This window comes from Arachis hypogaea, chromosome 8 (genome assembly GCF_003086295.3).
Source record: "Arachis hypogaea cultivar Tifrunner chromosome 8, arahy.Tifrunner.gnm2.J5K5, whole genome shotgun sequence".
In the NCBI taxonomy this organism is placed as follows: Eukaryota; Viridiplantae; Streptophyta; class Magnoliopsida; order Fabales; family Fabaceae; genus Arachis; species Arachis hypogaea.
Genome location: NC_092043.1, coordinates 7,944,656 through 8,016,744, shown reverse-complemented (window position 1 = coordinate 8,016,744; position 72,089 = coordinate 7,944,656). Strand labels below are relative to the sequence as shown.

Sequence of the window (72,089 nt, the reverse complement as noted above, 5' to 3'; positions counted from 1 at the left end):
GCCTGATGCGGTATTTTACAAACCACACTACGAACCGGCAAGTGCACCGGGTCGTACCAAGTAATACCTTACGTGAGTAAGGGTCGATCCCACGAGGATTGATGGATCAAGCAACAATAGTGTTTGATAGGATTAACTTAGTTAGGCAAGCAGAAAATGATTTTGAGATATTCAAAGAGCATTAAACAGCAAATTTGGAATATTAAAGACAGGCAGATAAATAAGTTGAGAATAAAGTATTGAGAAAGCAGTTAAGGTTTCAGAGTTATCTATTTTCCGGATTAACATTTATTACTAATTAATTTAATCATGCAAGATTTAATCTCATGGCAAATTATATGTGACTAGACCCTAATTCCTTAGACCTTCCTAGTCTCCTCTAAAATTCATTAATTGCCAATTCCTTGGTCAATTAATTTCAATTAGAGGGTGATGAACAATTTCTAGTTTATATGCCAAAAGAATCCTAATTATCCATAAATAAGGGGATTATATGTCACGTATCCCATTAAATACAAACAATTAAAAATTCAATATAATATATTTTCAAGTTGTTGTTCAAGTAAAGAGCTTTTCCAAGTTTTACAAGAACTCAATTAGAACATGGGTCATACTTCCGTTCCACCCATATTCATAAAACAAAGAACGAAAATAATTATTGAAATATAAATCAAGACATGAATTAAATTAAAAAGATCAAACAAATCAATCCATGAAAGTAGACAGAGCTCCTAACCTTAATAATGGAGGATTAGTTGCTCATGGTTCAGAGAAGAAAAATAAGGGTTCTGGTAACAATATGTGTGTGTCCCTGTCTAAATGTATAGAGTTTCTATTTATAACTAATCCTAATAAATTTAAAATCTAATTATCTAAAAATAAAAATAATATCTTTTCCTAAAAGATAAGATTTGAATTTAAATTCGAATTAATTAACAAGTCTTCAGCTGATGGGTGGGGACCACTTGATTGTCCATTCTGCAGCTTCCAATCTGTGTTTTCTGAGCCAGAAATTAGGTCAAAACGCGGCTCAAAATCCACGCCAGCGATTTCTGTAACTTTTGCAGATCGCGCACATCACGCGTACGCGTCAGTCACGCGTACGCGTTGCTGTTCTTCTTCGCAAGTCACGCGGACGCGTCGGTCACGCGGACGCGTCACTGAGCAAATCTTCAATTCACGCGTGCGCGTCAGTCACGCGCACGCGTCACCGTGGAAACTTCCAGATCACGCGCACGCGTCAGGCACGCGTGCACGTCGCTCCTCGCAACCATCTCCTTTGATTCTTGTGCTGTAGAAACTCCATCAAATTCCGCCGAATGCTACCTGAAATAAATAAAATTGCATAAAACTCAAAATAGCATCCATAGTGGCTAAAATATAATTAATTCTTAATTAAACTCAACAAATTAGATGCAAATTCACTAGAAAAAGATAGACAAGATGCTCACGCATCACAACACCAAACTTAAACTGTTGCTTGTCCTCAAGCAACCAAAACTAATATAAGCTTATGATGTGAATTTGCATGAGAATGAGAGTTCGATTAAGCTCGTGTCTCTTCTTATAGTGGGGTTTACAACTGCAATCCTGAATAGGTTTGACATCTCACTCTCCTTTGAATCAGAAGACTGTTAATGTCATTCGAAATTAGAATCCGGATAATATTATGAATTCTCTGATCTTTTATATTTCAGTTTAATCCTTGAACACAGCAAAATTTACTTTAATTTATTTTTCTTTGGTGTTTTGCATCTTGAGCCTAGCCGTGACTTTAAATGTTTTGTCTCAAGAGTTACTTGACACAGAAACATCACAAGCACTTAACTGGGAGACTCTCTTTGAGTTCTAATTTTTCTTTCCGTTACTCCCAGACATTGGTGCTCAAAGCCTTTGTCATACTATGTTAAACGCACTTGGTCTCGACTCTAAGTGTTCTGTCTCAAAGATTACTTGATACAATCACACCACAAGCATATGACTAGGGAAACAACTCTTTGAGCTTTTAATCATGTCTGACCTCCCTAGTCATTGATGCTCAGAGCCTTGGACCTTGCTTTTATCTATATTTTTTTTTCTATTTCTTTTGCTTCAAGGATTAAATTTTTGTTTATTTCAGAGAAGTCATAATAATTCTCTAAATTCCTGTTCCTTATACATCAACATCCCTTGATTTAAATTCAAATATGCACTGTTCATATCATGCATTTAGAATTACCATTAATACCACCACATTAAGTAAATAAGACCATTTAAAATTAACTCAATTTCTCATGCAATACATCACTTCTTTTTCTTTTCTCTTTAGATTCAAGTTCAGTGAGTGGTACATGAAACATCTTTTCAGCATTAAAGCAATTAAAAAAAAACTAAACTAGTCCTAAGATTCTAACTAATAAAGGATCATGCAACAATCAAAGCAAACTAGCAGAAAGCTGGAACATAACATAGAAAAAGAGGGGAGGAATAAAAATGAAAGGAACTCAACCACCTTAGTTATCCTAACAGTCGCTCTATTCTTCAGGTTGTGCTCCTCAATAAAGATGATTCGCCTCCCTTTTGTGCCAGAAAACCAGTAAGCGTAGCATCCAACAACACCAAACTTAAAGGTTTGCTTGTCCTCAAGCAAAGAATAACTGAAAATAGAAGAGACGAAGATTATGAGGAGAGAAAAATAAAAGGATAAAAGAATAAGAGAGAATCAGGATTGGGAGAGAGAGAGAAAGAAAACTGGGCGGTGCAAGCGACGCGTACGCGTGGGTCGCGCATGCTTCATAATGACGCGTTAGCGTCAGGCACGCGTTCGCGTGCCCTGAATTTTGTGCAATTTGCGCGAAGCCAGCCGCGCACCCGCGTGACTCTCTGTTCTCATGGCTTGGGAGCTAATTTTTCATACGACGCGTTCGCGTCATGCACACGCTCGCGTGGATGGCCATCTGTGCAACTGACGCGAACGCGTCAGTCACACGTCCGCGTGCTCTAACTTGTGCTTTTAGCATACTTCCTTCCCCAAGCCAGCACAACTCTCTGCTCAAACACTCTTTTACGTCAAATTTGCAGGTCACGCGTTCGCGTCGAGGACGCGCCCGCGTGGGTGGCGAAAATCACAAACGACGCGCACGCGTGGAGTACACGTACGCGTGGGTTGTTTGTGCTAAAGGCTTGGTTCTGGTGCCATTCCCACTCAACTCTCTGTCAAATTTTATTTTTCACTCACACATGATCGACGCGTTCGCGTCAGTGACGCTTGCGCGTCGTATGCGTTTTTATATATATATATATATATATATAGAGAGCTTGAGGTGTTTGGTTCCTGAGATACAATGGCTGCATGATCAGAAAATTAGTAAGAACTCGGTAAAAATCAAACAAGTAAGAAACTACTACTCTGAAAAATAACTAAGGATACGAAATCATCGGGTTGCCTCTCGACATGCGCTTCTTTATCGTCATTAGCTTGACGGTCAGTTTTGCTAATTCAGCAGATGAGTGGACCTCTGGCGATCAATCTCGCCTCCAAGATAGTGCTTCAACCTCTGGCCATTCACTTTAAATTTCCTGTCAGAATTCTCTTCTTGTATTTCCACATGACCATATGGTGAAGCTCTGGTAACCACAAACGGTCCTGACCATCGGGATTTCAGCTTCCCGGGAAAGAATTTGAGCATTGAATTATATAAAAGCACTCTTTGTCCTGGCTCAAAGACTCTGATGGCAATCTTTTTGTCATGCAGTAGCTTGGTTCTTTCCTTATAGAGCTTGGCATTCTCATAGGCTGAATATCTGAATTCATCAAGCTCATTCAACTAAAGCATTCGCTTAATTCCTGCAGCTTCTGAATCAAGATTCAGGTACTTGATTGCCCAGTAAGCTTTATGCTCCAGCTCAACTGGCAAGTGACAGGCTTTGCCATAAACCAACTGATAAGGGAACATGCCAATGGGAGTCTTGTATGTTGTCTGGTATGCCCAGAGAGCATCATCAAGCTTCCTAGACCAGTCCTTTCTGGAAATACTGACGGTCTTCTCTAGAATCCTCTTAAGTTCCCTGTTGGAAACTTCAACCTATCCACTTGTCTGAGGGTGATAGGGGGTTGCCACTTTATGACGGACTCCATATCTCAGCAGAAGAGAGTCCAGCTGTCTGTTGCAGAAATGGCTTCCTCCATCACTAATGAGTGTCCGTGGGACACCAAACCAGCTAAAGATATATCTCTGAAGAAAGCTCATTATCACTTTGGCATCATTGGTGGGCAAAGCCACATCTTCCACCCACTTGGACACATAGTCGACTGCCACTAGAATATAGTTGTTTGAATGTGAGGGTGAAAAAGGTCCCATGAAATCAATACCCCACACATCAAACAACTCAACCTCAAGAATTTCCTGCTGTGGCATTTCATGGTTGGCAGGGAGATTTGCAGCTTTTTCACATCTACCACAGTGCTTCACAAATGCTCTTGAGTCCCTGAAGAGATTCGGCCAGTAAAACCCGCTCTGAAGGACTTTTGTAGCTGTCCTTTCACCACCAAAGTGGCCTCCATAATCAGACCCATGACAGTGCCAAAGAATCTGCTGCTTTTCCTCATCCGGGACACATCTCCGGATTATTCCATCTGAGCACCTTTTAAAAAGGTATGGTTCTTCCCAAATGTAGTACTTTGCATTAGTTAATAGCTTCTTCACTTGTTGCCTACTGTACTCCCTTGGGATAAAATTCATGGCCTTATAATTTGCAATATCTGCAAACCATGGTGCTTGCTGAATGAGGAACAATTGCTCATCTGGGAACGTCTCAATCACAGCTGTGGGTGGTTGTACTCCTGCTTTCGACTCAATTCTGGAGAGGTGGTCAGCTACTTGATTCTTTGACCCTTTCTTGTCTTTTATCTCAATATCAAACTCCTGAAGGAGCAACACCTATCTGATTAATCTTGGTTTAGAATCCTGTTTGGTTAGAAGGTACTTCAAAGCAGCATGATCAGTATAAATAATAACCTTAGAACCAAGTAAATAGGACCTAAATTTATCAACAGCGTACACAACAGCTAATAATTCCTTTTCCGTAGTTGTGTAATTCTTTTGGGCATCATTTAACACACGAATGGCATAGTAAATAACATGTACAAGCTTACCATGCCTCTGTCCTAAAACAGCTCCTATAGCAAAATCACTAGTATCACACATTAATTCAAATGGTAGATCCTAGTCAGGGGGAACTATAATAGGGGCAGAGGTAAGGTTAGCTTTCAGAGTTTCAAAAGCATGCAAACAATCAAAATCAAAGGCGAAAGGAACATCAACAACCAAGAGGTTGCTTATAGGTTTAGCTATTTTAGAAAAATCCTTTATAAATCTTCTATAAAATCCTGCATGACCTAAGAAACTCCTGACTGCGTTAAAATTAGTTGGTGGTGGTAATTTTTCAATTACCTCCACTTTTGCTCTATCAACCTCAATTCCCTTACTTGAAATCCGGTGTCCAAGACAATACCTTCTGTAACCATAAAATGATATTTTTTCCAATCTAAAACAAGGTTTGATTCTTGACACCGTTTCAAGACAAGAGATAAATGCTTAAGGCAGGATTCAAAAGAATTACCAAAAACAGAAAAGTCATCCATAAATACCTCAATAAATTTTTCAACCATATCAGAAAAAATTGAAAGCATACACCTCTGAAAAGTTTGTGGAGCATTGCAAAGTCCAAAAGGCATTCTTCTGTAGGCAAATACTCCAAAGGGGCATGTGAATGCTGTCTTCTCCTGATCTTAAGGGTCCACTGCAATTTGATTATATCCAGAATATCCATCTAGGAAACAATAAAATGCATGACCAGCTAACCTCTCAAGCATCTTATCAATGAAAGGTAGGGGAAAATGATCCTTCCTTGTAGCAGTGTTGAGCCTCCTGTAGTCTATACACATTCTCCATCCTGTGACGGTTCTTGTGGGAATAAGCTCATTCTTTTCATTCTTGATCACTGTCATCCCTCCTTTCTTGGGAACTACCTGCACAGGACTTACCCAAGGACTGTCAGAAATAGGATAAATAATTCCTGCTTCCCATAGTTTCATTACCTCTTTTTGGACCACCTCTTTCATGGTTGGATTGAGTCTCCTTTGTGGTTGCACAACTGGTTTAGCATCATCTTCAAGGAGGATCTTGTGCATACACTTGGTTGGACTAATCCCCTTCAAGTCACTAATGGTCCACCCAAGAGCTGTTTTATGACTCTTGAGGACTAAAATAAGCACCGCTTCCTCTTCAGGCTTCAAGGAGGAGCTAATAATCACTGGATATGAGTCATTCTCACCCAAGAACATATATTTCAGAAAAGGGGTAGGGATTTGAGCTCAAGCTTAGGGGTTTCCTCCTCTGCTTTAAGCGTGTGAACCATAGATTTCTGGGGTGGTGAATTATCAATTTCAACTAATTCATACTCAGAGATAGGATCTAGAATGTCATCAAGCACCTCAGCCTTCAGTACCTCTTGAACAAGTGGTTCAATAACATCTTTTTTCATACACCCTTCAGAATCATTAGGGTGCTTGAGAGCTTCAAAAACATGAAGGACCACCTGTTTTTCATTGACCCTCAGGGTTAATTCACCGTTTTGTACATCAATCAGAGCTCTACCTGTAGCTAAAAAGGGTCTACCAAGTATAATAGAGGATTTTACCTCCTCTTCTATGTCTAATATAACAAAATCAACAGGAAAGATGAATGGTCCTACTTTAACAAGTAAATCCTCAACAACACCCACAGGTAATTTAATAGAAAGATCAGCAAGTTGAAGAGAAATACGAGTGGGTTTTACCTCCTCAATTTAAAGCTTTTTCATTACTGAAAGTGGCATTAGATTGATGCTAGCTCCAAGGTCACATAAAGCTATCTGAATTGTGACATCTCCAATGGTGCAAGGAATGACAAAGCTCCCTGGGTCTGGCATCTTCTCAGGAAGGTTGTGTTGAATAATGGCACTGCATTCCTTGGTTAACACCACTGTTTCTTGTTCCTTCCAGTTCCTCTTGTGGGTCAACAATTCTTTCATAAATTTAGCATAGAGAGTCATTTGTTCCAGAGCCTTTGCAAAGGGAATGTTGATCTGTAGCTTCTTGAAGACATCTAAAAATTTAGAGAACTGCTTTTCTTTTGAAGCTTTCTGAAGTCTCTGAGGATATGGCATTTTTGGCTTGTATTCAGGAGCCTTTGACAATGTAGGATACGTGTCTAGAGAGTCAAGGAATGGGTTGTCTGCACGCTTTGGGAGGGGGGGCGTGCTCCACTTCTTCCTTTTTCTCCTCTGGAGCTTCCTTTTCAACTAGCTCTTCGATGGCCCTTGTCTCAGAGCCAGCTATTTTACCACTTCTCAATTGAATAACCTTGCAGTCTTCTCTTGGGTTCATCTCCCAATTAGAATCTTCCTTGGATTTAGAGTTAGCCTGCTGAGGCTGAGATTGGCGGTTATTGTAACTATTCTGTTGGAAACCGCCCTGAGAGTTATTGTTGAAATTCTAAGGTCTCTGGGGTTGGTCCCTCCACCCAAAATTTGGGTGATTTCTCCATCCTTGATTGTATGTCTGAGAATAGGGGTCATTATTGGGATTTCTAGAACCGCTCCCCATGTAATTAACCTGTTCAGGAGAGGATTGAGCATAATCATAGTTGTTATTCTGCACTAAATGTCCTGCCATGTCATAAGAAATCTCTTGAGGTGGATTTTGGGTGTTGATGGTTGAGACTTGCATGCCACCCATGTGTTGAGTGAGTAGATTTATTTGCTGAGACATAAGCTTGTTCTGAGCAAGAATAGCATTAAGAGCTTCCACTTCCATGACACCTTTCTTCTGAGGAGCCTCAGAGTTCACATGATTCCTGTTAGATGAGTATAGATATTGGTTGCTGGCAACCAATTCAATAAGCTCAATAGTCTCTTCCGATGTCTTCTTCTTGTGCAATGAACCTCCTGCAGAATTATCTAGGCACATCTTGGACATTTCACCCAAGCCTTCATAAAAGATGTCTAGTTGAGTCCATTGGGAGAACATGTCCGAAGGGCATTGCCTAGTCAGTAGCTTGTATCTCTCCCGAGCTTCATACAGAGTCTCATCATCCTTCTGCCTGAAGGTCTGAACCTCCATCCTAAGCTTAGTCAGCTTCTTTGGTGGGAAAAATTTTGTGAGAAACTCAGTAACCACCTTGTTCCAAGTATCCAAACTCTCCTTGGGGTGGGAATCTAACCATAACTTTGCTCCATCCCTCAAAGCAAACGGGAAGAGCATGAGTTTGTACACATCCGGATTTACTCCATTTGCCTTCACAGTATCACAAATTTGCAGAAAACTAAAAATAAACTGATTTGGGTCTTCGTGAGGAAGACCATGATACTGGCAGTTTTGTTGCACCAGGGTAACCAGTTGAGGCTTCAACTCAAAGTTGTTCGCAGCAATAGGAGGCACCACAATGCTCTTTCCATACAGATCTGCAGTAGGAGAAGAGTAAGAGCCAAACACTCTCTTTTGTTGCTCATTCCCATTCGGGTTTGCTGCATTGGCATTCTCAGTATTAGTCGGATCCATAGTGGATTCTACAGCCTTGTAAAGTCTTGCTTGTTGTAAACGCCGCCTGAAAGTCCTTTCAGGTTCAGGATCAAAGCCTAAGAGATATTCTTTGTCTCTGTTCCTGTGCATAAACAAACAGAAAATAAGAAAGAATGAGAATCTCTACGTCAGAGTGCAGAGAATTTCCAGTGAGGTAATATGTGTAAAGAAATAAAAATAATACTAAATAAATAAATAAATAAATAAAAAGAACAAATAACCAGGTAACACCAAACTTAATTTCAGAAATTAAGAAAGATATTAGTGCTATTTATTTATTAAAATTTTATTTTTTTTCGAAAATTTTTTTTAATAGATTTTAATAAAATTAGAAATAAAATGCCTAATCTAAGCAATCAAATAACTGATAGTTGTTAATCACTATCAATCCCCGGCAACAGCGCCAAAAACTTGATGCGGTATTTTACAAACCACACTACTAACCGGCAAGTGCACCGGGTCGTACCAAGTAATAGCTTACGTGAGTAAGGGTCGATCCCACGAGGATTGATGGATCAAGCAACAATAGTGTTTGATAGGATTAACTTAGTTAGGCAAGCAGAAAATGGTTTTGAGATATTCAAAGAGCATTAAACAGCAAATTTGGAATATTAAAGACATGCAGATAAATAAGTTGAGAATAAAGTATTGAGAAAGCAGTTAAGGTTTCAGAGTTACCTATTTTCCGGATTAACTTTTATTACTAATTAATTTAATCATGCAAGATTTAATCTCATGGCAAACTATATGTGACTAGACCCTAATTCCTTAGACCTTCCTAGTCTCCTCTAAAATTCATTAATTGCCAATTCCTTGGTCAATTAATTCCAATTAGAGAGTGATGATCAATTTCTAGTTTATATGCCAAAAGAATCCTAATTATCCACAAATAAGGGGATTATATGTCACGTATTCTATTAAATACAAACAATTAAAAATTCAGTATAATATGTTTTCAAGCTGTTGTTCAAGTAAAGAGCTTTTCTAAGTTTTACAAGAACTCAATTAGAACATGGGTCATACTTTCGTTCCACCCATATTCATAAAACAAAGAACAAAAATAATTATTGAAATATAAATCAAGACATGAATTAAATTAAAAAGATCAAACAAATCAATCCATAAAAGTAGACAGAGCTCCTAACCTTAACAATGGAGGATTAGTTACTCATGGTTCAGAGAAGAAAAATAAGGGTTCTGGTAACAATATGTGTGTGTCCCTGTCTAAATGTACAGAGTTCCTATTTATAACTAATCCTAATAAATTTAAAATCTAATTATCTAAAAATAAAAATAATATCTTTTCCTAAAAGATAAGATTTGAATTTAAATTTGAATTAATTAACAAGTCTTTAGCTGATGGGTGGGGACCATTTGATTGTCTATTCTGCAGCTTCCAATTTGTGTTTTCTGGGCCAGAAACTGGGTCAAAACGCGGCCCAAAATCCACGCCAGCGATTTCTGTAACTTTTGCAGATCGCGCACATCACGCGTACGCGTTGCTGGTCTTCTTCGCAAGTCACGCAGACGCGTCGGTCACGCGGACACGTCACTGAGCAAATCTTCAATTCACGCGTGCGCGTCAGTCACGCGCACGCGTCACCGTGGAAACTTCCAGATCACGCGTACGCGTCAGGCACGCGTGCGCGTCGCTCCTCGCAACCATCTCCTTTGATTCTTGTGCTGCAGAAACTCCATCAAATTCCGTCGAATGATACCTGAAGTAAATAAAATTGCACAAAACTCAAAATAGCATCCATAGTGGCTAAAACATAATTAATTCTTAATTAAACTCAACAAATTAGATGCAAATTCACTAAGAAAAGATAGACAAGATGCTCATGCATCAGGGCCACAATCAAACAACTTGTCGTGTTCATCGAGGCATTGTACAGTTAAAAGGCCGTGAAATTGACACATTTGATAATGACTTAGATGATCACGTGAACATTGAAGATTATTCACTAGTAAGTACCAATGAGTTATGACAAAGTTTTAATGGCTGCTTATTAGCTAGTACTAATGATATTATATTACTTATATTGTAGGTATATGATGAAAATGCTTTGTACAATAGCAATGAAGTATTGTCATATGGTATAATTAATGGTTTAAGGTTGTGGAATCCTTTATTTCTGGTTTAAGATGCTAGTTAGGAATATTTCATGTAGATTTATTTACAAAGGCCATGTGAAATGCGAGATTTAACTTGAGCATTAAACCATACATAAGGTTCCTAAAATTGACTCCCATAAAATTCATTGTAAACATTTTCTCCATTAATGCTGTCATAACCTGTGAATCTAATTAACTTTACTTTTTCTAAAGGGCACAGTGGGGCTATTCACTTTGTTGGATCTTACTTTGAAGATATGTAAACTGTAGTTATTATTTTTATTTTACAAAAAGGAAGAAAAAACCCCTTCCATCATGCTTAATTGTGCACCAACTCGTCAAGTATACATGTGATTGTTTAGTTCAGTTTCTCGACTTTGATCTTATTGCTCAGTTACCCCTTTCAGACAACTTTCTTCATCTGGTTTGCATTGTATAGTTGGCTTTTTCGAATCTTGATTATTGCAACATGGGTACTTCCATTTGCTGGTCCTCTTCTCATAAGGGCATTGGCTAACAATTGCGCTATTTAGGTATGAGGAATCATTGCTTTTCAATTTTTAATGTGTTCAAGCATGGGCATAACTTTTGATTGTGCTATTTAGAGTAGTGTATATCACTTCATTGGTAGTTATGACTTATGGCTATGACCAGGCAGGTGAAATTCTCTTTAGGAAAGAAGGCGTGCGAACAATAAGTACACCAAAAATAACTCAACATGATGGCTTCATTGACAACTTGTAGACTTTGAACTGGGCCTACGAAGCTTGTTTTAACTGTGACCAAGAAAACTTCTATGTTCAATGAAACAACTTTTTTCCCTTGAATCATCTGTACTATGTTTTCATTTTTACTTGATGTTTTATAAATGTTCATGCATTTATACTTGAGCTGCAGTATAGGATTATGCTTCGAAATGGACAAAGGGGAATGCCCCTTGCATGCTGACTATTTTGAATGTTAGATTCCTAATTCCAAATATTTATATTTCTACTAAATTTGGTCCTTTAATTGTCATGTTTCCGATTTTGCGGGTTGCGTCTCTTTACACGAAAACGTTTTCTATTTGCAAGGTCTCTTTCTTCAAGGAGGTAACATCAAAGAATTAGAAGTTAAAATCGTTATCTTTGTCTATAATAAGTTGGTGTGAATGGACTTGGATTCCCAACGAGTCTTACCACGAGGAAGTAGCTGGGCTGGAATGGTCGAATGAGAAATAATTTGTCCACCTAAACCAGAAATCGAATAATTAGCTTGATTAGTGAATTGATCATTATTATTTAAATTTTAAGTAATTTTATTTTTATAATTGTGAAATATATATGATATAGCTTATTTTTTCATTTTAATAAAGATGAGCTCATCAAAAAAAATTGAAAAAAAATAAGATAAATAACACTGATAATTATGAGTTTTAATCAGAATTATAAGTAAGTTCGTAATAGGATAACGAAAAAGTGATACACAATGAGAGAAATAAAAAATATATAATTAAAAAATTTGTCTATTTTATTAAGTCTAACAAGAAGACATGAATAATTTATCATGATTCAGTAAATGCTATGGGTGTATCGTAAGCCATCATAATTGAAATCTCTTGTTAACATTTGCCCGTATCTTATTCTAATCTCCGGTGACGAAATCCAGTGCTAAATATATCCTACTCCTTTCCTTATGCAGTTGTAATTAATTTTACTAAGCGTTAACATATGTATTAATGTAATTATAGAGCAAAATTGTCTATGTTAAAAGTTACTTTTGGGAGAGACCACAGGAGTGAATTTCTGTTGCACATCCATCCATTGCATAACCCATACAGCTGAATCATTGCTGTGTAAAAACGTATCATGTAATACATCATAAGACCATCGAACACAATATATATATATATATATATTAAATAACCAATCATTTAAATAACTAGAATGAGACCCGCGCGATACGAGGGACGGTAAATTAATGATAGTATATAATAAATATTAAAAATTGTTATGTTTTGTAGAAATAAATTAAATATGTGTAAATTGACCAACGCAAGTTGGCACAGATGGATGAGGGTCTGTATCCCTTAACCATCTCTCCCGGGATCGATATTCACTGGAAGATGGGAATGAAACTTGCTTGCTTGGGAGGGTCGCCCACTTTGTGTGCCTCTGCAGCACCCGAGGGATTAGTCATTGGACTTCCGGCCTAATGGATACCCTGGTGCAAACCAAAAAAAAAAAAATATGTGTAAATTGAAGTTAAATTTAAAAGGTGTTTTATTTAAAATAATTTATAGTACAAAAGATTTGGATGTTGGAGTTGTACAAAGTGACATTTTTATTTGGTGGTTTGATTTTTGTATTTGTTTTAGTTGATGGACTTAGTCATCTTATGTGGCGTTCGTCCTCTTTTTTTTGTTGGTTATTAGAGTTGCTGCCTTCTTCTTTCTATCGTAGGTTCTTGTGAAGGCATGTTCTTTATGAATTGTTGAGTTTGATGCACTTTCTATTGTGTTTTTGTTCCATCTTTGTATGTATGTTCTTCCGAAGATATGTCTTGAATTTTTATGGTTTTCTTTCTCCTTAATCTCTTGATGGGGTGGTGCTTCAATGTCATTATTTTTCTGGAATGTCATTAGATTTGAAGCAGTTGTGCCCAATAAGTTTTTTGCTTCACCATCAAATAGTACAAAAGTTGTTCTAACACTTTGATCCGAAACCTTTAATTGAATTTTGAAGCTAAAATAAGTATTGAATTAGTAACTAATAATTTGATAGATGAGATTATGAAAAGTATATAGAGTTACCTTATTGTTGGATATTGTGGTGTTTGATTACATATGCCACAAATGTAGTTGTTTTCTTTTTTATATGCTTTCTTCTGACACTTTTAACATTTAACATAGTTCTATCCTATTTTTTTATCAATTTCGTTTATAGTTGCTAAAATTGTGAAGATCTTTTCCTATTTCAATATTCAATTTATGTTATCATTAGGTATAAGGTATTTGAGTAAGAATGAATGTATGATGCATGTTGTGATTTTTTTTTGTCATACATGATCATCAGATTCTCATTGCATGGCCATTAGATCTTGGATAGTTATTCGATTTCTAATCGTTCTATTCTGAAGGAATGATGCTCTATTGAGTAAGTTTGAGATGTGTAGTTCGAAAATAAATTTCTGTAGTTGTTTCCTTTTTTATATGCTTTCTTCTTACACTTTTTATATTTAACATAGTTTCATCCTAATTTTTCATCAATTTTGTTTATAGTTGCTAAAATTGTGAAGATCTTTTTCTATTTTAATATTCAGTTTATGTTATCATTAGGCATAAGGTATTTGAGTAAGTATGAATGTATGATGCATGTTGTGATTTTTTTTGTCATACCTGATCATCAGATTCTCATTACATGGCCAATAGATCTTGGATAGTTCACTACTAGAAAAAACGTTTTTTTACGCAAAAAATTGACGGTTATTTCTGCTGTCGATATTTATCGATGGCTTGCTGTCGATATTGCTAGAAAAAAATAATTAAAAATAAAATATTAAAATCGACGGCTAGGTTGTCGATATGTTATGATACATAATATTATCGTCACATTATCGACGAACTTGGGGCTGAAAATAATTTTCTTTTAAAATCGATGAAAATGACGTCGATTTTATTAATTAAAATATTGACAACAATTACCCTTGATAAATTTTAACGGTCTAGATAATTTTCTAAAACCAAATAAATGGTATCGATTTAATATATAAAATAGATGCATAGAGTGTCCATTGTTTTTAATTTAAAATGGACAAATGCGTGTCGATTTTTATCATTAAAAAACGAGTAAATAGCCAAATTGGTCCCCGAAAGATAGCACATTCTTCAAACGAGTCCTCGTAAGAAAAAGATAATAAAATTTGTCCCCGAAAAATTTAAAATTGGTAACGTTAGTCCTTCCGTCAAATTTCCGTCAATTCCGTCAGTGATGCCGTTAACTGTTGCTTAGGTGGCTGTCAGTGTGGCATATGAGCATGCCAGCTTGGCGCAGAGTGGCTGGTGACAAGATATGTTTCCATATGTATGTCAAATTAGTCCTAGTCCCTAAACCCTAATCCCCTTTTCGTTTTAAATTGCCATTGTTGCTGCAGCTTGAGGTTGATTCTGCAGAGGCCGAAAATTCATGAGCGGTTGCACGATGGGTAAAGTAGGTGGGGGTCGCAGTGGACATGTGTCGCAATCACACGGAAGCCATGCCTCGAGCTCTTCGCTGCGGTGGCGGAGGAAGAACTCCGACCAAGTTTGTTTTTGTGGGCTGAAGACAGTGATCAAGAAGTCTGGGACAAGAGAAAATCTTGATAGATTGTTCCATGCTTGTCCAAGATACCGGGTGAGTTATCAGTGTAGTCTTCTTGAAGCTTCAAATGATTTTAGTTGGATTTTGACAATTTGGTTCCCTGTGGTTGTGCAGAAGGGCAGCCACTGCAATTACTTTAGGTGGGCTGAGGACGACGACTATGAAGGATTAGAGAACTTAGGAGAAGTTAAAACTGATGCACAAATGGAGAGTGATGCTGCTTTGTTAAACCATAACATATCTTGGAGAATGATGACCTTAGAAGATGAAGTAAAAGCACTTAGGATGCAATTGTATTTTGGATTAATAGTTGTGATTGTGGTTTTTATGATTATGTGTATGTTCTTTAGTGGGAAGTGAAGCAGTTACTGTGAAAAGGTGAAAAGGATGATGCTGTGAACCTTGACAGTTTTCTGTTGTTGTGAAAACCCTGTATGTTGATGTTTCTTTACTAGTAAAAAGGTTATTTACATGCAATTTTGTTGTTGATCATAACATAATATAAGCAAATCAGTCATAGCAGAATTAAAATTAAGTGAAGTAGGAATAGAAAAAACATGATAACATCACCAATGGTGAACTAGTTTCCATTGTCTCAGATTCAAATAAGAACATTGTTTTAACTTGATAATAATCCAAAAGGTTGTAGCTGACAGTTCAAAGCAGTATAGCATAAAGGGCTGTACAAAAAATAGGGCTATTGAAGATACCACAAGTCCCACATTGTTTATAAAAACTAAAATTTAGCCCCGACAAAATAACAGATACTAAATGCCCTATATCTTATGTCTTCAAGTCTTGAAATCATTCCATGTCTTTCTTTCTGGGAGGTTTGAAACCCGGAGTTGGAACAAATGTCATGAAGCTGGCAAGTTTCTTGGCTGTTGCGGAGCTGCTACCCTTGATGGTTTCAGCAGATACAGCAACTGCTCCTGGAGAGGCATTTCCCTTTGCCCTGGTCCTGGTTACATGGAGTTTTGGAGGCCTTCCTCTTTTTCTAGTCTGCATCAAACAGTTTTCATCATTGTCTGAAATAAAAAATAGGTACAAGTAACCAATGCTAAAATTAAAACTTTTTACAACATTACCTGAGTGACATTGCTTGAGGTTTGGGACTGTTGTGTCAGTGGAAGCTGAGCATGCTGAGTAACAGAAATTTCAGTTTGTTCATCTGGAGCAGCTACTGCTACTGCAGGTGGTGTCTGTATAGTCTGAGTGTGATCTTCCTTTTCTGCTACTGGACCAGGTGCAGGCTGTGGTTGTTGAACAGCTGCAAGCTGCAATTGCATCATCCTTACTTTCTCCTGAGCATCGTCTTGCTTTTTCTTGCTGCAAGTTCTCTTGTTGTGGCCCACCTCTCCACAGTACATGCACCGATTGGAGCATACTTCCTTTTCATTTTTGTATTCGTGCCAGTGGGTCCTTCATCCTTGTCCTTCCTTCTATTTGTTGTTGGTCTGCCTGGTTTGGGTTTGATAGGAGGTGGAACAGGTGCAGGAGAACCAGTTTTCTCCCATAGATCTTGTCCCTTGACAGGATTAACATTGAATTGGTATGTTCTTCTGTAAGCATCCATGCTCAACCATTCATGGCAATACTCCTCAGGACTCTTATCATTTTTTTCTTGGATGGCTGATATTGCGTGCATACAAGGCATGCCTATATTTTTCAAAAAAAAAGGCATTCAGTTAAGTATGAATCATGGTATGCATATGAAAGATGAAATAAGTTATGAATTCAACCTGTCAGCTGCCAAAACCTGCAGGAGCAAGTATGCTTCCCCAGATCTACCACCATATTAGTAGGCCATCCTTGGACTTCATAGACTTCCTCTTTCGCATCACCCGACCAGTAGGGAGCCCAGTTACTGGATAACTTAATAAGAGATTCCAGCCTACTTTGCTGAACTGGAGCAAGTTTTCCTTGATAACTCAGGAGCTTCAGTCTATTGTCAGACATGCTTTTCATAACCATTCTTCGTACCTCCTCTGCCAGACTCAGAATAGGCTTACCTCTGTCATGCTTCGTCTTTGCATTGAAGGATTCACAAGCGTTGTTGCAAATGTTGTCGACCTTTGGCCCTTCACTGAAATGGGCTTTCGTCCAAGCTTCCTTCGGCCACTTGGCTAAGTATTCCCAAGCTTTTTGATTAATCCTTTTCACTCTATTCATACTCCTCTCGAACTCAACCGGGGTCCTCGATCTTGCACACTCCCAGACCAAGTCCTTAAGTTCGACGCTGCCCCACTGTTTGGAGAAGTTCCTCTACAAATGCCACACACAAAATCTGTGTGGAATAGCTGGGACGAGTTCCTTGACTGCTGGTATTAACCCCTGCAAAAAAAGTCAAGCCCGACAAGATTTACAGTCATAACAGTCCTCAAAGAAGCATCATTAAATCAAAAGAGTCCTTAAAAATCAAATCGTGATTCAAATTAGTCCTCATCTTTTGCATGTCTGATATGAAACACAAGTTTTTTGCCTCATATTCTCCCAGGTCTGATAGGAGCAGCTCCAAGAACCATTTCCAGTTCTCTTTGTTCTCAACATCAACAATTGCGTATGCAATCACAAAAATGTGATTGTTTGTATCCTGTCCGCATGCAGTGAGAAGCTGTCCTCCGTGTAATGTTTTCAGGAATGCCCCATCTAGACCTATCAATGTCCTCGGTGTGGGCTTAAGTGTGGGCGGAGGAGTGGGCTTAAGTGTGGGCGGAGGAGTTAGCTTAGGTGTGGGCTGAGGAGTAGCCTTAGGAGTGGGTTGAGTTTTGGCTCTTTTTGGTTGAGGTGATTTTTTTGTTGTCTTACAGTAATCTTGGGACATTGCATCACTGTGGTCCTTCTTCGATTTCTCTGCTTCTTCAGGGATGGTTGGCAAACAAAGTGTTTCATCATCATCCTTACTCATGCAGTCAACCACGTGTGGCTTAGACACAACATGCTCAAAATAGATGTTGATGAGGTGATGATTCCTCCTGCAATCCTTAACCAATTCCAACAGATCCGTGTCATTTTCTAGCTTCCTCAACCCATTTTCCAGCAGCGTTCCAGGAACTTTCCACAAGCAGTTGTTCATCTCAGCATATCCCAGCTCCTTGTAGTATCCCTTCACAAAGAAAACGTCTAGAGTGTCTGAATCTACACCCATTAATAGTTCAGTATTATCTGGTTCATAACACAGATAGCCTGATTCATCTGTTTGGAACTTCCCACCATGGTGAAATACAAAGGTCATTGGGGGACCTTCCATCTGTAACCAAAATAGCAACAACTGATGCAAATTTATTTCATGGAGAGGCAAAGCATATTCAACATCAACTCCCAAAATGTATCTAACACACACACATGCACATACACATAGCACAAACAACGTTCTCAACAATCCAAAAACATGGTCATATCATGGCTAATCACCAAAGCCCTAAGCCTGTACACATTCTCCTAAACCCTAACATTGCAAACAGTAACAATGGAAGTCCAACGATAACACAACCACATTGATCAGGAGATAAAACCAGAATCCTCTCACAAAATAAGAAAAGCTAGCTAACCTACCTCTCACGCAAGGCGATGAAGTGCCCTTTTCGGTTGACCAACGTCGTCGCAAACTGCTCACCAACAACTCCAGCACACTGTCGTCGTCGGTCAAGCCTGGTCGTCGCCGTTCAATGCTTCGTCTTCCGGGAGGAAACAACTAAAATGAAGGGATTGCAGGGGTTCTTTCTTTTCGGAAGAAGGATGCAACTTGAAAGAGAATACGAAACAGGGATGAAAACCAAGCATTGTAAAGGAGCAACTAAGAAAACGATGTCGTTTCATCCTTCGCCTACGTGTCACACTAACGGCCAGGTCAGCATATCTTCACGCCGTTACTAAAACATTTGACGGAAGGACTAACGTTACCAATTTTAAATTTTTTGGGGACAAATTTTATTATCTTTTTCTTACGGTGACTCGTTTGAAGAATGGGCTATCTTTCGGGGACCAATTTGGCTATTTACTCATTAAAAAACACTTACCACCGTCCATTCCCCGCGTCTAGAGCAGAAACACAATAGCCTTTTACCCCAAATTTCCCATTTTAGCACCAACCCGCGTCATTCTCCGCTGCCGTCGCCGCTCCGTCACGGTTGCATCGCCGGCGCTCCTCAACACATACTCTCTCTCAACCATAAATCCTACTCCGTCGCCTTACTCAAACCAAGGATTTTCAGCGAGGGTCAGTTTCCATTCTTTCTTCTTTGTTTAGGGTTTATTCATAAGTCATTCGATTCAACATGCATTTGATAAGAATTGAATGTTGTCAAGAATGACAGGTAGGAGCACGTAATTTGTAAACACTTACCGTCGCTGGTTCCGAAGTTCCCTTCACCATTGTCGCTGGTTCTACTTATCGTCGCTGCTAGCTCGTGCTTATCCAATGGCCTGGTGAGGGTGAGTTACCTGCTCCCCTGCTTGTGTTTGGATTCTTCCCTACTCCCCTGCTCCCTTACTTAGCTAATTAATTTGTTGATTTAGGGTTTCATATTTTAGATAATTAGTTTGTTGATTGGTTTTTAATGGATGATTTAGTAATTAGGTTTTAAATTTAGATTTTTAATTTAGTTTGTTTATTGATTGACAAAACATATGGAGGGAGGGAATTTGTAATGCTGAACTGAACACCCAATAATTGTTGCAGTTATCTCAGTTGTTGATATTTTGCTAAAAATGTGCTAGAGAGCATGAACTACAAATTCTGTGTGTAGATCTATATTTAGGATCTATATTTGTCTAATTATAATACAGTTTTTTTTAATTAAAAAATATAAACAGGAACAACAAGACATGTAACTTCTATGAACAGATCTGGCAATAAAATATTGTTTCACATGCTTCTTTTTCCTTACAAAAGAATGAAAGAGTTGAATATATAGGAATTTAAAATTTTGACCCAAAAACCAGCATGCACAGTTAGATCCACTAGTAAATACTAAATATTAGTAGGCTAATAGCTCTCTCTTTTGAGGGTTTCTAGTTATTTTCTATAGCAGTTGAACTTCAACCCCCCCTCCCCACGGTTCTATTATCCATTTTGACATTAGTACTATTTGCATTACTAAATCATGTGTTGTTTTGGAAAATATATAAATCTGAACAACTCGGGTTGTTGAGCTTGTTGCCATTAGAAATAGTTAATGATAGAAAATGGAGAACTGTTTTTATATAGTTTTTTTAGGTGTCTTGTTATTAGATCCTGCCATTTTATCATTAAATTATTTCTTCTTTATAAACCCTGTTTAGAGCCATAATCCTTGCCATGAATCAACATTAAATTATTTCTTCTTTATAAACCCTGTTCAATAGACAATTTGTTCAGTGCTGGTTGTCTTGAATTTTTTGTAGTCTCAAAAATTTGATGGTTGCCAGTTTTAAAAAGTCAAAAATTTGTTCACCACTGTTGTTGGCATTTTCTTCTTTGATGGCTAGAATTTCCCTCAATCGAGAGCAATCCGAGACCACAAGCTCTTCAAGATTTTTTTCAAGTGTTTTGGCGACAGGAACAGAAAATATGTTTTCCAACCTTTTACAATCTTAAACCCATATCTTATGCAAATTGTTTTACTTAAGAATCCCTTCAAGCTGGTTTTTTTTCATGTTGAACATGTGCTCTAATTTTGGTTTTTCTTAGAAGCTGATGGCTTATTTTCTCAAGCGAGGTCAAATATAGCTTTCATTGACTTGCAATTTGTAACCAACAGTTTATCTTTATCTTTATGCTTTATTAGTACTATTATTAATTTAATCTTTATATTATAATTAATTTTTCCATGTTGCCCAAGCATTTTGCCCATGAATAAGTAATCAAAATAAATGAGAAAATAACCTTAGCTTGACTGACCAAGCATTTTGCCCATGAATTCACGTTAATAAGATATATGTTTGTTTGCTGTGTTTATTCCAATGCCTAAGGAACAAATTAACACGGGATATTATAATATATACAAGCTGAAACCAAGGTCTATATATAATACAAGCAGGTTAGAAATATAATTATTCTTGTACTTCTTTTTATATGTCAGATTAATTATTTTTATGAATGATTAATTCTGAGTACAATGACAATTTGGTCAGGGCTGTTAAGGTGTGGAAAGAGCTGCAGATTAAGGTGGATAAATTATCTGAGGCCTGATATCAAGAAAGGGAATTTCACCATTGAAGAAGAAGAAACCATCATCAAGCTTCATGAAATGCTTGGCAACAGGTACATATTCATGATTCATGATTCATGATACATGCATGTCATCCTCTCTCATCATGTTCTATATATCTTTAACATGCATGCATGATGCTATTTTCTTGATTTAATAGTTATCCTTAATTTGTAAATAAAATGGTTGATTCAATAGTACTAGTTTTCATCTCCTGTTTCAAGAAGCTGGATTATTATTCATGAGTTCACTCAGAAGAAAATTAAAAGCTAGGCCACATTATTGATGAGTTGAAGGTATTCTGCCACCTTAATTTGACTCTCCAAATAAAATTAAATACCATGCATTTTCATTATTTTAAAAATATCTTTCACCGGCTAAAGGGGAGCACGAACATCAGCTGAGTGTGGCAGAGATGAAGATGTTGAGATGGATGAGTGGTCATACGCAATTGGATAAAATAAGGAATGAAGATATAAGGGAGAGAGTTGGAGTAGCACCCATTGTGGAAAAGATGGTTGAATCGCGTCTCAGGTGGTTTGGACATGTGAGAAGAAGACCGATAGAACATCCAGTCAGGAGGGTGGATGAGATGGAAGATGGACAAAGGGCGAAAGGCAGAGGAAGACCTAAGAAGACCATTCATGAGGTGGTCAAACGAGATCTACATATAAACGGTCTCTCTGCAGACATGATACATGACAGAGCACAATGACGTCGTTTGATTCATGTAGCCGACCCCACATAGTGGGACAAGGCTTGTTGTTGTTTTGTTGTAAAAATATCTTTCACATTAGAATTAAAATTTTAATTTAATTGATATTATGGTCATCTTTGTAAATTATAGAGGACCCTGAATAATTCTATTGAAATAATGTCAAAAAGAAGTAAGAGATAGAACTAATAATTTGAGAACATGAGAAGACTCTGTTACACGCATTAAGATAACAAAATGTGGGGCTATACAAGATTCTCTTATAGATCTGTGGCTTGTGCAAGAATCTTAGTGTGGCAGTTTATGTCACATGCATTCTATAGTACCATGTGCAACACATGCATATATAGTAGTATCAAAACATTGAGTTTCATTGTTCACTCTCCAACGTAATCTACAATTAGAATGAATGGGAACTACTTATGAAAATATATAGCGTCATGGATGGATTAGTTAGAACTTAGAATAATTTCATTTCTGTAGCATTTGAATGAGTCAATTGAGAAGAAAGAGTTGGAGTGAGAGGCATATATGGTTTTGTTTGTTTGTTCCTATGGGTTATAACTTAGAATAATTTCATTTCTTTATTAGCTTAACAAGGCAATATACGGCCTAAAACAGGCTCCCAGGACTTGGTTCTTAACTCTTTCTTCTACTTTACATATTTTTTGTTTTAAGAATACTAAATCAGATCCATTTCTATTCATAAGAAGAACAACGGACTCGATCATTTTTCTATTAGCCTATGCGGATTACATTTTGATTACAGGTAGACTGAACTTACACAGAAAAAATATGTTGTATACCTATTAACTAAAATGAACATGTTGCAGGAAAATCCTGTTCCAACACCAATGGTTTCTTCTACAAAACAGACAGAATTCATAACAGAAAGGAGTTGAAGAAGAGATTGAGCAACATATTTCATTTACACTATCACAAGTATTGGTAGAGCTTAAGACTTCCAGAAAAGCTATTCAAGGTTTAACCTTCTACTTTTTTATTTATTTATTATCTCTGTTAAACTATTGAGTTTTAATTTATCTTCATCTTTATTATCTCTGTTAAATTATTATGCATGCTTATCTATACTTATTTATATATGCTGGTTTGTGTAAACCATTCATGGTGAAAGTATAAATTATATTCATGATAAGACTTTTATTTGTTGTGGTTTCTCGTTGAAAAAAAAATTAAAAAGAATATTTAATGTGTACAGGATATGGTTGGTAGAGACGGAGATCGCAGTCGTAGCCGTGGCCGTTGCCGTTGCCGTGGCCGTGGCCGAGGCCGAAAGGGGAAGCGTAGGCTTTCATTGGTCAGCCCCTTGACTTGCATGCAGATCCATACTCTCTCGTTGGATCATCATCCGACACGACTGGTTATGTTAATCCTTACTCTGTTTTTCTGTTGATGGTTGTTATGTTGTTCTTGCTATTAGTTTGTTGCTCTGTTGCTGACTTGTGTTCTTGAGATCTTGGCTTCCTTCCGTGGTTGCTGACTTGCTAGGTTTTATTTTTATTTTTATTTTTGTTGTAATGTTGTAATGTTATTTTTTGCTAGAATTAGCTTTTAAGTATATAATTAATTCAATTGTTCTTATTATATTCTTTGTTTTACGTAATAGTGAATAGAAAATTAGAAAATTAATGTTTGTTCATAATTTTGGAGGAAGAGGAATTAATATACTATATGTACTGTACCTTTTGTTATTAACTTAATAATGATTTGACAGACAAGGGTAGTTTTAATCCTCCTTATAGGATTTGTTTTGAATGCGTCCATGAATAATTAATTACATTAAAGACGTCGAGTTTCTTCTTTTATAAAAGAATTCTGATATCTTTTGTTATCAGAGAGAATTCTGATATCTTTAGATTATTATTTTCAAGCAGAAAATTGCATGCTTAAGTTTTGTAATTAGTATTATTAATTTATTATCTAATATTTAGTATAAATTTTATTTTTTTATTTAAAAGTTTATTAATCTTGTTATCTAATATTTTGTTTTTATATTTAAAAGTTTATTTGTATTAACGGTTTACTATTTTTCAAATAGAAAAAAAAATTTAAACATATAACTATTAAAATCGACGGTAAAGTTGTCGCTTTTAAAAGTAAAATAGACAAATTTAAATAATTAAATCGACGGCAGTTGTGTTGATTTTATTCAATCATATCGACGGTGTTGTCGTCGATTTTATTAAACATATTATAGACAAAAATGTTATTGATATTATTGAGTTAAATATCGACACAAAGGCCGTCGATTTTATTGAATCAATTATCGACAAAAATGTTGTTGATTTTATTGAGTTAAATATCGACACAAAAGCCGTCGATTTTATTGAATCAATTATCGACAAAGAAGGCGTCGATTTTAAATAATAATATCTACGGTATTGTTGTCGATTTTAGTAAGAATGTAAAATTCTCACTCCCATATTACAGACAGAACAAATGTCGATTTTATTAAAATATTATCGACGGCCAAGAAAGCCGTCGATTTTATTAGCATTTTGAAAAAACGACAAGTTTTATAGTGACCAATTGTGCCGTCTATTTTGCCGTCGATTTGGCCGTCGATTTTAACGACGTTTCTTGTAGTGGTTATTCAATTTCTAATTGTTCTGCTATGAAAGAATGATGCTCTATTGAGTAAGTTTGAGATGTGTAGTTTAAAAATAAATTTCTTGTGCTAAATTTGATGTTATGTGAAGGAATAATAATAAGAGACTTATATAAGTAGTTTAAATGGTATGAAATTTGATTACTTATAACGTAAAATTTATTATGATTAATAATATTATTATGACATTTGTAATATGAATGTTTATTACAAATTAATAAATTAATAAATTAATAAAAATTTATAAATTAATTTTTATTGTATTATAAATCAATTGTTGCGTTATAAATTTATTGTATTATTTATAACGGTAAAATATAATAAATATAGGAATATGAATTCAATGTATTTGTAGGTTACAAATTTATTGTATTGTATTTTTTTAGTTTTTTATTCATATATTTTATTTTTTTGCTGATTTGAGAATAATAGTTGATTTGGAATTGAGTGGTTGATTCTAAAGTTTTGCCAAGTAAGCGATATTGCTGACATGGCATTAGTAGGAGGAAAAAAATGTCTCAAAAGTAATGTGGATAAACTTATGTATCTACTTTTATATATTAAGAATATTTATTATGGTTAATAATATTATTATGACATTTGTAATATGAATGTTTATTACCTTTAATGAGTTATTTGTTAAAATTAATAAATTAATTGTTGCGGTTATAAATTTTTTGTATTATTTATGACGGTAAGATATAATAAATATAGGAATATGAATTCAATATATTTGTAGGTTACAAATTTATTGTATTGTATTTTTTAGTTTTAATTTATTTGTATATTTTATTTTTTTGCTGATTTGGAAATAATAGTTGATTTGGAATTGAGTGGTTGATTCTAAAGTTTTGCCAAGTAAGCGATATTGCTGACATGACATTAGTAGGAGGAAAGAAATGTCTCAAAAGTAATGTAGATAAACTTATGTATCTACTTTTATATATTAAGAATAGATTATCTATTTGTGCACCTAGGAATACCTATTTCCCTACGAACTTCCCAACCCTCGAAACTCACTATTTCTTGTATATCACATTCTGCATACTTCTCTGAAAATATTATTTCAGAAAGAGCCTCTCATTGTAATAAAAATATTGTGCTTTATTATTTGAAGTAATATTATTATTTGCTTTGTTTTTATAGTAGGTGAACTTACTATATTTTTAATATGATACTTGCGTGGTTCATCGTCTTCAACCTTACAGTAAGAGTCTAAATAATAAAGTATTTTGTCAGGAATGCTCATTACCATTAGATACCAATAATCGTTCTCTTTGATTTGGATATATATATATATATATATATATATATATATATATATATAACAAATAGGATATAATATGTTTAAGTACAAGTTTGAGTACTTTTTATTATAATAAAAATATTCTAATAATTAATTAGAACTTACAAATTGAAGGTCACAGGTTGGTGGCATATAATGTGCATATTTTTTCAGTAGGTTATGATTCTCCATATGTAACGACATGTCATCCTAAGTATATTTGAGCATAATGGTTATTTATTTTACTTAGTTAAAATGAGTCAATCAAGATTTTGACTTACTGCAAATGATGGTGGAAGGAACCAAACATTCTTTAATTTTTTTACGTTAATATTTGATGTTATTTTTAATGCCATCAGTTTTATTACCAGTTCAGACACTTGCTTTCCAGCTCCGAGACAAAACAGATCTTTTATGGTTATAGTTGTGTTGTGAATATAAACTAAATCCTCTCTAACACAAAGCCATCATGTTAGACACAGAGATAACTAAAATTAAAAATAAAATATGGCAAAAAAAACCTTACGCTATATCATTATTGGCAGCAAAGATGTACATAGCCATATTGACAAAGCCCTCACTCAACCTCATATCTTGTAGTGGTTTGAATAAACAATTAAGTTTCTGGACAAAACAAAGAGGTTATCTGTAATATACATATTTAAATACTATTTCCAAAATTTATTTGTAACTATATAAAATATCTTTGGAATAGAAGTTGACTTGAAAGCCATTTTTTATTGTTTCACATAGCTCGTTAACCGTGCATTGTCTATGTTAAAAGTTAAAGACCCTTTGCGTACTCTCGTTTCCACCAGCTTGCTTGATAGTTGAACTTTGTGCTCAAGTTTTGGCATTTTAGTTGGTTGTGTAAATGCCATATTTTGGATAAATAGTGGATTATTGACTCTTGCCAATTTGTCCTTTTGCCTTACAAACTTACTCGGATGTTCTTGCACAGTTTTATGGGTTTTGCTATTTGTTTGAAAATTCAGCCTTGACTTTGGCTTTGAATTTTCTTCTCCATCGACACATGTTTGCATCCCTTTGCAAAACGATGGTGGCAGACTGTGCAAAATCTCAACGTCCTTATTTTCGTCGGATACTCACAATTTTTTTACTTTACTTGCAACGGATAAGAGTTCTTCTTTGTTACATCACCACAGGATTTATTCTTCATCTCATATAGGTCCACATGATCAAATTCTTCATGATACTTCTCATCAATTTTACATTGAAAGGCGGTTAGCTTATCAAGTGACTTTTTCGCCATCCACATTACTTTCTCCATCTCATCAACTCTCTTGGATAAAGATTACATTATAAAGAGAAAATTAGCATTAGTATATATAAATAACATTGTAACTTGTCATGAGTTTGGTATATTACCTCTATTGCATGTAGTATTTGTTTCAACAGAAAAATTTTAATAATGTCCATCGAAAAAGATTCAATATGATCGTCTACTATTTTTTCTTCCATTGCTTTACTAGATTGTAATTTTAATTTTAATAAAGATAATTAATAGTGTTCTATACATGAGTGTTTATATATAAGAACAAAATGATATTTCACATGACTAATTCCTTTTTAATAATTTAAATTTGATAACCAATAATTTATGATTTAAATTTAAATTAAAAATAAAAATTTATCCAACTTTAATTACTTTCCACGGCCAAATTTTGGTCTCCTTTACTTTTATATTAAAATAATAATAAATATGAGGTAATATTTTAAATATTAATTTTTTAAAAAGATAAAATTAAATTATTTTATACAATTTTATTATTTTTAATTTCTTTTTATCTTACTCTAATTAGATAATTTTAAAAAAAAAGATAAAAATAAAATATTTTTAAAATTATTTTTTATCTTATCTTATCTTTTGTAACTAAATTTGTTATATATTCATCCTAAGGAGTTATATGGTACAAACAAAATACTATCTGAATGAGTAATAAAATATTATTCCAATAAAAAATATGCAAGTCAAGAACATGTTTAACGATCTAACAAAAAGGATCGATAATTTAGAATCGGTAATTCATGTTTTACACCAAAAAATTGATGTTATCATGGCACAACAAATAACTCTCACAAATAGTAGTTCGATATTGGATCCTACTATAGTAGTGATCTTACTAGTATCTTACCAATTTAACTCAACAACTTATTCCATTCAGATATCACTCGTGAAGCAACAACTACATCTAGTGGGCAACCACATGTTAGAGTAGGAGCTGTATTGTCAAAGGTAACCATATATTTTTTCTTCTTTCTTTTACTTTTTTGTGTCTTTTTTTCTTTATTTTTTAGTTTAATACTTGAAACTATTTTTTTTAACTGCAGTGGTAGACACTTATTGCATTTGAGCCTATACTTTTGATGATGTTAATCGAACTTCAGGCTAATGTTGCAGCCTATATTTTTTCAGATAATCCGTATGTGTGATTTATTTTGTGTAATATATAATAGTTTATAAATTCTATGTTTCTCCTGGTTAACCATTTTATGACTTTGACAGTTCTAAAGAGTTGGTAATCTTAGATGAAAAGGGTTATAGAAATACATTTAGATGTCTCGTGCTAGAGAAATGTATCGAATTACGAGTAAGTTTAGAAGTCAATGCACATTATACTTTTTCTTGTAATTATATTTTTGTGATTTGTATTTTACTTATAAACATATTTTACATATAAATGTAACATATTGTAAGTTATAAACTTAGCTGCACTTATGATGACACGTGTATTTCGACGTAGGAATGAAGATTCAATTTGTGGTTCATGTTTGAGCATTTTGTAGTAAATTTATCCTTATAATATTTTTAAATTATTAGTTAATATTTTTCTCTAATAGTTTGTATGAATATACTAATTTATAAAGAATTTCTATTTTTAGACTAAACCATGCCATATACTCATACGAGTAAAGTTTATAATTAAATAATCAATTCTAAAATAGTTGTTAATTTAAAACATATTTTTGTTTAACAAGTATTTTTGTGTTTGCAGCGATATGTTTTAAGCGACAAACACAAATCGGCCGAGGTTATCTTTGATTTCTTTGATCCTTATATGTCACTGAAAGTTAACCACGTCATTAGCGTACAAGTGACCAATTTGTTTCCCATTAATATCCTATTTTATTTTCCAAATGTTTATAATGATATAAGGTTAATTGCAGGTTTTTATCCCTATCTATGAGAAACCACATTGGTATTTGGTTATTGTTGACTTTACGAGTCGTCGCCTAATCTTATTGGATTCACTGCCTTATGTCGGAAAACATCAACCGCGCAAAAGGAACGTAAATAAAGTGGTAATTATTTTTTCTAAATCAGTACTCAATCATCTTGAATCGCTTAATAATTTAACAATTTAAATAACCGTTTGTTGTTACTAGTACTCTTATTCCATTTAAATCATGTACAATTCACTCTTGTACAGGCAACTTATTTAGAAACGATGTTAGATGATCATATTTTTTATGATTATAAGTCTAAAGTTGTAGATTGTTCCACTTTTTGGCCTATCACACTTTTTGTCCTACCCATCCAACAAAATAGATCGTAAGTCTTCTCAATATTTTTTATTGAATATCATAACAAATTCAATAGTTTATATTTTATATGTATATAATAATTATTTGTTGAATACTTTATATTTTAGGAATGATAGCGGAGTTTGGGTGACCAGTTTGATGAGAGAATGTACTTTACAAGATGACTTCAATATTCAGGTAATATTTATAACAAAGTATTTTTAACATAATTTTTTCAACATATTTCTAATTAAAATTATATTATTGGTGCTCTAATCAGATTAACGACTCTACACGAATGAGACTTGTCGTGGATCTGGTTTTAGAGGAATACAATGATTTATGTCTCGTAATCCAAGAGAATACTTGGAAATATAGGAGCACAGTGGAAGCAGAGCATGAAGATAGTTGGGAGTGAGGAATTATCTTTTTGGATATTTTTTCTATTTTCTTTGAAAGACAAATTACTAAACTATTTTTCATGAGTTTACACACTAATTTATCTTTCTTCTACATATTACAATTCTATATTACTAAGTTCTTATATCAGTAACTAATTATTGTTGAGTATGATAGATACAATATAACTTGATCCAAAAAATGAACAAAAGTGAAACATATCCTGAATTTATAAGATATAATTGATCTAATTTAAGCCATTTTTAAAAAATATAATAGAAAGTTAAAAAATACAACACCAAAGCTAAATTTCATAGCAATTGAACCTTCAACTTTAACTCGACTTTTTGAACTAAAGAAGTAAACAAAAAATAAAGGCTACCAAGAAAACGAACTCACTTCTTTATCCATATTATTAACAAGTACCAAAGAGAGACAAAAAGAAGGAAAATACAGGCTTGCTCGCGATAATACTTCCAACCAATATCAATCCAGAATTTTCTATAAATGAAGATCAAGAAATGCATTTTTAGTTTCTAATTCTGAACAGGATGTACTTTGCAGCTTTCATCAAAGTCGTTACGTTTCTACGTCCATAGTATATGAAAAAGATTTCATCCATTGATCATAAATTGCTACAGTCCAAGTTCAGAAGGTAGCTGATGCCATCTTGGCGTTTCCTCATCAAAAATGTAGGTCAAGGGTGACATAAGAATGCCACTGCCACCAATATGCATTAAACGAATGTAATCAACATGAAAATGAGTATGAGAATCGTAGATGAAAGGAAATTCACATAGTCACTGTTTTATACCAAGTTCATGTAATAATGCTAGCCACTGCTAGTGGCAGTAATACATCATGTAGATTAACATTTTATCCCAAATCAAGGCCCAATTTGGATAAATAACTTAAATAAGTTCTTTTGAAAGAAGAGCTTAAAGTAGAAGTATTTTTATTAATAGCAGCTTATAAATAAATTATTTTGTATCTGAATTTTTAGTTATAGAAGTACTTATTTAAAGTTGTAATGTTTGGATAAATAACTCAAAAAATACAATTTTTTTACACAAAAAAATATATATTAAAATAACGATGATAACAAATACTTTTCAATATTGAATGTTGATTTTACATAATTTAATCACTAAGATTACAATCGATTATCCAATTGATTCTTTATTTATTCTCTAATTAGTTCTATTTTTCTAGCGCTTTCAGCATTCGGTTCTTTCTATGTAATATCATTAGAAACTAGTTCTTCTACTTCACCTCACCCATAAGGGTGTTCTTGTATGTGGTGAATAGCAAAAAAATTCTAATTCACAATAATCTTGATGGCAATGCCAAAGAAATTATTGTGTAGTTAGTGTTTGCTGTTTTATTGTGTATGATATGGTAGGTGAAAATAAAAAACAAATGTGAAATATGTGTGAATGTATATTTTGTTGCTGTTTTTTATTTTTTTTTTTTAATCCTATTAGAACTCCCTTCTCCTTTATTGGGGTCAAGTACTTGTTATAACTAACTATAAAAATAATAGCAAGCTGTACAAAAAGCTATGCATTAACTTTTCAAAAAATTAAGAGTTTTTCTTTAAAATGGTGCCAAATATGTGTATTGTGACTTTTCATAATTTAAAAATAAAAAATAACTTCTGCTACTTCCGAAACGGGCTCCAAATATAATTGGGTTATTTGGACTTGTGTCATTCAGAATAACAAGGTTTCATATGAAATTCAAAACAGATGCTTTGAAAATAATGTAAAAACTCACCGCTCTTAGCTACTGTATAGACTTGTATAGTGCCTTCTTGGGTACACTTATCACTAGGCATAGTAGTCTGCTGTTACCTTCCCATCCCATTTCTAAAAAACAGGACTTATAATGGGTCCCTATAAAAGATAATCACATGTTCCTCTTAAAATTGAGAACAAATTGTAGTGAAAAAACAATGATACTGCTTATAGTATATAACAAACTTTGCTAACGCAAAAAACAAATGCGGTAAGAAAAGCTCCCACCAACGAAGAAAATAAAAAATGAAGGTAAGGGATTCATTCTGAATCACACCTGCAACCCATATAATGATGGTTTGACTCAATACTCTCTCAACTACTTCCTTTGCACTACTTCCCTTCATGTTTGCAGTGACCTGCCAAGTACAAATTTAGTAAATACAATGAAAATGGCATCGGACATTAGATTTTGAGCGATGAGATACACAATGAATTATATGCACCGTAAATTGCCCAATGGCCCTCAGATGTTCCTCTAATCTTTATAGTATCTCATGTGTCCTTTCCAGTATTCCTGTCCGTTGGATCATTGATTTTTTGCTTGCAACAAGAACAATATGGAGGAAATTCAATTGTCAGATTGAGAGATAATTTATCAAGGCAAATGCAGAAGCAGTCATCAGAAGACTGGAACTTAATATTATTCTTGAGACTAATAGATTATGATAGTCAAGGTCAAAAATAAAAGTTAATGGTTGCTAACCTGGCTTTCCAACATAGTTTCACCTTCAATTTCCTTCAAATTATTTTCTCTCAACATGGTTCCATTACTCACTAGGTCTAAGAAGGCATCAGCAATTCCCATTTAAACGAATCAAAGGCAGAAAAATCAACCAGATAAATATCATGTCCATCAGGTTCATTTATCAAGCGTAACAAATCGGTAAATCAAATCAATGCATTAAACCAGAAAGTTAACATTCAGAAATTTAAACTATATATGTCACAACTTTATGCTAATAGATTCAATATTATGATTCTTAGTGCTTCCTAAGTATTAAAATTATCAATTCTACTCAGATGAGGAAGCCATTAAAAGAAGGAAAGACTTAAAAAGTGGTGAGAGATGCATAAATCAATGGTCTCACCCGTACCAAGAGAATCACTCAGGTATCTATTTCACCTGGAAGCGTGTTGTCCTGGCGATGGCAGCGTGTTGCGCGGCGGCGGAAGCAGGTTGTGACATCGTCTGAGGCGTGTTGCAGCAGAGATGATAAGCGAACGAGAGATACAGCAGAAGAAGAGGATGAGAGAGTGACAGTGATTGAAAGATGAGGAAAAATCCTAGCACCAAATGCTTCTCTTCTCTGAATCTGAAATTAAAAGAAAAATAAAAAAAATTGTAAAAGCAAAAATTTGATGGATTAATATCTAATTATTAATTTTTCCAAAAAAAAAGATGGGATATATTTTGTAATTATTTTGTTGATGGTTAATCATACTTCTACATAAAAGTAGAAGTAAGGAATCCATGGCCATAAAAATTAACTTGTACTTATAAAAATTAAAAAATTTAATATAATTTAGTATAATAGTCAAATTTGTCCTTAACAAATTATTGGTGTCAAATTTTATTTTCGATCAAAATTCTCTTTCTATTTATATATTTTATAATTATTTTAGATGTTAAAATTTATTTTAGTCAATACAATTGTTATTTGTGAGATAATGCCAGATTTGGTAGTAGAAACACAGTACTTTTGTGCAGGATAGAAAAATACATGATAGGACTTTGATTGCATGTGAAACTGTGCAATGGTTTGAAGTTAAGGAAAAAAGAGCTCGGCGATTATTAGACTAAACTTCCAAAAAGCTTATTATCAGATCAAGCGAAACTTTGTGGATATTATTTTGCAAAAGATGGGGATTGGCCGTAGATGGAGGGAGTGGATAAAGGAGTGTGTGTATTCTGCGTCTATGTCAATCCTAATAAATGGCTCTCCCACTAAACCCTTCAAAATGGAAAAGGGTCTACAATAAGGTGATCTACTTTCTCACTTTTTTGTGCTTGTTATGAATGTTCTACATAGGATGATTAGAGAGGTGGTGCGGAATGGATGCATTGCTCTGTTGTTGGTTAGAAAGGATAACATTGATTTGTCACATTTGCAGTTTGCGGATGATACTATACTTTTCTATCCTTTTGAATAAGAGACGATCAGAAACTATAAGCGGTTGCTACGCTGCTTTGAGATGATGTCAGGACTGAGTATTAATTTTGACAAGTCCAACTTGATTCTGGTTAATTGTGAGCAGAGTTGGACACGACAGATGTGTTAGCTGTTGGGGTGTAAAGAGGCGTCTATACTAGTCAGATATCTTAGTATTTCTTTAGGGGCGAATCAAAACCAGTGATTGACAAGGTAGAAGAAAAGATAAGTAGTGGAAAGCAAAGTCTCTCAATAAAGCGGATAAGTTGGTTCTCATTAAATTTGTTCTTAATAGCCTGTCTATTTACTATCTCAACTTGTACAAAGGCCGAAGACAGTAGCAAAAGAGATAATATCCTTACAGAGACGCTTCTTGTGGAGTAAGAAAAACAGGAGGAAAGGGATGTTGCTAGTGAAATGGAAAGTTGTATAAGCCCCGAAAAAGGCAGGAGGGTTGGGAGTTGGTGACACGGTAATTCGGAATACAGCGTTCCTATTCAAGTGGTGGTGGAGATTTTCGAAAGAGGATTGTTCCCTTTGAAAGAAAATTGTATACTTCTGTAATAACATGAATCCTTCTGAGATGATTTGTAATCAGCATGTACCTACAAGATGGGGTCCTTGAAAGGATATTTGTCAACTACAAATTAAGGAGCCACAAATGAGAGAGAAGATGATCAGGGACTTGGCTATGAAACTAGGGGATGGTAGGATAATCCGTTTCTGGGAGGATAGCTGGTTACCGTGTGGTGCTCTGAAAATTACTTTTTTAAGACTCTTCTCGGTCTCAAATCTTTAAGGATCTGTCATAAGAGATTGTGAATTCTGGGATGGGTTAGAGTGGATTTGGAATTTCCAATAGCGACGAAAGTTGTTTCAATGGGAGCTGGAACTGGTAAACCAGCTTCATGCGGCTCTACAATCAGTGAAACTGACAACTGAGAGAGAGGACAGAGTGGTCTGAAAATTTGATTAAAAAAAATGTTTATTCTACTAACTCATTTGTGTAGGTGTTGCAGTCAGAGGTACTTCTGGTGGTTATCACAAGCTATAGCTTTACTAGTACTATTTGGAGAGGATTCGTCCCACCAAGGGTTGAGTTGTTTACTTGGTTTTTACTGGTTGGTAGGGTGAATACAAAGAAAAGGCTGTGTAGATTAGGTGTTATTGACCAGAATGATAACATGTGTGTATTATGTCATAAGTCTATTGAAATTGTTTCACTTATTCATTAGTTGTGAGCTCACTTGGCAGGTGTGGGGTGCTTGTTTGTTCGCTCTTAGAAGGTTATAGACTATTCCATGTACAGTTAAGCAACACTATGAAAATTGGACGAATATATCAGTGAGACCGATGGAATGGAAGCGGTAGTTGGTTGACTTTTTTGCGATTATCTAGACAATTTGGCTAAAAAAAAGATAGAATTTTCAGAAATCAAGGTTCAAGTGTGGTGGACATTATCAACAGATCCTTTACAAGTTACGATGAATGGATTGGTGGTGAATCCTGTGGTTATTGATGGCAATACTGGAGATGGTTAAGAGTTGTTATTTTTAACGCTATGTTTTTGTTTCTTCTTCTTTTGCTCCACCTTATTATGTTGAGTTTTTTACTTCAAAAATAAAACAATTGTTATTTGTGTTTATTAAAAGCCATTTTTATTTTAATTTACAAAATTTTTAACTTTTAAAAATTTATCTTTTAAAATCAATTTTAATAAACTACTTACAAAAAATAAAATTTTTTATCAAACCAAAGCTAAGCACACCGATTATCTAAATAAAATAGTGATGAAAGCTACACGAAAATAGAACTGATACCAAATAGGCGAATATTAGAATTTTTTGGTGACTGAAATAAACTAAACAAAGAAAAACAAAACAAACAAAACAAGGAACTACTTAAATAGAGGGACAGTCTCGTTTAAGACTATTCTTAAACTCCTCCCAAGGTGAAAGAAGCTCCACATGCGAAAGTTGTAACTTCATCGCCATCTTTGCCATAGTATTTGCCACCGTGTTTGCATCTCTCATAATCAAACGAAAGTCAACACTCCAATTCCAATGCATGATATCTCTTATTTTGAGCACCAATGGATCAATAAACCCAAAACTATCTTGAGTAACAAGATTAAATACTTCTACACAATCCGTCTCACAAATAACATCTCGTTGACCCGTATCCCAAGCTAAGAGATATCCTCAAATAGCAAACAATTCTCCTTGAAGAATACTATTACTCTCAATCATTTCCAAACACCCTGTTTGCCAACTTCCATTACAATCTCTAATAATACAAGCAAAACCAACACTATCACCCGAACCAAAATAACTAGCATCACAATTAATATTAAAAGTATCAATGGATGGGGGATTCCAAAAACCATTTAGAGTAGAGGGAAGGGACATACGTTGTAATTCAAAAGTATTCCTAAGCTTCTTTTCTGAAGTTAATGCCAAACAAATCACTTTTTTCGGAGGCCAAGTTTCATGAGGATTAAAGATGTCATTATTCTTTACTCGCCATATCCACCAAAGTCCCAAAAAAAACTTGAACGAATGCTCTCTGCTATGATACAAGAACAAGTTCTTCAAATCCAAAGGATGACCAAAAAATATCCAACATATGCCAAACAAGCTGAACTTTTGGACAATCCCGAATACAATATAAAACTAATTCCTGACTAGAAAGAAATATTGGACACCTATCCAATTACCACATCCCTCTTCTAAAGCGAAAACTTGCAGTAGGAAGAGCCTCCTTCAGACACAACCAAGCCAAAAATTTATGTTTTTCCAGAACAAACTGACGCCAAAGCCAAAGCCAATTCTCCCGCTCCTCCCAACCAAACAGCTGCTTACACAACTACAAGTAACCATTGCGTAAGTCATAGACAAATACAAGAATGATAATACATGAAAGTAGAATAAAATACGAAATATCCCAAGTTCGTAGTACTTTAAACCATCTATTTGCTTTACTAGAATGATAATACATGAAAGTAGAATAAAATACGAAATATCCCAAGTTCGTAGTACTTTAAACGATCTATTTGCTTTAAGAGCTTCGGGTTCGTCTATAAACCAACATAAACGAAAATGTCATAGCTTTGAATTTAAGTGCATCCAAATTGATTTCGGACTCCTATTTCTCTTCACTCTACTGTTGAATTCATACTTAACTCCGCGTAAGGACTACGGACCTGGTCTATCCCCCTATTTGGTTACTTACTTTAGCAAGTGGCCACCATCAATCAGTTGAACGGATCATTTGTTTCTTCAAATAAGGGAAGCAAAAAATCACATATATTCAAGACCCTCAATATAAAGGAAACATCAAATCTAAAATCAATAATAAATTTCCAAACTGTACATTTCATTTCACACAATACAATAATAATAATAATAATTAGCTAACAGCTTGCCTTTCCAAACACATCAAAACTATGAACAAGATTTGAATGAAATCACCTTGTACCCTTGAGCGACCAAACAGCAAGACAAACCTCTTGCTCTGATTATACTACAATCCTAGCTTCCTAATTTTTCTCCTTATTGGTGTGCGTCAACTACTACTAACCAATAATAATAATGCCTATGGTAAAACAAAAAGAACACCCTGCTCAATCTTGGAACCATCTTATTCTTATTCTCTGTCTGCTAGTCTGCTACTGTATGAAACGAAAGGGGAAAAAAATCACAGGTGAGAGTTCTTTTAAGTCATCACTGTGTACTTGCTACCGCCCTGTTGTCTCTTGGCGAGGTCTTGCTGCTGCCTCTTGGTATGAGCGATGTTGTACTCTGTGTCTTCTTTCGTGAGGTACCTATCAACTTGTGAAGCAGCTTGGCGTCCCTCCGAAATTGCCCATACCACGAGGGACTGGCCACGGCGACAATCGCCAGCTGCAAAGACACCTTTCACACTGGTTGAGAAGCGACCATAATCTGCCTTGAAGTTTGACCTGTTGTCTCGCTCCATACCCAATTTCTCTGCAATTGTCTGAAAAATAGGAGAGCAATAAGATCAGTGATGAACAACATCTTAATAGATACACTAGAAATCTAGAATCAGTACATATCTTGCAAGAGCTTATTACAATCATCTTATTCGTATACTTTCTCTTATAATTTGAAGGAGAGCCTTAGAATAATGATGAGTTATTCTTTTGTGACTTCATGGTCACAAATTCAAGCCTTAGAAACAGCCATTATTGATGTAATTATCATATTAGATTGTGTAATATTACACGATTTAGGTATAACCCCGGATCCTACACGTTATGGTAGTCTGGGCTGCCCTTAATTTCTCTTACAAGGGTATTGCTGAGATTTGCCCGTTAAACATTGAAAAAAGAAGGCATTATGTAAATACTTACAGATTCAGGGCCAAGGAATCCCATGGCAAGTAACACTAGATCAGCCTCAATGATTTCCTCACTGCCCTCAATTTCCTTAAACTGAAACTTCCCTGTCTCATCCTTCTCCCAGCGGACTCGTATGACTTCAAGTCCCTTCAAAACTCCATTCTCATCTCCCACAAACCGCTTAGTCAATACCTCATAAGATCTTGGATCTTTGCCAAATTTAGCTGCAGCTTCTTGGTGCCCGTAATCTATACGGAATACGCGAGGCCACTGTATTCAACAAACATTCGATGGTTAGCCATCACCTTCAGAAAGTAATGGCAATCAAAATGTCCAATTTCTCAAGCAGTTAACGTTTGCTAATGAGGCTGCAAAGAAACAATAAATATTTACAAAGCAATAGATCTAACCTGTGGCCAAGGGTTGCCTGGTGCCCTAGTTTCGGGTGGCTGTGGGAGAAGTTCAAGGTTTACTATGCTACTACACCCATGACGAATGGATGTCCCTATGCAATCTGTGCCCGTATCACCCCCACCAATGACCACAACTTTTTTGCCCTTTGCAGAAATGTAGTTACCATCTTGTAGATTGCTGTCAAGCAAGCTTTTAGTGTTTGCATGAAGAAACTCCATGGCAAAATGAACTCCTGACAACTCCCGCCCAGGAACAGGAAGATCCCTGCATCAAAAAATTGAACTTGTTTAGTTGCTTTGAAGCTTCTTCCAAGTTCCAACGACAATTCCTTTTTTTAACATGCTTAAATTCTAGACAAAATCAAACTGAATATATAAACCATAACAATGTGTAATTATGAGGACTCCTGCAATAGGTCACCTTGGTTTCGTAGCTCCGACAGCCAACACAATAGCATCATTTTCCTCTTGAAGCCGACCAAGAGAGTACATAGGATCATGTCCAACATTAGCATTCACCATAAAATTGACTCCCTCCTCTGCCATAAGGTTGACCCGTCGTTGAACTATATCCACCTTGTCTGTTTTCATGTTGGGAACCCCATACATCATAAGCCCTCCAATCCTGTCGGCTCTCTCATACACAGTTACTGTGTGTCCCATTTTATTGAGTTGATCAGCAGCTGCCAACCCAGCTGGTCCGCTTCCAACAATGGCAACTCTTCTCCTGTGTGATAAAAATATAAACAAACGAGGAATCACTATACAACAACATGAGGATTATACATTTGTAACTATTTGGTCAAAACTCAAAAGGAAAACCAGACATAATGAAAATGGATCTGAAGAGATGTTATCCAAATACATACCCAGTTCTTTTGGGGGGAGGCCGTGGCACCATCCAACCCTCCTCAAATCCCTTGTCTATGATAGCACATTCAATGCTTTTAATAGACACTGGATTCTCAATAATGCCAAGGACACAAGAACCTTCACAGGGTGCTGGGCACACCCGACCAGTGAACTCGGGGAAGTTATTTGTCTCAAGAAGCCTTTCCAATGCCTCGCGCCACCTATTTTGGTATACTAACTCATTAAACTCTGGTATTTTATTTCCAAGAGGACATCCAGAATTTTCCTGAAAGTTCATGCAAGCATCATTAGTTTCAAAATCGGTATTTATTGAAGAGTGAAAAAAGCAAATCATAACCGAGGAAAGAAAACCGCAAGCACACCTGATGACAGAAAGGAGTACCACAGTCCATGCAACGGGCTGACTGGGTTTTCAGAAGTGGGCCAGGCTTCGACTCCTCCATCACTTCCTTCCAATCGTTCATCCGAACATTAGGATCCCTATACTGAACACCTTCACGCTCATAAGCAACAAAACCTCTATGTTTAACTGCATCAGTGACTCTACTTGGTCTCTTGGATGATTCAGCCTGTTCAACCTTCTGCACATATTCAAAGACATCAGCAGACTAAAACTATACACACAATTTCACTCTTCATTCATGGTTAAAACGAACAAGAAAGTAAACAATATCACTAGATCCCATTGAGAGGAATCAATCATCAACTCTATTTGGCAGTGTTATCAAAAGGTTTGCTTTAAGAAACTACCACTTACAAGACGTAAAGTAAAGAGCACACACGAGACATTTCTAAGTAGGTATGCTAATATTGATGAAAATATAAATTACTGATGAATGGTGACACTACATTTGGAAGCTCTTTTTATATCTTTGTATTTTCCCTCTCTTTAACTTAATTATTGTTTATTCCATAAAAGGAAAAAAATATTAAAACAAACAAATAAATAAAACTTCTGATAACCTATATGAAACCAGTGGCACTATAAAATAACACGAGAACGAAAATGTAACAATGAATCAATCAATAGCCAGATAAAAGAAAAAAAAAGGAATATATATAGTTACCTGACTTGGCTTCCCATTTGAAGATGCAGCAGCCATTTTCTTAAGCTCTTCAAAAGCATCTTTCTCATTCAGTTCTGCTTCATCTGGCCCCTCTTCTGCAATTGCAGCAGGCGAAGATGCGTTTTTGGAGGCTTCCTTTGACTTCATACCAGCCAAAACACGTTTGTACTCCCTGGGGAACACCTTGATAAATTTTGGAAGAAGATTTTCAAAGTCAGAAAGCACTTCTTTGGCAAGCACGCTATCTGTGTGACGCTGATGTTGTTGTATCAACATTCTAAGAGTAATAATATCCTCCTCCTCCTCAACCTTGTCCAAATCTACAAGTTCCTGGTTGCATCGAGATTGGAATTTTCCATCCATATCAAGAACGTAAGCAATTCCACCACTCATTCCTGCCGCAAAATTTCGACCAGTGTTTCCAAGGACAACTACTATCCCACCAGTCATATACTCGCATCCATGATCTCCAACGCCTTCAACTACCGCCTTAGCCCCAGAATTACGCACACAAAATCTTTCTGCGGCCATCCCATTGAAATATGCCTCACCACGTGTAGCTCCATAGAGTGCCACATTACCAATTACAATATTAGTCTTTGGGTCAAAGGTACTCTTCTTTGGAGGATATACTACAATCTTGCCGCCAGACAACCCTTTACCAACATAATCATTGCTATCGCCTTCAAGTTCCAGAGTGATACCAGGACAAAGGAATGCACCAAAGCTCTGGCCTGCGCTTCCTGTAAATCTGATATGAATGGTGTCATTTGGAAGACCATCTAAGAGGTACCTTTTGGTCACCTCATGGCTAAGCATAGTTCCCACAGCACGGTTCACATTATAAATTGGACTTTCAATGTATACTGGGAGACCCTTCTCCAAAGCAGCATGGGACAAACCAATGAGCTTATTATCCAAAGCCATGTCCAAACCATGATCTTGTTTTTGCACACAGTATTGAGCAGCTTCTGGCCGCAGTTCAGCTGCAGGTCTAAGCAATAGAGAGAGATCAATGTTCTGCAATTTCTCACTGGTCTTAGTGACTTCTTTATCAACTTCAAGCATGTCTGAACGGCCAACCATCTCATTGACAGTCCTAAACCCCAGCTGGGCCATAATTTCTCTCATCTCTTCAGCAACCATGAAGAAGAAGTTGATGACATGCTCAGGTTCTCCAGCAAACTTTTCTCTGAGTACTGGATCTTGGGTAGCAATGCCAACAGGACAGGTATTCTTGTGGCACTTCCGCATCATAATGCAACCGAGAGTAATGAGTGGAGCTGTACTGAAACCAAACTCTTCTGCACCAAGGAGAGCAGCTATGGCCACATCTCTTCCTGTTTTGAGTTGCCCATCAGTTTGGAGAGTTGTGCGACCACGGAGGTCATTAGCTACCAAAGTTTGGTGGGTCTCGGCCAAGCCAAGTTCCCAAGGGAGCCCAGCATTCTTTATGCCAGTCCACCTGGATGCCCCTGTCCCTCCATCATGGCCGGAGATCAAGACATGGTCAGCATGCCCTTTAACAACTCCACTAGCAATTATGCCTACTCCAGCTTCTGATACCAACTTGACACTAATTCGAGCAGCCGGGTTGGCATTCTGCAAATTTAAAAAAAGGGTTACTAAGCACATAGAAAATCTAAGAGAATAAAATAAATCAAAAGCTGATACAATATAACAGATATTATATGCAAAATATACCTTTAGATCATGAATTAATTGGGCAAGATCTTCAATGGAATAAATATCGTGATGAGGAGGTGGGCTGATAAGTCCTACCCCAGGAGTTGAATTCCTGGTGACAGCAATGTCTCCTACAACCTTGTGGCCAGGAAGTTCACCTCCCTCTCCTGGTTTAGCTCCCTGGGGAGAATATTATGACGTTAATCGCATACTAATACTCATTTTTTCTCAAAAGAGAAATAAAAGAAAGGAAGTACATGTAAAAGGAACAATAAGCTCAATATTCATAAACATGTGTTGACAATTACCTGGGCCATCTTTATCTGCAATTCATCAGCATTTGTAAGATAGTAACTTGAAACACCAAATCTCCCACTAGCAACCTGCTTGATAGCACTTCTTTTTGGGTTCATTGAGCCATCAGGAAGAGGCTCCATGCGTGATGGTTGCTCACCACCCTCACCTATAGAAAAATATTATAGTTAAGAATTACAGAAATTTAGTATACTATTAAATAACACACACACACACACACAAAGTCGCCACTTATTGTTATAAGTTTACAAACCTGTGTTGGATTTCCCTCCAATCTTATTCATAGCAGTTGCCAATGTTGTGTGCGCCTCCAATGAGATTGACCCATAACTCATGGCCCCAGTGCAAAATCGTTTAACTATCTCACTAGCAGGTTCAACTTCATCAAGTGAAATCTTCACTGCTGCCTCTTTAAATTTCAGTATTCCTCGCAAGTTGCAAGCCTTATTTAACTCATGAATGATCTTGGAGTACTGTTTATATGCATCTACACTGTTAGTTCTGGCAGCCTCTTGAAGCTTTGCTATAGCAAGTGGATCATTCAAGTGAATTTCACCACCTTTTCTCCAGTGGTAATCGCCAGGATTTGGCAAAGCAACAGCTTCAGCACTCCCAGGAGAGAAAACACGAGGAGGAAATGCCAATTCATGCAATTTAAGAGCATCGCGAGCAAGCATCTCAAATGTTGCCCCCTCAACTCGGCTTGGGGTTCCGGCAAAGCACCTTTCAATTACTTCTGAGGAAAGACCCAGAGCTTCAAAAATCTGAGCACCTTTGTAAGAGGCCAAAGTAGATATTCCCATCTTCGCAAGGACCTTCATCATTCCATAGTTGCTTGCTTTGAAGTACTTCTTGACCAATTCACCTTTTGAGTAGAATTCCCCACCAGCTTTTGGGGGGATCTTTCCATCAACTTGCAGTCGCCAGATTGTCTCTATAGCCAAATATGGGCATATAGCATCAGCACCAAAACCAACAAGCGTGCAGAAGTGATGCACTTCACGTGGTTCAGCAGATTCAACCATCAAGGCAACTCTAGTGCGCTCAAGTGTTTTAACTAGATGTTGATGGACAGCACCAACGGCCAAGAGGGAGCTAACAGAAACCCGTTTCCTTGAGAAGGCTACAAACAATCAGTGCCAGATAAATTAATTAGAGAAAGTGCACTGTATAATGTATATCATATAGTTGTGCAATACATGTATAATAATATATACCTCTATCAGACAGCACAAGGGTGGTGTAGCCAGCATTAATTGCATCATGTGCTTCTGCACATATCCTGTCCAAAGCTTCGTCCAACCCTTTCTTACCACAATCCTTTGAGTATGTGATGTCTATCACTTTGCTCCGCCATCCCCTATAATTCATCTTTTTAATGGCTTCCATTTGTTCAATGGATAAAAGAGGGCCTTTTAGTGAAAGACGGTGGCATTGTTCCTCAGTAATTTCTGTCAGGTCCCCTTCTGGACCAACCATACATTCCATGGAAGTGACTATTTTCTCACGAATAGGATCAATAGGTGGGTTTGTCACTTGGGCAAACATTTGCTTGAAGTACTCAAAAGTAAGCTTCTCCCGGTTAGACATGACAGCTAGTGGAGTATCATTTCCCATTGAACCAAGGGCTTCTGTACCATCCTTTGCCATGGGAAGTAATAACATCTCCAAGGATTCAACTGTATATCTGCATGAGCAGAGAAGAACATAAAAAAACTTCCTTTGTAAATAAGTAGAACTTAAAAAATATCTCTCTCTCATCAGGAGTTGACATACCCAAAAGCTTTCAATGGAGTCAGCAAACCATGAATTCCCATATTTTCCATATCTGCATCATCCCCAGATGCCTGTAACTCGGATAAAATGCAAAGGTGAGAATTGCCTACAAGAAACTCGCAAGAAGTTCGCATGGAACATACTAATACTTACTGGAATCACCCCGGCTATGCTTGGAGGCACTCTTTCAGATTCATGAACAGAGTCAACTATGTCTTGGAGCTGAATCTTCTGATTTTTGAGCCACTCCCCATAAGGCCGTGACAAAGAGTACTGTTCCTTCAAGGCATCATCATTCACAACAGCATGCTTCTCAAAATCTACTAGAAGCATCATGCCAGGATTTAGTCTTCCTTTCCTACAAACGTCTTCAGGAGGAATGTCTACAACCCCAACTTCACTTGCCATTATAACTCGTCCACTGTGAGTGACATAAAAGCGGCCTGGCCGCAGACCATTCCTATCCAATGTTGCTCCAAGATAGTGACCATCAGTAACTGCAACAACATTATATCAGAACCAAATCATGAAGCCTTAACCAAAAGAACATGCAATGGAGGAAAAAGGTATATTTTGAATGAAGTCCAGGAAACTCACATGATATAAGAGCAGGCCCATCCCATGGCTCCATGAGAGCCGAGAAATACTCGTAAAATGCTTTCCGCTGGGGATCCATGTTCTTGTCATTTTGCCATGCTTCAGGGATCATCATCATGACAGCTTCAGGAAGACTTTTTCCAGACTGAACCAAAAACTCGAGCACGCCATCAAAAGCACCTGATGAAGAGGGAGGGATAGCATGTCAGCATATGAAATGATTCCACAAAACTAAAGTAAATTCTGGCAAAAATTTCACCTGAATCAGATGAAGTTGTATTCACAATGGGCAAAAGCTTCTTTAACTCATTCTCGGATAGACCAAGCTCCTTGCACTTTAGTAGGCCCTCACGTGCCTTCATCCTACAAGAAGAAACCCCACAAAGCAATCATGCATGAACCCTATGGAACAACATCGTCTTTCTTATTCATCCATTTCACGTACTTTGGGATATTACTTATCCAATTCTTTAATATTGTGGAGCAATATGGTTATGCAAGACATACCAGTTAACATTGCCTCTAAGTGTGTTGATTTCTCCATTGTGGCCCAAAACTCGCATTGGTTGAGCACGATCCCAACTAGGAAAAGTATTAGTTGAGAATCGTGAATGTATCTGCACATCATTTTCCAATGTTGTTAATACTTTGTGGTTACTTATCGTAAAAGAATATAACCATTGCAGAAGATCACGTGTATAAATGAAATTTTCTTCCAAGCACTTCAGTGTGGAGCTAATACTGAAGTAATTGGTAGAAGTTCTGGGAATCCTATTTAATTTTCACCCAAAAGATTTTTTTTTCCCCACCACCACTAAAGATGAAATTGTTCTCCGGACCAACTAATCCACAGAAAGCATCAGCAGAAATTTCTGCAAACATGATTATCCTGATAATGAACGTTCTTACCAACTCACCCATTGCATCCAAGCTAGCATCCAAATTCAAATATTAGTCAAGGAAGCGGAAGAACTTAAGAGATCATTCAAACCTCAATGCCTCAGAAGTCATTCCCCAACCTTGCATCTCTTCAGTTACTGGTTGTTCCCCATGCTGTTTGTTGGAGTATATAGAGTTAGTGGAGAAAGAAGACAAGTTAATGGGTAATATATTTACCAGGGCCATGTAGCTCGTAAACCTTTCATTGCCAAGGTCTGCAAAGTAGTAACCCTTCAACTGAGCTGGTGTTAACTGACCTTTATAAACAACAGTCCTGAAAAAAAGGGTATAACCACGTCAGGTATGAAGATGATTAGAGGCGGAAAGCATAATAATTTACTTCTCATAAAGATAATTTCCTTACTGATAACACACCTTGATGAAAGTGAACATGTATAAAAATCAGCAATGCCATCACTATGGAGATCTAAAGCTGATGTTATAGCGGCATCTGAAAGCTTCCTTAATATGTACATCTACAAGAAAGGAATCAGATATCTATTACGCAAAGACCAAATGGCATCTCAAATCTCACTTAAAATGCATCATTTGAAGTCAGCTGAACCAAAACTTTTCAATAGCCTTCCCCCCCCCCCCCCCCCTCCTTCCCTCAACCGATGAAATTTGTGTAAATCCTGATTAGCAAAGGGTTTATTTGAAAATTACTTCTTCAAGAACACAGTTCACCTATATGTTCAGTATTCCATCAAAAAGAATAGTATGCTCATTAATTTTAACGTATGCACCCCATCCATATTATGGATGAAGATAGGTACCTGTCTTTCCAAATCAAGTTTTGATTTGGTGCTTGGCGTAAGAAACACTTGTTCAATCACTGGTTCGGTCTGCAGGGCCGATTTGCCCAATCCTGTATTATCAGTGGGCACAGAACGCCAGCCAAGAACAGAGTGGCCCAGTGATTCGGCAACCTTAAAATACACACAAATTTAAAAAGAAATTGTCATTAGAACTACTATAAATCACAGCTAACACACAATGCAATATGAAATATAGCAAAATACAGTAGAATAGTTTGTCATTGTTTTCATGAAAATAATTATTCCATGAAGCCTGCATGCATGAAATCAACTTCAAAATAATAAAGCAAAAATTAGGAATTAAATACCTTTCTAAATACATTTTTGCTCTCTTCCCTACGACTGTCGGAGGTGGGCAAGAAAAACATGCCAACTGCATATTTTCCAGGAGGTGGAAGCTCAAAATCCACGACCTGCAATAAATCAAGCCCGTTACGATCACCAGCATACTGAGTCAAACCTCAATAAATGAAAAAGCCATATAGTCAACCCTCGTGCTCTTCTAGTTTTTTTCAAGTTTTATAAAGTAACCACCGAAGCCGTTCATTAATGGATAAGTCTAATTCTTGTTTGTTTCCGTGAATTTTATGCGGTGACAAGTTTGGTTTTCAAACGTAAACTTCCAAGCAAAGAGCCAATGAAATTACGATAAAATATTTACTTATTTCTAAGTTCATGAAATTCTGTGGGCGAATCCAATTAACATCAACATTCAACCAAGCGACAGTTATAAGATTATTAATTATATTACAACTTGCTTAAAAATCTAAATAGATAATACTAAATTCTTAGAGGAAAAAAAAACTATTTTTTCAGATTTCCTTTTTATAAAAATGTTTTTAAAATAAATAAATAAAGAAGAAAGACATATATCAGATGAGCTTAATACACAGAGAAACGCGAATTTAATGTAACCAAAAAAGAGACACAAATTTGCAATAATAAATTATTTATTTAATTTAATTTAATTTAATAATACCTCCGTGTAAAACTGGTGAGGTAGAGCCACAAGAATCCCGGCTCCGTCTCCAGTGTTTGCTTCGCACCCGCAAGCTCCCCTGTGCGTCATGCGCACCAACATCTCCAAAGCATCTGTCACCTACACACAAAACGACAAAATCCACCTATCAAAACGCACAGCCACGTCAACATTCCCTGCCCCACAAAACCATAAACGACACCTAACTGCTAACTCACCGTTTTACGGTTGCCCTCGCCGGACAGCTCCGCTACGAACCCCACTCCGCATGAGTCCTTATCCATAGCTGGATCGTAAAGCCCCATCGGCTTCTCCGGTACAGCAGACAATGCCGACCGGACCACCACCCTCAGCTCCGGCGACCTCCCTGGCCCCTGCGACCGCCACACGTGCAGCCGCTCTGAACCGAGTGACCTGCAGCTCGAACGCAAACGAGTACCGAAGAAGCTCTTCGGTTTCGCCTTCGCCACAGTTCGCACATTGAGCTGCGTCCTGCTGCTTGCGATATTCGACGGTAGAGTGCACGCAGACCAAGCCGGAGCCGCTGCGAACGAAAGTGAAGAAGACGACATCGTTTCGTTCAGATTTTCCGTACACGGAAAATTTTTCCGAGAGAAAAAACGATGTGTTTTCTGTTATAGATTTTAATTTTTTTTTTCAAATTTTGTTTCACGTTAGATCTAGGTTTTTCAACCGCAAATCAATCAAACCCAGGCCGTGCGTGTTTTGCGTCTGAGACAGAACGACGCCGGAATAGAAACAGAAATTAGAGAAAAAGAAAAGGGAAGAAGCGATGTGTTTGTGTTGTTCTGTGTCGTTGGCGCGAAGATCTGTTTGGCGAAAAAAAGCAGAGAAAACGGTTTTCACTTTTCAGAGGGAAAGAGCGCCGCCCGTAAGAACCTGCAGCTAGGTTCTGTTTGGTTGAGATTCCTTGTTGAAGAGATGGAAATGATGAATTTATTTATAGAGTAAGGACGTGTGTTTGTGTTTTGCAGTGCTTTTAACTTTCTTTCATTTTTATCTTATTAGAATTAGAATTTAGATTTGGTAAATTGATAAAATGGGAAAAAGAAAGAGAGGAGGGACTAGGGAGTAGGAGAGAAGAGATTGGGGACCACCACAAATTCAATTAAACTAATTAGCTAAATTGTTAATTAAGTAAGTATATTATGTATTATTTAGATGAAAGGGGTAAGGTGGTAGTAGTGGTAGTGGTGGGGTAGATGAAGATGATTAAGAAGAGTTAATTACTATGACTTGGTTGAGAGACAGCTCAGGGGGTGGGCCACGTGTGAGGTGCTCTATGCGGCACGCGACAACCGCCATTTATGGGTCCCACTAAAACATGTTACTATCCCTTCTTTCTTCTCAAGCCGCCTCGGCCCTCACCACTTTTCCCAACCTAGGCTCGGATAACGTACCAACCTCCGTTCACACCGAACCTATGCCCTCACTTTTACAAAATACCGTAACATTTGTTAATAAACTCTAACAAATGTGATTAATTCACTATTTTTTACATTATGTATATATATAATATTACTAAATATAAAACTAATCAAAGAGATAAATAATTTACACCATAGTCAAAAAAATTTAAATTTGAATGTTAAAAAAATTAAAAGGTGACCAAAACAATTAAAGCCTTTGTCATTTTATATTTGCTCAGGTAAATTACCAAAAGGATTTACCAAGGTCAAAATGACTCTTATTAAATTTGATAATACTTTATTTGATAATTTATGAACAAATATATCGGAGAGATATAATAATAAAATATTAAATTTAAATGTCATCATTATCAAAATCTATCGGTGAAATATAAATAATAATATTATAATAATAATATTAAATTTAAACGTCATCATTATCAATGTCAATAAAAAATTTATAAGAGAATGTTATTTTTATCTATGCACATCGGATTTTTATTTTTAATATGATTTTTTTTCTCCTTTTCTTTTTTTCACGTAGAAGAGGTTCTAAGAACCATTTAGGAGTTTAGAGAGGGAGGAATCTAGGTGCTACTTGATTTGCAGGTCATTGACAATATGTAGTTAAAATAGCGTTTGGAGGAGAGATAGGGATAAAAAGATTAAGATCGAGAGATAGAGATTAAGAGATAAGAATTGAAATAAATCTCAGTATTTTATTTGGTGTAAAATGAGAGATAGGAATTGAAACAAGAATGAAATTTTAATTTAACTTGCATAAAGGATAAAATTGGAATTAATTAATTGAAATGAAAGTATTTTAAGTATAAAATGTTATTAAAATTTCAGTTTTCATCTCTAAAATTTTCAGTCCTCCTACTTTTTGGAAATACTGAAATTTTAGAAATAGAGACAAAAATTTTAGTATTAATCTCTAAACTAACAAACACAATGAATCTCAGGCTTTCAGTCTTTGTCAGTACCTCAAAACAAACGCTACCTAAATGTTTTACTTTTAATATCTAAAAATTTAATTACCCTTATCGAAAATTTAGGTGAGTTTCTAAAATTTTTTACTTTTTAAAATCTAAAAACTTAATTTTTTAACATCTAAAAAGTTTAATTTTGATTAATATTATTATTATTATTATAGAAGTAATTACTTTATAGATACATATAGTTTTATTCAATTTTTGATTAAGTATAGTAAAAAATCTACAATTGAATCTCTACATCATAGCTTTAAAATTAATTCTCTAATTTCATTGTCCATTGCAAAAATGTCACAATAAATTATTAATATTCCTTATTGCACCTATTTAATATGTACCTAATATATTGGATAGTGGTATATGCACATCTTTTATAATAGGTAATTGATAATTTGTTTTCATTTTTTGTCCTAGCTACCTTACTATATATTTACAAATTTTCTTAAAAGTTCAGAGAATATAAATGACCATACATATTTTTAAAGTTTAATTTTATACGTATCATTATGTTTTATTTATGGAAACATAACTAAAGTTTTGCGATAATTATAAGAAAATCCAAACAAGCTAAAAGTCCTGATCAATTTTTGGTATAGCCCAACGAACTATTTTGTCAGATACCTATAATTCGGCTATATGTGTTAAATCATCCAATTAGGAAGACGTTAAGAACTTCATGTCTAAGGGTATTTGTTCAATTTCCATCTTTTGTCTATTCCTGTGCATTAAAAAGTGTGCTTCATCTTTTGCTATGTATATACTCAGTAAAAAAAATAGATATAAAAATAGAATAAGTAATATATTTTGATATTATAATTTTTGGTATTTTTTAAAATTATAGAAGATATATAAATTAGATATTTCAATTTGTTTTTAAAAAATTTTAAAAATTTGGAATACACAAATCGATTTGTGTTTAAAAAGTTAAAAAAATTTGGAGTACACAAATCAGACAATCCAATTTCTACACTCCAATTTTTTTTTATTTTTTAAAGGGTCCAAGTACAAAAATCGGACTTGCATCTAAAAATCGGACGATCCGATTTCTGTACTTCTTACAAATCGGACGGTTCAAGTTATACTCTATAAATTAAATTATTCCACATTTTACAAAAATACCACAGTAAATCACAATTCAAAAAACACCATTATTAATCCAATATTAAAAATAAAATTGTAATATACTCGTACTCGTAAATGCATGAGTATGTATTCGTGAAATGTATAAAAAAATATCTATTTTTTTATATTTATGTGTGAAATATATTTTTAAAATAAATTATTTATGAATATATATATTATATAAAATACCTTTATTTTGTATTTATACTAATACCAAATAATTTATAAAATAAAAAAATTCACAAAATATTTATATTTAATAAAAAAATATGACGTATAAATTAAATAAATAACACAATGTTTATAAAAAATAAAATAAAACATTTTAAAATAGATTTTATATGTATTTAGTAAATATTATAAAATTAATAATAATAATAATAATAATAATAATAATAATAATAATAATAATAATAATAATAATAATAATATATAACATCAATATGTAGATTAGTACCAACATGCGGCTATATTAGCATACTTGACTCTAAGAGCGCTCATAAATAGTAAACGAAACACTGTATATAACATTCATAAAAATATAAAAAAAATAATGATAATTTTTAAAAGAATATAAAATAAAATATTAGGATTATTGATTTACAAAAATATAAAAAAAAATCATGATCATTATTAAAAAAATATAAAATAATTAACAAATTTTAATATAATTAATTATTAAATATTAATTTGTATATAATTATTTACATAATATACATAGCAAAATTTGAGATTTTACGTAAAATTAAAAAGATAATTAAAACTCACAAAATGAAAGATAGTAAAACAAAACGTAAAATTCTATTAAAATATATAAATATATCAATATTAATTATAAGAGCAATATAATATGTTAAAATTAAACAATTTAAAATTGACAAAAATATCATAAATAATAACAAAATGATAAAATAAAACTAAAGTAACATAAATATATAACACAAAGTAACTTTTTAAAGTTCAAAAATAAAAAATATTAACCAACCACAAGTCTCAAATCAAAGATAACAATATGTAACATAAAAATTATAAAATAAATATCATATAATAATACTAAAATAAAAACTAGAGTAACTCATTAATAACATGATCATATTTTTAATATTTTGATTTTCATCTAGAGAAAAGTTGAGAAGCTCACTACTAAAAGCATCATCAATTTAAATCTCACATATATAATTAACTATGTAAGCATGTAAATTTTAGCAATTAAAAAATATAATTAGCAAAACTTAAATAACCAAATAAATAAAGGAAAAACAAAAAACAGCATGTAGTATCCCGGGTCATTTTGTGAATAACAATGAGTAATGTATAGTTAACTAAACCGACAATCAATCCGACTAGATTACTGACTCACTAGATTACTAGTTTAATAGATGAATTACAAGTTAAATTAGTTGATTCGGTCATAACTAAGAAATTGTATAACATTTAATTTTTATATTAAATAAATTTATTTTTTAATTAATTAATTAATTAGTATCTATTACATTATTTAAATATATATTAAAAAATATTTATATTAATATTAATAGATATCATATAATTATCAATAATAAAATTATATTATGATTAATAAATTTTTTTTATTTTTTTAATATATAGATATTTAACAATGTTTAATGTTTATTTTAATAATTATATATAATTAAAAATAATTAATTTAAGAAAGAGTAATATAAAATAAAAAATATTTAATTAATATGAATACTATTCATTAAAATAAAAAGGTAAAAAATGTCTTAAATTTGCATTACTAAAAGTTAATACATAAATTATTAATTATGTATGTCAAAAAATTAGTAATATATTTATAAGAGTAAATAATCATTTGTACCCATGAAAAATATAAATACTGACAAATGTACTAATGGAAGAAGAAAAATCACCTTATAATTACGGAAGATAACCTCAATGTGCCAGAAGTACCTGACATTGGTTACGCACTTGGTCCCTTAATATCCGAACCTACGTGGCAACAAAACCACTTCCAACCTATCTACGTGTAACCAAATTTTTTGTTAAGAAATGGCAAAAAAAACCCTTACCCGCCTCCTTTTGTGCCTTAACAAAGCTCCGTTGTTGTCGCCATTGTCATTCTAAACAGGAGAAGAATACCAGAGCACCTCCACTCCGCAATAGAGACACTTCCCAGTTTAATAAAGTCGTTGCTTCACTAACCGCAGGTCACCATCGTATGCATCTCGCCGTCTACTACCCGCAATCATTGAAATCATCTCGCCGTCCACACTATCTATAGTCCACCATTTGTAAGCATATTGTCGTCCACTATCCATAGCTCACTGCTCCACAGAGAAAAGAGGTATGTCATTCCTATCTTTTTCGTCTTAGAATATTCCTGAGAATTTGTTGAACATTATGATTATCTTCTATGAGCTTGAGAAATATTTTCAGAATTTTTGGGTTAGAGTTAGATTCTCAGTTGTTATGTTATTGTCTGTAATTACATAGGATGATACCTTAGATTATACTGTATTGCTTGTAAGGATGGTCACTGTCTATATTACTCTGTGTATTAATCATAGGGAGAGATTTGAGCGAAGTCCATGTGGGAAGTTTATAATACCCTACTATATAGAGCCTTATGCTTAAGTCGTAAAGTAGAGGTGGCGAGGTATTACGACCTCTAAAAAAAGACATATATAAATATAGTTGAAAGAATTTTGTAACTAGGAACCTTGAAGAAGAAGTTAAGCAAAAATAAAAATAGAAAATCGTGTCACACTCACATGGATAATCGTAAAACGGATAGGTAAGATCAAAAGAAGGCTAAAAATATAATATACAAATCAGAGTTCCAAAATACAGATATCAAACTCCAAACTCGAGTTGCAAAGCTAAGGCCAACCAGAGTATATATATATATATATATATATATATATATATATATATATATATATATATATATATGTATAACTCAAACTATAGAATAAACACCTGTTTCTCCAAGTCAACCTCTAAGAGGGACAAAATACAAAATATACATACAGAGATTCTATATATATATATATATATATATATAACCTAAAACAAAATATAACAGCCCGTATAAGGAGGGTCTCCAGACTCTCAACAAGGCGCCTCTCGACCTGCATCAGAAAAATAACAGAATTATGTATGGAATGAGAATCGGTGGTTCTCAGCATGGTAAAGGTGCCCGCATAGTTAATATAAAAGGTCTCGAGAAAGCCAGAGGTATTCCTAGAACTCCGATACTCAAATTTCAACTTAAAGATCCAACTAAACTAGAAATTAAGTAGGTTATCTAAGGTATTTCAAGTTCAAAATCTAATTTTAACCTAATACTTCACTTTCTGTTTCTTCTAATCCTCCAAATCACCGGTGGAACAACCTCTCTCACACCTCCGCCAAGAGAGATCTCTCAGAAAACATACACTTACAATTCAAGTAAGGAAAACACATATAAAAGTGCAATTACAGCAAGTTGAACAAATAGCAGATAAGCAGAGTTAAGCAGTTAAGCAAACCAAAACAATGCACACTCAAGCAAAACAAATAAATGCATATGATGTATGCATGTCCTATGGCTGATGAGTCTCATCTATCGATTATAAAGGCAAACATGACATATCCGGTAGCTAACCCTGGACAGAACACCAAACATGGAGCAAGTGGAATAACGCCACAACCCTTGCATCTTACCCACGTGCTCGGAGCAGGGGACAACCTCACCACTGTCTTTTACCCAGGCGGTGTTACAGTTCTCAATTTGGAGCAAGCGGCGATAGAACTCAACCCTTACATCTTAACCGAAGTCTCGAACTCTTATATGGAGCAAGTGGATAACACCACTGCATCTTATCCAGCTTTACTGACTCTTACCCGGATAATACCACTGCATCTTACCCGGAGTCTCAACTTATACTCGGAGCGAGTGGACAACACCACCGCCTCTTATCCGGTCACACATATCTCATCATCATTATAATTCATTCATATTCATTCAATAATTATACTTAAAAATCAATTCTCATCATCCTTCATTCCTTATTATCACACCTTCCATTTTGTTCAATAACAATTTATACCTGAAATGCAATTCATTCCTTTCTAATAAAGAAAACCCAAAACATAATCATTTTCTTAATAACTCAAAATCAAATTATAAAAATCCTTAGAAATCCAAATCTTTCTAAATAACCACTTCAAACGAAGTCTCCTATTTTCATAAAAATTTTGCCATTATCTCCCCTAAAACTTGGACTTTTGCCACTCTTCAAGGGTCCCAACCACCAAACCAAACACCTATCGGTCATTCAAATCATTTCCAATATCAAATTATTTCAAAATCAAACCAATTCCAATATTAAATCCTTTCCAAAAACCAACCAACTCCAATAGCAAACCGTTTACGAAATTGAATCACACATCACATACCATATATACAATCCATCAATAATTCATTCAGTTCATTCCTATCTTAAGGCCTTCTAGCCTAAGTTTTCACGTTACATTAAACATTAACTACGAAAAACCAGAACATACATTGGCCGATTCTCCCCTAAACTGGGAACACCTCAAAAACCTCTCCTTTCACAAGCTCCAAGCTTTCAAATGTCAATTTCTCAATTTTAATCACCCGGATTTCGTTCCAAACCGCCTAATTAAACTCCAAACCAACAAGAACACAATCTAATTCACACAATATCACTATAATCATCATATGATTCACTAATTCAATAATTCACAAGGGTTCAATAGTTTCTTATCTTACCCATGGATTAATTCAAAAAAACTCAATAATTATCCGCTACTGGAGTTCACATAAAACATCAAAATGATTCAATTCGTCAATACCTAAACTCAAAACCCACGAAATTTAGGAGAGGAAGAATTGAGAAATAAATGAGAATTTTGAGACAAACAAGTGACCACTGACGGCTTGTCAATCGGAGCTCCGAATTAAAAGTTATGGATGATTGAATTTCGGAGGTAAGAGTTATGGGTTTTAACACGATTTTTTCTCTTCTTCAGCGTATTCTCCAAAAGTGAAGTGAAAAAAGGCTTCGTTTAGTGTTTTATAGGTTGGACTTGGGCTCGGTTTGGATCCGGTTCAATCGATCCGACCCGTTAGTCCGTTTTTGGGTCAAAATCTGTAAAATTAGTATCAAAACTCATGTTTTAATTATTTTTACTTCATTAAACTATAAAATTTAATTTTTTTATTTTTTAAATAATAATTAATTTATTAGTTAATTTTTTATTAATTTCACAAATTTTACAAAGTTTGTGTATATTGGTGGGGAAGTAATAGAGATTGGTAGGTTTAATGTGGATACTCAATGGATTTTTCATAAATGATTTGCTAAAGGACATTGGGTATACATCCATTACTGATTTTTATTGGCTAGAACCTGGTAAGGAGCTTGATAATAGGCTGAAATTGTCAAGGGTTGATATGGACATAATTAAGCTGTATGAGATTGTTGTGAATAATGGTAATAGAATTCACTTATACACAGAGCACCCTATAAATGATCCTGTTATTGTTGAAGAGAATATTACTCCAACAAAGATGAGATTGAAGACTTGTGCTAAGAGGAATCTAACTCTAAGGTAGACTCCAAGAAGAAGACTTATGGATGGTGAGGCCCAGAATAGGGAAGAGGCCCATGAAGCAAGCAACCAGATTGAGGTTGAGGCCCAAAAGGAGGATAGTGTTAATATGGCCCAACAAAGATCTCTAACAAAACAGATGTCTCAACCTCCCACAACACCTGTGCAACTAGATGAGCCACCTTCCAATCAATCACAACCTTCATAACTTTCCATTGAGCAAGAGCAACAACCAAGTGCAGTTTTTGTCTTAGTATCTAGTGAGAATGAAGCCCAAGCAACTGAACAAGTAATCCAATACATTCCACAGCCATATAGAATTCCACTTTCACAATCAAACCCTGAATCAGACCCAATCTTACCCTCTGAGATACTAACAGTACTCCTTAGAACAACCAGACCAACCTAGATGAGCAGACTAAGAGAAGGCCTAAAGTGAGCAAGAGAAGATCAGCAAAGAGATCTCTCCCAACTGGACAATCTTTTATATCCAATCCTGATCCTGACAAGACTCCATTCATCTATGTGTCTGTTTAGCCGAAAGAATTTTCGGATAAAAATTTTGGATATCATTGTTATGAATTCGAAGATTTGAAAAGCATAGCAAGTGATGAAGATGCTGATCAGCTTCCAATCTTTCCTCAAAGCAATATTGTCTGCAGGTATCTTAAATCAGTGTACAATTTACATTATTATAATTTCCTATTTTATTTGCATGTAACTATATTGTTTGCAATTAAAATTTTGTTATTACAGTTTCCTATTTTGATTGTAGCCGGGTCACAACAAGAGAAGTTGCAAGAAGAGAAAAGAACCAATGGCTAGTGGAAGTGGTGCACCTCAAAAGCTTGTAAATGCGGGGGACAAAGATCCTAATATTTTGGCTGAAATGTATTAGGAGAAAACCTTGGAAGCTGCAGATACTGAGCCAGCAGTAGTAGGCACTGGTGAGGGAAGTGTTTCAGCCATAGTTATCAGAACCGAACCGGTAATCAATTTGATCATATGACCGGATCACTGGTTCCGGTAGGTCACTGATTCACCCGGTTAACCCGGTCATAATTAAAAAAAATAAAATTAAAATATCAATCTTTACAAAAATAATAATTTAATATCAATTTTTAAACATAACTAATGATCTAAAAAAGATAATATATTAGTCTCTAGTACAAAATACTTTTTAATTTAAATCAACAAAGAAGTGAAAGATAACACAATCGGTAAATCCATAATTTGTTTACAATGACCCCAAGCAGGATCAGTCTTCCCTCTATTATTATAAACTCTATGATTGTCACAAATACTAAAAATAAGAAAGGGCTAGGTGTCGATGCCACCAACCAACTCCTGAAAGAAAAACAAGAGCTTCCCCGGCAAACTAGTAGAAGTTACCCATTGAGTCGAGCAATGATCCATTGGAGAAGCAAGCTGCTCTTTGTCACCCCATTTCCCTAGGGACCAAGAACAAGCTCCAAAGAAGAGGAAGGACTTCCATAATCTCAAGTACAATGGCTAGTTGGAAAGCCTTTCCATGCAAGCAAAAGAAAACACAGCAACACAGCAACAACTAATGATAATCAACAACCACCAAAGTTCACTAATGATAATCAACAACAAATTTAACTATTCAACCGAAGTTTACTAAAATTTTCTCAGATTCAACAACAACTCTAAAAAACCATACAATAGCAGCAATTGCCAAATTCAATAGTAATTCTAACTAAAATTTATATCAAACTAAAGAAAAAACAGAAAGAACAACAACAACAAATAGCAACAACTCTAAAAAACCAACATTCAACAAACAGAAAGAACAGCACCAACTCTAAAATTTGCTCAGGTTCACCAAAATTAGTATCGAATCAAAGAAAGAACAGCAACAACAACTCTAAAAAACTGACATTCAATAAACAGAAAGGACATCAACAACTCTAAAATTTGCTCAGGTTCACCCAAATTAGCATCGAACCAGAGAAATAACAACAACAACAACTCTAGAAACTAAATAAAATAGCAACGACCACATTCAACAACCACCAAATTCACCAAAATCAACATTGAACTAGAGAAAGAACAGGGTCAAAAACTGGAGCTCATCTGGTTGAGAAAATGACCACCACCACCACCCAAGGGAGTGATGGGTGGAAAAATGCAAATTAAGAATTTCTAATAAAAACAGCGTTGTCAGTACAGTCTTAACCGATGAAATTCCCATTATCAATTTAATTTATATCACATTTAGAATTAAATAACTGGGAGTAGAATTCCCAGGTCATTTCCCAAAGAGTTGACACAAGGTGCAATTTATTGGTTAGGAATTTTCTGAGTAATTTTTTAAGTGGAGAACGGAAAAATAAATGGCGAGAAATTAAAGCAGCAAACAATAGCGAGAGATGTTATGTATTTGAAATAAGAGATCTTGGTTAGGAGAGATAATTGGAATTTCTATCATTGTTTTCTTTCCCCAAGTGCAATAGTAAAGGTTTATTGCTTCCATTCAGTTATCCTCTTGCAGTTACAAAGGAAGGTTAAGTGGATAGTACTAACTCTGATTCATAAGTCCTAGTCACTTCCCAGAAAAGGACTAGAGTCAGTGAAAATTGAGTTAGCCAGCAACTCTCAATTACATATTACACTTGAGTATTACAATTCAAGGGTTTCCAATTAATCAACTCCTAAGCCAAGTTGGGAGCTCTACTCCATTAACATGAATGTCATTTTCACAAACATGTAAAAGGAGTAAATAGAAGACATGGTAATTAAAATAAATTACTAAAATCAAATTTGGCATTGATAATTAATTGAAAGAAATTAAACAAGTAATATAATTAAATATAAAAATAATTCATTGCATTAATAGAGTTCAAAAATAACAATATCCAAATATGAACACAAGGCAACTAAATGGAAAAGAGTAATTGAGTTATTAGAAAAGCAAACTATAGAGATGACGACTTCAATCGAAGGTAGTAGTAGCTCTCTCAATATCCAATTCAAAGCAAAAACTAAGAAATCAAAGAACCCTAGAGTCAAGTACTATTTCTCTCCCTAGAATTCAAAAATTAAACAAAAAATTAAAGTGAAAGTGAAAGTCTGTTGAGTCTCCACTACATCCCTACCTCTAGTCTGCATTTGTGGGCTTGAAATTGGGACCAAATCAGCCCAGAAATCGCCCCCAGTGAGTTCTGATAAGTGCAGCACGTAATGCTCTGTCACGAGTACGCGTTGGCCATGCGTACGCGTCGGCCATGCGTACGCGTTGCTGGACTTTTGTGATTGTCACGTGTACGCGTCGGGCACGCTTATGCATTGGGCATGCATACGCGTCGCTGTAAGATGTGCCAATTCACGTGCACGCGTCAGCTATGCGTGCGCGTCACTGCTTGCTTCCGATATCTTTAGTTTCTTGTGTTCTTTCCACTTTGACATGCCTCATGTTCATCCTTTAAGTCATTCATACCCTGTAAACTTGAAAACACTTCACAAACACATCACGACATCGAATGGAATAAAGGAGAAGTAAAAATTAACAATTTAAAGGCCTAGGAAGTAAGTTTTCAATCATGGTACAAAATTAGGAAGGATTTGTAAAACCATGCAATTAATATGAATAAGTGTATGATGAATTGATAAAATCCACTCAATTTAGCACAAGATAAACTATAAAATAGTGGTTTATCAGAGAGCAGATGCTGCTTCACTGGTTCCGACAAAGCAAACGTAGGGTCACAAACTCACGGTGAGAGACCGAGATAACAACGAGATGAGAGACCCAAAGATTGCGAGTGACAAACTAACGACGAGGGAAGGGTGAGGGGCTACTGGCGCAAAGCTCGAGAGAGTAATGATGTGATGGTGAGGGGATGCCGGCACCGAACTCGACAAAGTGACAAGGTGAGGGTGAGGGGTTGTCCACTGCTGATGCCGAGCTCGAAAGAGTAGAGACAGAGAGACAAGGGAACGAGGCTGGCTAGGGAAGGGGGGTGGTTCCACTCAGAGACGAGGCTTATAGAGTTAGGGTTAATTACTTCATTCAAAGAGGGGGTGTGGGTGGGTCTGAAACGACGCCGTTTCAGGGAAAAAAATTTAGTAAACATGACCCGGACTGGGTTGGATTAACCGGGCGGGTCACCGGGTTCGCATGAAACCCGTCGGGTCAAACCGATCTATTGCATGGGTGGTTCAATGTAACACCCTACCATACAAAGTCTTATGCTTAAGTCATAATTCAGAGATGGCAAGGTATTACGACCTCTAAAATAAAAATTTAGTACATATAGCAATGTGAATAATAATTATAACTAAGAGCCTTTGAAGAAAAGAGGGTACAACAAAAATCGTAACTCGAAAAGCGCAACACTCCGATCGATAACGTAAGGAACAAGGATAAACTAACGTGAGATTATATATATATATACAAAAGAGTGTCAAAAACAGGAATATCAAAACTCAAAATTCGGTTGCGAAGATAACCGGTCCGAGCATAGCAATATATATATATATGTAAATAAAATAGGAAACCCCAAGGAAACCTAAAGGGATGCAGAAACAGTAAGCCTATTCTCCAAAATCCCCTCTAGGAGGAGTCGTCACAGTTGTATTATTCAATAGAGATAAAAGTATCTAAGAGAAAACATAAAACCAAAACAGAGTCCCGAGAATAAATGATCTTCGCTAATCCAGAAGTCTCCAGCATGCTTCAGCGAGAAGCCTCACGTCCTGCATCTGAAAATCACAAAATTCGCATGGGTGAGAACCAGAGGTTCCCAGCATGGTAACAGTTCCCACATATATAACATGTAATATTTGAGGAAAGTCGAAGGCAATCCTAGAACTTTCTTCAGATAAAATGAAAGCTTATAAACACGTTAAACCATAAGTGGCAACTGACTAAAGATCCTTCAGTCTAACTAATACTTCCCTTTCCAATTCCTTCAGACCTCCCAACCACCAGCAGGAGTATAAAAAATGGCAAACACAGTTATTTCAGACAAGAGATATACAAGTAGGAACAGATAAGGCATTTAGACAAATAGCGAGTAATATGCAGTCAAATAGGCAATCTCAAACAATTCACATAGTATGCATATGATGAATGCCTGGTTATATAGCCAACCCGACAAGTCCTAGTAGCTACCCATTGGACTGTCCCTCTGTCGTGCATCCCCAACTCGAGTTATACTCAATATAATCGTGATCATAATCATGATCCATATCCAACACCCTCACTGGTGTATATTCACGGGGGCGAGCTCATTCGGGTCTTTCACAGTGCCCGGCCACCTTTACGACATAGGGTCAACAGAGTCTCGAGTCTCCATCTGGAGCACGTGGTGGCTAGCCACTGCTTTCTCCCAGGAAAACTCGTGTCTCAGATAGTGGAAGTGCAACATTCACATTTCATTCAACAGCATATATGCATTTATACTTAGCCATAATCATGGCTCCGCCGTAACACGGCAATAATGCAGCCATCCGACTCACGGTTAAATCCATAACCAGCCAATTCATGAACAATTAAGCCCATCGGCTCATGGCACATACAGCACTTCCACCGCCATCCTTCGCATCTCATATGATCATATTTGATCCTCATCGATCATTCGTTTTTCCCTTGCTTCACTCGCAAGTTACCACATTCCCTAGCTTCTTTTCCCATTGCTAGGCATATCATAATGATTTAAGACATAAGTGGTGAGATCGGAGGCTTAGAAGTATGAAATTTGGCTTTTAAAACTCAAAAATCAACTTTGGAATGAAAACAGGGCCACGCGCACGCGTGGATGGCCTCACAGTTCATCAACGCGTATGCGTCATTCACGTGGACGCACGGATTTAAGAACATCTAATTGACGCATACGCGTGGGTACGTTTGTGCCCCACGCACAAAACTGGCACAATTCTGGCACAACTCTCGGGAAGAATGGCTGGGCATTGGGTGCATCACATCGACGCGCACGCGCACGCGTGGATGGTGGCTTTTTGAAAAACGACGCGTACGCGTCAAGCACGCCTACGCGTGGGTGGATATTCTGCTTAAAATTTTTCTAAGTTAAAAGCTGCAAAATCCACATATAACACCCCCAATCTTCCAACGGACATAACTTCTTCATTTCAAAAAATTTTTCATCCGTTCTTCGAACGGCATGAACATCCCAAATCGACTTTCATTTCTAAACAAATTTGACTCAAAGTGGGGATCCAGAGTCCAAATTATGTCCCATCAAAGTATGTCCAAAAATCATATTTTCATACAAAATCACAAAGTGCCATTTTCAAAACAAGTCATTTTCAACCCTTTTTAAAATCAACCAAAACATGCAAATTTCATCCCTTTTTGAAATCAATCAAAATATACCAAAAATAACATCAAGCCTTCTCAACTCACGCTTTAACACTTTACCATAATTCCCAAAACATCACCCCACCATTTTAACCCACTTCACCCAAGTGGCTCAAACTCAAACACATTTACATATCATATACTCTTCCTCATGCCAATTTTTAACAACACCATTTCCAATTAACCATCATTGTGCATAACCAATATCATACTCACCATCAACATGATTTCACCCACAATTCAACCTCAATCAATAATCAAACATATATCGCAACATGCATATCTTTCATACTTCATACCATCAATGCATCAATAATCGTAATCACATATATGACCACATCATATATCTCAACCATTCAATAACATCAACAATTCAATGCCTATCTTAGGGCCTCTAGCCTAAGTATTTCCTACCACATTACATATTAGATACGAGAAACCAAGACCATACCTTAGCCGATTTCTCAAACTCAATCGGAGCACTTCCAAACCACTTTTTCTCAAGCTCTCAAGGTCTCAACACCTCCAAGAACAGATTTTTGCATACAAAACCCTCTTTCAAGCTTTTCCAAATCACCAATCAAGCTCCAATACTCACATATAAAATGTCTAAGACACAATATCATACCAAAATACAAGAGCTCAAAACCCAAAACTATAAATTCGATATTCTCACTAGGGTTTGAGATATCTTACCTTACCCAAGGACCAAGAAAGCAAGAACAAGCCTTCCCTTCAAGCTAATGTGATCCTATAGCACAAGGGAGCTCAAAACCTCAATATTTTTGCTCATGAAATTCGAAATCAAAGCTGAAAAGTCAAAGAGCACACTGTAGTTTACCTCAATATTGATTGTATGAGTTTTGTAGAGCTCTCCACGGTAAACACGTGGCCGCAAACGGTGCGATAATCGGAGCTCTAGATCAAAAGTTATGGTAGTTTGAAGATCAAGTGAGGGTTAGAACCTTGAAGAGTGTTCTTCCCCCATTTCCTCTCATTTTCAGCGTGTAAATGTGTCAAGTGAGGAGAGAGAGTGCTGAAAACTAGGGTTTTGGTTTAGTTTAGTTGGGTCAAGAGCCCACTTTGGGTCCGGTTGGCCCGTTCGGTCCAATATTGGTCCGAATTCCACACAATTGATACCGAAATTCTCATCTCAAACTCCTCTATCATATTAAGCCATAAAAATCACATTTTTGTCTTTCTAGAATAAATTCTCATTTATGGATTAATTAGTCATTAATTAACCGGATTTTATATTCAACGAGTGGCTCGGCCCGGCCAAGTAACCGGATGATTGAATTTTCGGTCGAGCCAGGTTTGATAACTATGACTATAAACATAATTCATCCTCTTTTATACTCACTCTTTCTTATGATTATTATATAGTGTTACAACTTATGATTATTCTTCATTTTTCTTCTCACTCTTATGTCATTTATTTTTCTTTAGGTTACTCTATACTTTTTATATTCTCTTACTATTTACTTTTATATAGGATACTATATGATTTTAATGTTAATGTTATTTCTCTTTAATAGGTATAAATTGAGTAATAAAACATAATTCATCCTCTTCTTTCATACTTACTTCTTATGTTTTCTATATAAATTGACATTTACTTCACACCTCTTCTTTATCTCCTCTTTTCACATAATATCATGCCACTTATTCTTTTTTCTTCATTCTTACTAATATTTTGCACAAATATTTAAAGAATTCGGTTGATGACTACAATTCTTTTTTTTAGTTTTATTAGGTAATAAATTCTTAAAATACTATATCTTTATAATTTTTTAATTTTTGGTATAATTGTATTCATTAGTTATCTCATTTATATATTTTTTTCAATAATTTATAGTTTTTAATATCATCTAGTTGTAATATGTTATATAGTATTATCGTAAGTCATGAAAAATAAAATTAAAAAATTAAATGTTAATTTCAATTACATATCCTTTACAATTTCTTTTTAGTTTTCTATTTTTAGTTTATTTATATTCTTTAATTATATGTTCATATATCACTTTTTTTTCTTTCAACTATTTACATTTTTTTAATATTATTTAGTTATAATATTATTAAAAATACATAGTATTATCGTGAGTCATAAAAAATAAAATTAAAAAGTTTACCTACTGCTTTTCTATTAATTGAATTACTATTTAATTCTTTTGTTTCCAATTAAATTACTTTTAAATTTTTTATCTTTACTTCTCATGTGTCTTATTATTATAGTTTAGAATTCTTTTTTATTTTTCTTCTCACTCTCATGACATTCATTTTTCTTTAAATTATTCTATAATTTTCATATTTTCTTACTTTTTAAATTTATATAGAATGCTATATGCCTTCAATGTTAATATAATTTTTCTTTATTAGAAATAAACATAATTCATCCTCTTTTATACTCACTCTTTCTTATAATTATTATATAGCATTATAATTTAGCATTCTTCTTTATTTTCTTTCTCATTCTTATGTCATTTATTTTTCTTTAGGTTACTATATGCTTTTTATATTTTTTTACTTTTATTTTATATAGGATACTGGATGATTTCAATATTAATATTATTTCTCTTTAATATTATAAATTAATTTATAAAACATAATTCATCATCTTTTTTCATATTTATTTCTTTTTATGTTTTTCATATAAATTAACATTCACTTCACATCTCTTTTTTATCTCTTCTCTTCACATAATATCATGTCACTTATTCTTTTTTCTTTATTCTTACTAATATTTGACACAAATATTAAAAAAAATTGGGTTGTTGACCATAATTTTTTTCTAGTTTGCCAAACATATATTAGGTAATAAATTTCTAAAACTCTGTACCTTTATCATTTTTTAGTTTTTTTATTTTATTTTTAGTCTAATTGTATTCATTAGTTATATGATTTATAATCATTTTTTTCTTTCAACAATTTAAATATATTTTTTAAGATTATTTAATTATAATATGTTAAAAATATATAATATTATCGTAAGTTATAAAAAATAAAATTAAAAAATTAAATATTAATTTTAATTATATACCATGTCCTTTATAATTTCTTTTTAGTTTTTTTTTATTTTTAGTCTAAATTATATTCATTAATTATAGCATTTATATATCATTTTTTTTCTTTCAACTATTTACATTTTCTAATATCATTTACTTCTAATATTATTGAAAAAATATAATAATATTGTAAGTCATGAAATATAAAATTGAAAAGTTGAATGTTAATTTTAACTATTGCAACATTATATTTAAAATAGTATTTCATCTCAATTTTATAATTGTACTATAATACTTAAATATAACCTAGAAAAATAAATAAATAAAAATGACTACTTAAAAGAACAAAAATAAAAATAATATAAAATCAAATAAGTAAATTTAAATTGAGTATTTTCATAATATTACTTTAAAAAATTTATGTATAATTTTTTTATTATATAATACTAAATTTTAAATTAATTTATATATTTTATACAGTATCAATCTATTTTATTTTCGTACAACGTATGGATCTAAATCTGTCACGTAAGATTTGGTGGCGCTAGATTCCTTTCTTTAACTACAATAAAAAACAAAAAGAAATTATGAAAATCATCATGTGAGACCTCCGATTAAAATTATGAAATGTTACAAGGAATAAAATTTAATATAAATCAATGTAATAATTTTACCTTATGCTCTCATTAAATTTTTGAAATGTTACACCTTAAAAAAATTCAACATACAATTACCATATCCTGCATTGATTTTAAGGTCACATTACAAGAAGAAAAAAATAATTCTTAAGATATCACTAAAATTATAAAAAGTAGCTATCAGATTCATTCTTAATTTTTTTAGGTTTTTAACATGATGTCATGTTGGCTTAAATGGCTTTAGATTCATTCTTAACCTCCTAAATTTTTATCTTCTATCTTCTATCTTTTATCTTCTATCTTCTATCTTTGTATTATATCATAAGATTCTTATTATAGATTTTTTTTAATTTTAATTTTTCATCTTTTCTCATACTTTATTTTTATGTAGGTTACATATTGCTTTTAATGTCAATGTTATTTCTTTTTAATAGGTATAAATTTGATTAAAATTTAATTTCTTCTCTTCTCCTTTCATATTCATCCCTCATTCTTATATTTTCTATATAAATCAATATTTACTTTACACATTTTCTTTATCTTCTCACATAAACTCATACCTCTTTCTCTTCTTCCTTCTTCTCCATTCTTACTAATTTTTTGCACAACTAGAATTTGGTTGATGAGCATAATTTTTATCATTATAAGTTTGCTAAACTTAAGTATTAGGTCATTATGTGATTGTATTCATTAATTTTTCTACTTCTTTGTATAATTGTATTCATAATAAGTTATATAGTGTATTTGTTGTCAATAAATCACTTTTTTTCAATAATTTATATTTTCTTTAAATATCTTTTAGTTATAATAATATTGTTAAAAATACATGTTGTTATGATTCATAAAAATTAAAATTAAAAAAATAAATGTCCTTTTTAATTATTAAAATATTAATAATTTTCATACTTGTATTTTATCTAATAGTTTTAAACTTTTATTATAGTATTTAATAATATTAAAAATAGTATTCAATCAATATGACTACAAGAAAGTTGTCTTATAAAGAATGAAAGTTTTAAGATAAATCATTCATGACTTGACTCCTAACTTTCATGAATGCCAACTCAAGAACAAGGTAGTAAAATATAAATTTATCTATCTATTAGTAATATATTAAAACAAAGTTTAAAATAGTTTCTACATACATTGTTAGTCTTCTAATTTTTTACTATTATGCTATGTCAGTCAAAGTAACTATTTAGTACATGATATTTAACTAAATTACCTTTTAATCTTTCTATTTTCTATTTAAAATACTTTTAAATCTTTTTTACAAAATAAAAAGATCTATTATTATTTTTATATTTATTATGCAATGAAAATATCCATTACTCTATGTCATCCATTGCAATAACATAAAACGTTTATACTACCATAAAGAATAACATCTATATAATCAATCTAGCATTAATGTTATAATTTTACACATTGATCTAATTCTTAAAAAAAAATTATAATATAAAAATATTTATATTAATGATCTAAATTCTAATATTGCATGTTTTATTTGGAAAAATGTATTACTTTATGAATTTTTTTATTTATCTAATCTATCCACCTATCTATTAATTTATTTATAATGTATAAAAAAATAAATAATAACACAATAAATACTTGACATATTAGATAACTTCTAATTAAAAAAAAATAAGAATCACCAACAAATAACAACATAATAAAAAAGAAGATACCAAAAGCAAAAAAATTAAGTAGAAAATTATATTGAGCAATTTTTTAAATTTATTACTTAATATATTTCAACCTTTGACAATTTTAAATATATTCATGCATGATTAAATAAAAAAATATACTACTATATTATTTATTATAATTATTCAATTAGATCCTTCATATAAATATATACTATTTTATTTACACAAATTTATAAAATCTAATAAAAAAATATTATGTAAAAATTATAATTCAAATTCTTTACGCATCGCGTGAGTCAAAATCTAGTTACAACTAAAATGTTGTTCCCAATATGATATAATAAGCTTTGCAAATGTTGGGATTTAGGAACTTAGAATCAATTGTGTATATGCTTTTCGTAGCTTAGTGAAAGCCTTACTTTTAAGGTCATTGACTTATAGTTATCAAATTCGGACTGGACTGTTCGATTCGATCGGAACTAAGCGAACTGTAGTTACAATTAAAATGTTGTTGCAAATATGATATAATAAACTTTGCAAAATGTTGGGATTTAAGAACTTAGAATCAATTGTGTATATGCTTTTTGTAGTTTAGTGAAACTCAATCTAAACCGATGATATAATAAATAATAAAACGGAAAGAGTATACAAAGATAATAAAATTGTGAAAGAATAATGAAAGAAAAGAAAAGATGAAGAAATTTTATTGATTGTTGATTGATTGAATTGTTCACTATGAAGGTAAAACTAAGTATATATAGAGCATTAGTCTATAAAAGATAAAAGATAAGATAAAAATAAGATAGAGATAAAGATAAAGATAACTATAAGATAAGATAAAGACTAGAATTATAATTGAATTTTTGTATTCTGTTGGGCTGAATTTGTGGGCCGTGAGACGTCTTTATTGTTGTCATGGACTGAGGTAGAAGAGTGATTTAATACGCCCCCGCAAGCAGGAGGATGAAAGATGTCAAGAATACTAAGCTTATTCAGATTAAGATGGAAGGGTTGAGGAGACAAAGGCTTGGTGAAGATGTCGGCTAGTTGCCCAGAAGAGGGAATTGGGAGAAGTTTCATCACTCCAGCTTGAGCTTTTTGTCGAACCAAGTGACAATCAACCTCTAAATGTTTGGTTCGTTCATGAAAAACCGGGTTAGCAGCAATATGAAGAGCACTCTGATTATCACAATATAAAACTGGTGGGCGGATAGGAGAGATGCGTAAAAATTGTAACACATTTAGTATCCATTGAAATTCACAAGTTGTGTTGGCAAGTGCATGATATTCTGCTTCCGTGGATGAGCGGGCAACGGTGGTTTGTTTCTTGGTCTTCCAGGAGACTAAAGAATTGCCTAAGAAGAAACAATAACCTGTTAAAGATCATCGAGTGTCAGGACATCCAGCCCAATCAGAGTCACTGAAGCCAAGAAGCTGAATTTCTGATTCCCTTGGAAAGAAAAGTCCTTTGTCGGGACTAGTTTTCAGATATCGTAACACATGCTTGGTAGCTTGAAGATGAGATTCAGTAGGAGATGCCATGAATTGACTTAATTGTTGAGTTGCATACATGATGTTCGGTCGAGTAGTGGTGAGATAGATAAGACGGCCAACCAAACGGCGATATATAAAAGGGTCGGATAGCAGGGAACTTTTGTCTTGATATAGTCTTGTGGTATTATCCATTGGAACAGAAGCAGGTTTAGCACCTAATAAACCAGAATCCTCTAAAAGATCAAGACAGTATTTTCTTTGAGATAAGCAAATTCCCTTCTCTGATTGAGCAACTTCAATACCCAAAAAATATTTTAATGGGCCCAAGTCTTTAATTCGGAAGTGTTGGTGCAAAATAGACTTAATGGTAGCAAGTTCAAAAATAGAATTACCAGTGAGAACAATGTCGTCAACATAGACTAGAAGGATAGAAATTTGATCACCAATGAATTTAACAAATAGGCTATAATCAGATGAGGTCTGCTGATATCCATGAGATAGCAAAAGATGAGAAAGTTTGTCATACCACATACGACTAGATTGTCGTAAACCATACAGTGACTTTAGTAGCTTACAGCATTGATTCGGTTGAGGAGATGTAAATCCGGGTGGTAGAGTCATATAAACATCCTCAGAAAGATCCCCATGTAAGAAAGCATTATTGACATCCAACTGATGTATGGGCCAACGCTTCATAGAGGCCAATGCCAAAACTAGACTGATGGTGGCAGGCTTGACAACAGGGGAGAAAGTTTCTAAAAAATCAACACCTTCAGTTTGAGTGAACCCTTTAGTCACAAGGCGTGCTTTATATCGATCAACTGAACCATCAGGCTTGCGTTTGATGCGATAGACCCATTTACAGCCAACCGGCTTAACTCCTGCAGGGTAATCAACAAGACGCCAAGTTTTGTTCAGCTCAAGAGCATCCAACTCATCTTTCATAGCACTACGCCAATTAGAGTGTTGATTAGCGTCCTTAAAAGACTTTGGCTCAACGTCAGAATGTAGAGATAAAAGAAACTTTTTATGTGAAGATGAAAGAGAAGAAAAAGACATGACTGAAGATAAAGGATACTTGCAATTTGAGGGAGATTGATTTGTAGAGATGAGAGAGGAACTACACAAGTAATCAGAGAGATATGCTGGAGGCCGGTCGGAATGACGAGGATGGGGTTGCTCGGGTGGTGAAGAAGGTGACGGGGGATGAGAAGGTGATGGTGGACTGATGTCTAGTGTGGAAGGAGAGATGGGTGTCTGTGTTGAAAGTGATTCGGTGGTCATGGGTTCAACTTGGCTAGGTAACGATAGTGAGGAAGAGGGAGAGGTTGTTGGAGAAAGTAAAGAACTAGGTGGAGTTGGGTCAATGGGTATAGGTGAGGGTTCAACTGGAAGACTAACTGAATCTTGTTTTTGAGAAGGTGTGTTTGGCAATGTTGGGTTGAGTGTATGGAATTGGGCATTTTTTGTGACTAAGGGCAAGATCATTTCATAAAAAATCACGTTTCTAGAAATCTCAATTCTTTTATCTTCTAAAACATAAACAATATATCCTTTAAAACCACTTTGAAAGCCAATAAATACAGCCTTTTTGGCTCTTGGATCAAATTTTGATCTATTTGCCATTAGGGTAGAAACAAAACATAAGCATCCAAAAACTTTAAGGTCATGATAATTTGGTGGATGATTGAATATAATCTCAAATGGTGTTTTAAAATTAATTGCGGATGATGGAACTCTGTTAAGTAGATAAATAGCATGTCTAACAGCATAAGACCAAAAAGATGATGGTAAATTAGATTGAAACATAAGAGCACGAGCTATATTCAAAATATGTTGATGCTTGCGTTCTACCCTTCCATTTTGTTGAGGAGTTTCAACACAACTACGTTGATGAATAATGCCCTTTGAAGCATAAAAATCAGGTAAAATAAATTCTGGTCCATTATCGGAACGAATAGTTTTGACTTTGGAGTTGAATTGTGTTTCAATTAAAGTAATAAAATTTTTTATTTGATTTTGCACTTCTCCTTTTGATTTTAATAAAGTAACCCATGTAAAGCAGCTAAAATCATCAACAATAGTAAAAAAATATTTATGATTATGAATAGAACTTTGTCGAAACGGACCCAAATATCAAAATGTAATAAATCAAAACTTGCATTGGCTTTGTTAAAACTTTGAGAAAATGAAAGTTTCTTTTGCTTAGAAAGAT

At 34.6% G+C, this 72,089-nt stretch overlaps 1 protein-coding gene, 1 long non-coding RNA gene and 1 pseudogene across 7 annotated transcripts; 1 reads left to right on the top strand and 2 right to left on the bottom strand.

Annotated features, from left to right (window-relative positions):
- The first annotated feature begins 19,077 nt into the window (after nucleotides 1-19,077).
- On the top strand, nucleotides 19,078-23,699 carry LOC112705923 (uncharacterized). 3 transcript variants are annotated; one of them, XR_003155611.3, is made up of 6 exons: nucleotides 19,078-19,273; nucleotides 19,363-19,488; nucleotides 21,007-21,074; nucleotides 21,169-21,298; nucleotides 22,794-22,942; nucleotides 23,180-23,699. It is a non-coding gene; the product is annotated as an uncharacterized lncRNA (long non-coding RNA). The 3 variants fall into 3 exon arrangements; XR_003155614.3 differs by lacking the exon at nucleotides 21,007-21,074 and having other exon boundaries at nucleotides 19,371-19,488; XR_003155612.3 differs by lacking the exon at nucleotides 21,007-21,074.
- A 6,755-nt stretch (nucleotides 23,700-30,454) lies between these two features.
- Nucleotides 30,455-32,423, bottom strand: LOC112708322 (ATP phosphoribosyltransferase 2, chloroplastic-like; annotated as a pseudogene).
- Nucleotides 32,424-37,092: 4,669 nt separating this feature from the next.
- LOC112705922 (glutamate synthase [NADH], amyloplastic) lies at nucleotides 37,093-48,725 on the bottom strand. 4 transcript variants are annotated; one of them, XM_025756951.2, is made up of 22 exons: nucleotides 47,813-48,725; nucleotides 47,595-47,714; nucleotides 46,924-47,028; nucleotides 46,574-46,726; nucleotides 46,173-46,273; nucleotides 45,975-46,071; nucleotides 45,366-45,475; nucleotides 45,118-45,221; nucleotides 44,859-45,038; nucleotides 44,415-44,758; nucleotides 44,262-44,332; nucleotides 43,703-44,172; nucleotides 42,739-43,608; nucleotides 42,479-42,633; nucleotides 42,189-42,350; nucleotides 40,485-42,086; nucleotides 39,780-39,998; nucleotides 39,414-39,682; nucleotides 38,966-39,271; nucleotides 38,542-38,809; nucleotides 38,144-38,401; nucleotides 37,093-37,767 (listed from the first exon to the last, which is right to left on the bottom strand). In XM_025756951.2, the coding sequence occupies exons 1-22, from the start codon at nucleotides 48,164-48,166 to the stop codon at nucleotides 37,483-37,485; spliced, it is 6,603 nt and encodes a 2,200-aa protein (XP_025612736.1). In that variant the 5' UTR covers nucleotides 48,167-48,725; the 3' UTR covers nucleotides 37,093-37,482. The 4 variants fall into 4 exon arrangements, with proteins under 4 accessions (XP_025612736.1, XP_025612739.1, XP_025612738.1 ...); XM_025756954.3 differs by lacking the exons at nucleotides 46,173-46,273; nucleotides 46,574-46,726; nucleotides 46,924-47,028; nucleotides 47,595-47,714; nucleotides 47,813-48,725 and adding an exon at nucleotides 45,850-45,911 and having other exon boundaries at nucleotides 45,997-46,063; XM_025756953.3 differs by lacking the exons at nucleotides 45,975-46,071; nucleotides 46,173-46,273; nucleotides 46,574-46,726; ... (1 more) ...; nucleotides 47,595-47,714; nucleotides 47,813-48,725 and adding an exon at nucleotides 45,768-45,906.
- Between the last annotated feature and the right edge of the window lie 23,364 nt (nucleotides 48,726-72,089).

Excerpts from the sequence above, each read along its gene's own strand:
- LOC112705922 (XM_025756951.2), bottom strand. The coding sequence starts at position 48,166 with ATGTCGTCTTCTTCACTTTCGTTCGCAGCGGCTCCGGCTTGGTCTGCG. Across the intron at positions 45,222-45,365 it reads CTTAGAGGCAATGTTAACTG|GATGAAGGCACGTGAGGGCC; the intron begins GTATGTCTTGCA and ends TTCTTCTTGTAG. Across the intron at positions 43,609-43,702 it reads CCTTGTGCTGTCTGATAGAG|CCTTCTCAAGGAAACGGGTT; the intron begins GTATATATTATT and ends GATTGTTTGTAG.